The sequence below is a fragment of the Diospyros lotus genome, chromosome 11, assembly GCF_014633365.1.
Source record: "Diospyros lotus cultivar Yz01 chromosome 11, ASM1463336v1, whole genome shotgun sequence".
Classification (NCBI taxonomy): Eukaryota; Viridiplantae; Streptophyta; class Magnoliopsida; order Ericales; family Ebenaceae; genus Diospyros; species Diospyros lotus.
Window position 1 is genome coordinate 18062706 of NC_068348.1, and position 72089 is coordinate 18134794.

Below are 72089 nucleotides of genomic sequence, written 5' to 3' on the forward strand. Positions count from 1 at the left end.
TCACACATTATTAATATATAATTTCGTTTAAATAATACGCTACAATACAATACAATTCCTACAAAAATAATATGCTTTATTTAAACATAAATCTTTAAACAATATAACAAAAGTGTTATTATAAACTATTTTCACGACTACAATTACTAATAACATATATTATTTGTTGTGACTAATTAATAGTTCCATGTGATGTGACAGTGAACTGGGGGGGGGCTGTGGTCTCCAATGAATATAGATTTATCATGTTATCAATAATTTTATTTATTTTACAAATATTTATGCATCTTGGGTTGATGCATGAAAAATGTTAATAAATTAAGATAAATTAATCATACATTTTATGTATATTAGACTTTTAATTCAAATAATTCTTGTATATTAATTTTAGCTAAACTAGTTTTTGTATTTTTCTTAAATTGTCCAGACGCCCATTGGTTAATTAAATATAATTTAAATTGTAATTGACATAAAAATAACAAACCTAATCTTCTATTTAATTAAAAAAAATAAAAATAGCTTAGTCATTGCATGAACTCGATGATGGGTTTTGATCATTCGTTGAGCACCACATGGATTCTTCTTGTGTTCCGTTCGTGCTAAAGAGAGAAGAGAAAGAAGAAACCTACTATCTACATATATGAAAGAGCAACGATTAAAGATCGTAAAAGATTTATTCATTGTGTCATAAAAGATGGATAAAAAGAAAAAAAAGAGATAGGGAGAGAAAGAGAATTTGAAGGCATTTCAATCATTTTTACTTAGGAGAGTGAGCAATTTGCTCCTATATTATAATTCAATTGCCAAATTTATTATGTTATTTTTAAGAGGGTCAATCGTGCCTTCCTACTTTTAAATTGAGAGCTACATTAGTCCCTCACACAAATGATGTTTAAGTGACATAGTCCATTAATGGAGGTAAACATCAGCCAAAAATCATACCTTAAGTTCCAAATTAGACTTACATCAAAATCAAATGGCACTAAACATAATCTACTAGGGTTCTTTCACTCATGATCACTTAAGTGAAATTGTGACTAGTTTGACTAGTAATTTTTGCAATTTTGATGACCACTATGACTTTATTGTGGATGGTGAGTTAGGTCAGTGTAAATTTGAGATAGATAAAGATTTTACATAGTTACACTCCTCTAAGTATCTATCTATCTATGCCACAATCACCATCCCAATTGCAAATATTCCCACTCAAACTAATTGTTGTTCCCTTAGTTGGTCATGATTGGGAAGATCCTAGCAAATATGTTTAGTGGGATTTGGATTTGATTTGAGGCCCTATGATTTCATTTTAGGTTTAGATTTATATCTATTAATAGATTATAAATAATATTTAATAATATTTAAACACTATTCACATCAAATGTTAAGATTACCTTTAATTTAAAAATATAAGAACTTAATTACTTTTTTATAATAAAAAGATTAATTTATCTAAACTCAAAAAAATATGAGTTAATTTAACTCTTTATCCTTTTTATATTTAATCGACTATAAATAGTGTTACACATTGTTTAAATGTCCTTTGTGTGAAATCTAATATGCAATCTTATAATATTGTTTGAGAGTAGGAGGAATTAGTTTGCGTGCTCTTGAAGGTAGAAGTCTCAATTTGACACTTCATTTTATTTTATTTATTTATTTTTTTAAGAATTGAGGTAGCTAGCCTATGTTTGGGGGAGTGGTGGGGTAAAGGATGGATCGATACATGCATAATAAAACAAAAAGTGAGGACAAAGGAAGTTATATAAAGTTTGTCACACTTCCATTGTTTGAGAACAACAAAATATAAATTAATATAATATGACTTTACTTTATTTTAATAGGGATTGAAAGGGATGAAACAGTTAAAAAAAAAGAAATAAAGTTAAAATTATATCTCTTAACTTTCAAAATAAATAAATAAGTGAAAAAATAATAAAAAAACAATAATTATATTTATGAATATAAGAGTATGGAAGAGAACGAAAGAGTTTTATATACCCTTTTTCTCTTTTTTTATTTGAAACCCTCGTTTAAATAAATAAAATATTCTTTTTAAATAAAAAATTTAACAAGTGGAACTATTAAACATTTTGTAAGCAAGTTCAAATGTCACGAGACCTTTTTGGTAAAGTATAAAAGTGAATTTAATTTAATATAAATTAAAAAATATTTAATAGTTTTACTTTTTTAAAATAAATGTGTCTAATTGGATATTTTGAAAATTTAAGATGTTTAAAACTTTTTCTTAAAGTACAAAAATGCATTTATGCCTTCATCCAAAATTTGTATATGAGTTGCTAATGCATCCCCTATCCGTAGTTGCTAGTTTTTAAAAAATGAAAATGCACAAAGATTGTTTGATATTGTTCTGATAATGTCCAGAATAGGGGTCTCTCCCTAGCGGCTCCACACTACTAGAGATGAGGTAAATAAAGAGTCAGGCACCCTAGGTTTCGAACTACAAACCTCTCACACTTGTGGGTACTCATATCAACTTGCCAAAGTCATCTGATCATGTCCTAAAGACTTGTTTGATATTGTTGTATAAAGCATAATTGTTTTTCTTTTTACTAAATTTTAAAAAATTAACATTTGATAGCTTTTAAACCATAATTATTTCTTCAATAGTGTAAGTTAAGCTGGGTAAAATTAAAAGCAGGACTCCAAAGTGTTATAAATTAGAACAAAATGCTAAATTGTCACTCAAATTGATAATCATATTTAAAAAATAATTAAATAACATATTATACTTTTAGTGTTGTTGTCGTGTTAGGTATTATAGTAGACACCGTCATGCTATTCGATGTTGTTTTATTTTCATTAATATGAAATGTCAAATTGGTTATTGTATTATGATGAAATTATTTGTTATAATTTAAAAATAATAAAATAAATTACTATACCTTCAAACTTGAACCACACTATTCATTATACTTTAATAATACTAACTTAAAAATAAAATATCAATTTTGAAAAAAAAAGGACATTTAGCATGTGCATTAAAATCCTGCCTAATTTTCCCAAAGAAAATGGGGAATTATATGGTGGGGGAGACAGCCAATTGGAGTAAATTCACCACCAAACCGCCTTTGCCCGGAAAATACAAAGCGGGCCCATTTGTTATCTGAATTCTCACTTTCGCCGCCCCATTGCATCAACAGTTACGCACTGTTGATGGTTGTGGTGGTGGGCTGGCGTGCGAGCAGCTGTCGGCCTGTTCCAAATGAAAAACAGGAAACTAGTACTAATATAATATATGTTATTATAAATATTTATGGTGCAGCGTTGATTGTATTTTAGTATAAAATTAAAGAAAAATGTTATTGGTACATGATAGGTTATGTCTTGAATTATATAATATAATTAAATTATTTAAAATATCTCTTATTTAAAATGGTGAAGTGAGATGGTAAGACGTATAACTAAAATATTCCTCACTTAAAGCAGTGAGGTGTTGCAAAGTGATAAGGCGAGACAATAAGACGCAATGGGCATTTTTGTTATTTGTGATAATTATGTAATTCAAGATATAGTCCAACGTATGTTCTAGGGCACATGTCAAGTAGTTGAGTCACGATAACCTAAAATTCGCACCAGTAAATCGTTGATTCAATTCCTTATCTTGCGCAGTGAGACAAAATCTCTACTTATTATTTACCTCATCTGTCAAAATCGAGTACACGAGCGACGAGAGCCATATAAGTGCGATCATCCAAAGGTATAGCGTAAGCATTATAGCATTGTCTGAAATGAAATATGTAATCCGAAGACCGCGAATAATTTTTTAAAAAGAAAACTATAGTGAAATGAAATCTTTCTGTCTCTCTTGCTGCTTTCGCTTTCTTCTAGTTTTTGAATTTTCTCTCGCCAAAAAGCAGCTCTAGAAAATAAAAACCCTAATGAGGTCCCCATTATGGTCGTCTAAATCCAAATGAATAAAGACATTAATGTCTCTGTCAATGCACTTTGAAGACTGGTTAATAGTGGTGGAGTCAATGAAGAATTTTAGTCTAGACCAAAGGTTAATTTTTACCCTGATCAAATTATAAAAATTATAATTATTCATACTAATATATATAAAAAATTAAAAAAATAAAAAAAACCAGCTGGGGCCAAGGCCCCAGTTGGCCAACATGTGGCTCCACCACTGCTGGTTAATCTCTTCGTCCATCCCTGCTTTCATGGCAGTATCGGACCGTCTCCGTTGCTGTTGGGAGCTGGTAGCGAGCGATGGGTGTGGCCAAAGCTTGGAGGTTTAGCACTGGAGTTTTGAGCAATTGGGCCTTTCTAGTACACAATCAGCAATGAAAAAGGTTAATTTGCCTTAGGTGGAATAGGAGCCAATTTGACTCTTTATCCTTTTATATTTAATCGATTATAAACAAGTGAAATTATTAAACACTTTTTAAGCAAGTTCGGGTGCCACAAGACATTTTTGATAATGTATAAAAGTGAATTTAATTTAATACAAATTAAAAAGTGTTTAATAATTTTACTTTTTCGAAATAGATGTATCTAATTGGATATTTTGAAAGTTTAGAGTGCTATAAATTTTTTTTCTTAAAGTATAGAAATGCATTTATGCCTTCACCTAATATTTTTACTCGAGTTGCTCGTGCATCTCGTGTTCATAATAGCTAGTTTTTTTAAAATGAAAATGCATAAAACTTGTTTGATATTGTTGTATAAAGCATAACTATTTTTTTACTAAATTTTAAAAAATTAACATTTGATAAAGTATAGTTTTGCTTTTAAACCACAATTATTTCTTTTAATAGTGTAAGTTAAGCTGATTAAAATTAAAAGCAGGACTCCATAGTGTTATAAATTAGAACAAAATGCTAAATTGGCACTCAAATTGATATATAATCATATTTAAAAAATAATTAAATAACATATTATACTTTTAGAGTTGTTGTCATGTTAGTTATTATAGTAGATGTCGTGTTGAATGTTATTTTGTTTTCATTAATACGGGCGTGTCTAATTGATTATTGTATTTTAATTTGAGAATTAAATTACTTGCTATAATTTAAAAATAATAAAATAAACTACTGTACTTTCTATTCATTATACTTTAAGAATACTAACTTAAAAATAATTTTATTTTTATTAATTGATACAAAATTAAAATAACAATTTTGCAAAAAAGACATTTAACATGTGCATTAAAATCCTGCCTAATTTTCCCAAAGAAAGTTGGGGAATTATATGGGAGACTGCCAATTGGAGTAAATTCACCACCAAACCGCCTTTGCCCGGAAAATACAAAGTGGGCCCATTTGCAATCACACACACACATTGCATTAACAGTTACGCACTGTTGATGGTTGTGGTGGTGGCCGGGCGTGCGAGCAGCTGTTGGCCTGCTCCTAATAAAAAAACAGGAAACTAATATTAATATAATATATGTTATTATAAATATTTTTGGCGCAGTGATGGTCATACTTCATACGTGTATACATGATTATATTTTAAATTACATAATATAATTAAAATATCTAAAATATTTTTCATACTAAACGGTGAAGGTGAAGTGAAGTGGTGATGCGCATGATTAAAATACTCTTCATTCAAAACGATGAGAGGTGGTGAGACGAGACGATGAGATGCAATGTGTATTTTTATTATTGAGATTATCGCCCTTGTGCGATCTTCGTCGCTAGAGGTGCAAATGAGCCAAGCCTTAGCTCGACAAATTTTATCACAGCCTCAAGCTCAAGGTCAAGTTTGAGTCGAACATGGAAGTTTGGCTCGAGCTTGAGCTTGATTAGCATAGCCTGAGCTAAGCTCAGGCTCGGCTCCTTAATTTGATTGACGAGCCAAGCTCAAGGTCAGGCTCCAGCGAGCCCTAACCTGAACTTGGGTTCGGATTGAAATATATCAAAGTTTTATTTAAAAAAAACCTAATAAATTGATCTATAATAAAAATAAATATACATAAATGAATCAAACATGATAATCAACAAATATAACATCAACATAATAATTAAGTAATAATAATTTCACAAATTATAATAAGCATAATATAATTTACCGTACAAAAAGATTATCAAATTACCTATTTAGTTATTTTCAAAATACAAATATAATCAAAATTACAGCACAACAACTATATTTTCAATTCAATTTCAAATTAGCTACTCTAAATATTAACATACAATTTAAAATTATAATATTAATCAATAATCATAATTATATATCAACATTCAAAATACCAACGTATCAAAAACTTCCAAAAATCACATATCTTAATTTATTTCATGTGGTAGGAGAATTTCAGTGATGTTATCTTATATATAAAAATATAAAAAATAATAATTTTTATCAATATCAACTAACAAGGTGTTCACGAGCCTATAAGTGAGTTAGCTTGTGAACCTCTATTCGAGACAACTCATGAGCTTATAATCGATTCAACTCACGAGCCACTATTCAAGCCAATTTGCGAGCTAACGAGTCGAAATTTACTAAATTCAAACTCAAATCGTTTATAAATCAAGTTTCAAAGTTAGACTCAATGTTGTCTCGTTTACCTTAATGAACGAAATCAAACGAGTTTTTATCGAGTCGAATATTAAGCCGTGACTCATTTGCATCCCTACCCGTCGCTCGTGCTTTCTATTTTGACATATAGGGTAAATCATAGGTGGAGATATTGTCTCATTACGCAGGATAAGGAGTCGAACTCATGATGTATTGATACGAATTTTAATTTATTATGACTTAACTATTTGATTTGTGCGTTATGAATATTTATATTAGAGTGTGTTTGATAACATGAAAAATGCATAGAAAATGTCCCATCCAATGAATTGAATTTCATATTGGGTGTTGGATACACTACATTTTCTATGGAATTAAATTTCATGGTATAATCATTAAAGCTTATTTTTGGGTTTTTTTCATGAAAAATTCTATTTAAGGGGAGATGATTTTTATTTTTTGTGTAAGTTGAAAAATAATTTTTTTTTTTTTTTCATAGGAGCACCATAGCCCGGTCCGAAATCAAATATGTAATCCGAAGACCGCGAATGATTATAGAGACAGAAAACTACTGCGAAAGGAAATCTCTGTCTGTCTCTCTCTCTCTCTCGCTCTCGCTGCTTTCGCTTTCTTCTAGTTTTTGAATTTTCTCTCGCCAAAAAGCAGCTCTGCAATGATGGAGAATAAAAACCCTAATGAGGTCCCCATATTGGTCGTCCAAATCCAAATGAACGAAGACATTAATGTCTCTGTCAGTGCACTTTGAAGACTGGTTAAGCTCTTCGTCCATCCCTGCTTTCATGGCAGTATCAGACTGTCTCCGTTGCTGTTGGGAGCTGGTAGCGAGCGATGGGTGTGGCCAAAGCTTGGAGGTTTAGCACCGGAGCTTTGAGCAATTGGTCCTTTCTGGTACACAATCAGCAGCAGCAGCATTGTCGGTGGAAATTGCTCCGGCGGCCGGCGGCGTCGTGGTCGGTGGTTTGCGGGGTCATGCTTTTCGCGTTGGGGCTGATTTCGCTCTTCACTGGCCATGTCACTTCTGATCTCGAGTGGTACTCTCAGAGGCTTGTCAAGCGCAGTTTGTACCATAAACTGGTATTCTTGCCCCTTAAACCCGTAAATTTCAACCTAATTCGCGCTAAGTTCAAATGCCGAATGATTTTTTTATCAACACGCCAAATGTGGTGTGATTTTTGTTTTTCGCAGTGGAAATGAACTGTTCGTGTTACCTTATCTATTTGATCCTTTCTGACTGCAGAGAAGTAATTTTGGATGGAGTTCTGTTGTCTCTAGCATTCGTTCTTCTAGACTGGAGTGCAAATGTTTTGAGTGTTCTCTGAAATTCTTTTTGGTTGGGTGAAATTCTATAGGTTTAGGGAGACTTCAAATATACAGGCTTGTTATTGTTTTCATAAATTGGATGGGGATCTTGAATGTAGGGGAAAAGCATTAAAATAGGTTTATCTTTTCCAACTGTTCTTATGAGTTGGGAATTGGAATGTCATTCCAAAATTCTAGGTTTCTTGATATGTTGGTTTCGGGTTGTTATAATGCAATTATCGTAGTGAACTGGAAGGAAGAAGTTTATACATTGTGCACAAAACTACTGGGACTACTCTCTCTCTCTCTCTCTCTCTCTCTTAGTTACTTGCTTTGATAGTTGGTAACTAAAAGGAAAAGGACGTCTGAGGTACTTAAATAACTGATCCAAAGCACTTGAAGGTTATGTATCTGATAGGCCTCATTTTTTTTTGGGCGGAAGTGATGAAAGATGAGGAAAACAAAAATTGAGGAACTCGTATTATATTATTTTACTAAATAATGAAAGCTCTCCTCCTTAAGTGATCTAAATTTGAGAAAGAATTTGCCTTGATATCTTTCTCTGTTTAGTTTTGTGTTGTATCTTTCTTTTGTCCTTCTCCTGTCGTGGATTATTCTCTTTGTGGTTGTGGTACCTTGCCTTTCTATGGTGGAACTTCTTGTCCCATTCCAATTTAGATTCACACTTAGCCTGGATTTTTGCAATTGGCATTTTAACCTTTTGCTCTGATTCTTTAAGATTTGAAAACATCACTGTCCTCACAAAAACACCAACAAGGTGCCAACCATAATTCCATTATGTGAGGTGGCTACATGAATCTATAGCTGTAAACATAGTTGCCCTTACTTTTTTCCCCTGATTTTTCTTGACAAGTTCAGTGATTATTTTTCCCTTCATGCAAGCTTCAATAGTTTTCTTACTAACTTTGGGTAATCTGCCAATGGTCACGAACGTCATTACAATTTTGGGATACATAGTATTCTATAATTTACTTTACTTGTGAATTTCAGCATTTCTAATTTGTTTAATTTATAAATGAATTAACTGAAAATAACGTATAATATGCTAAGCTATCATTGTCACGACCCAAAATTCGGGACCGTGACCGGCACCATTCCCTAAGAAGTCACAAGCTCCAACAAGGAATAACAAGCCTTACAATACACATAATCCTTTAAACATTTAAACATCTCATATGCATTACAAAATAATTGCAATTCCTTTAACTGATATTGAAGTGCCCACCGGGCTATAAATCCATTACATGCTTACAATATTCAAAATTTAACACTTCATATACGAATGAAACATTTAAACCTCCCTATTCTCAATCTCGTGAAATGAGATGTATGTGCTGTAATCAGAGCGTGACTAGAGTAAATGGAGTAGAATTGTTTACCACGACTCCTACCGTCAAAAGTAATGCCAACCTACAAAATCTAAAACATTGAGGGGTAAGCCTACCACTGACTTAGTGAGGAGTAAAAAGCATTATAATGGGGGAAATGTAGAATCAATGCAACAATATAGATCATCATGCCATGACATTTCAAGTAATACATAATACCGAATGAGAGATGGTGAATAATATGCACATTGGGAGTAACCATTTAGAACCAGAATTCACACATATCATTTCCTTGGTGCAGACTATCTCAACGCCACCAAGATCCACTTTGGCGGACTATCTCACGCCAAATATAAATCAGGATGGCGGACTATCTTATGCCCATTCAGGGTGGACTATCTCACACCCTAACACATACGTGGTGCACCAACGACTAACTCTTACTGTGGTTAGCAATACATGGTTCTAACTATTACTCTATTTAACACACATTTCATACCAACATTTGGTATTATCAAGGCCACATGTGGTATATCACATATAAGTACTACCATTCACAGTCCACACAACATGAATCGTATCTTCCCATATGCACATTAATAGAGATGCAAATTAATCACAAGTGTTAATATGCGCAAAACATACTAGATGGATTCTACCTTTCCAAATGCAATTCAAGAATGAAATCATGCATAGTATATACAATACTAGATTAATGGAATGTATGAATGCAACAATTTTCATCATAATACAATTCACCCACTCACCGTATTATAGAAGATGCAGGATCCCCTCAAACGCCTCTCGATTGGGGCGTGCCAAAATCACCTAATCAAATTATCAATTCATTTTAGAATTTAAATAACTATAAAATTTAAATCTCCTAGGATTTGGACCAACCCAAATGATGCCACAATGGTCCAAAACCCCCAAAATAACATAGCCTAACCAGCCATATTGCTGCTGGCCATTGCCGGCCGAATATCTCGACGATCAGAACCTACCATTAGAAGCGCCTAGCAAAGAAGGTCAATATATACAAAAATGAGTCAGATCTAACGGTTTGATTTCCGTAGATCTGGTTTTTCAATTTTGGCCAGATTTGAAAATAAGCTATTTGACACCACCGGTCACATTTTCCGACGATCCGAGACCACCATTCAACTCCCTTACCCTCATAGACCAACATACCCAAAAATCATCAAGATCTAATGATTAGATTTTCGTAGATATAACTTTTAATTTTTGGCCAGATTTACAACGTTGCCGCCGGCCATCGCGACCGACGTTCTCTAGCGATCCGAGGCAGCCATTTAACACTCCTAACCCCATTGACTAATATATCCAAAAACTAGCAAGATCTAACGGCTAGATCTTTATAGATCTAAGTTTAAAGTCTCGACCAACCCAACCCACATGTATATACATATATAAATCACGATTTTTGCTAAAAAAAATAGTGTCGATGAAGCTAAAGAACTTACCTTCTTGTAGACCGGGGTTGCTTCCACGGTGAAAGTGTGGTCGGATTTAGGATCTAACGGTTAGATTGCTCAAAATCGGTTGAGAGAGAGAGAGAGAGAGAGAGAGAGAGAGCTTGTTGGACAACAGAGAAGAAGAGGGGAGGGAAATGATCTAGGAGCCCTAGGGCTTCTATATGGCCTTATGGGCATGATTTGTCTTCTTGGGCCTTCTCAAAATAAGGCCCAAAAGTTGGGGCTTACAATCTCACCTCCTTATTGAAAATTTGTCCTCGAATTTTTTTTTTCTTATTCTTATTTCTTCTGCCTTTTTCTTTCTTCCTTCCTGCACCTTCTTCTCCCTCGTTCACTCAGCCTGCCTGCAACCCGCGCACAGTCGCCTCCTGCCCACGATTGCTGTTGACCTCTGCTCGTGCTAAGCCTCCACTGATCGAATCTGTGATCCCCCTCTCTCCAGTTGCCACCGATGAACCTTAGATATGCCCTACTGCCTTGCAGAGCTGCTGCCGTTGACCTAGCCACTGCCGCCTCCCAGATCGGCGTCACCATTGGCCGCCATCACCAAATCGGACCGCTGCGGCCTAGATCCGACCCTCCATTGGTCGTCATTCATCAGATCGGGCCGTTGCCGTCGTTGCCTGGCCTCCTGCTTGCCCCGACGCTTGCCAGGCCCATCATCGATTGCTCCCGGCCATCGAGCTTGCTGATTCACTCCATCGCGACCGCCTGCAGTCTGTGCACAGCTCTCCCCCAAATCCGGCCACACCACCGCCTATGCCTGCTCCTTCGCGCAACCATCTGCCGTCGTCGGGCCTCCTCGGTTGCCATCGCGACCAACGCCGCCTCTGTCGGGCTATCGACCTTGCTCTTCTCATCAGATCAGGCCCTTTATCGGCCATCGCTTGATCGAGTCACCATCGTCGTTGCTGCCATTAGATCTGAAACCAGATCTGGGTTGACCCGACTAGATCCAATCGGATCCGACCCGATCACACTAGATCTGACCAGACCCGACCTATATTCCGACCCGACCCAATTGGATCTGATCCGACCCAACCTATTTTCCAATCCGATCCATTTAGTACCCAAATCCATCATGCCAAGATCCCTCATGCCAAGACTCCGGCCTCGATGTGGTGCATGCACAATCTTGCATGCCCACTGTACCTCACAGTGCTTCTTTGCCCCTTATTTTAGCCATGAGGAAGGAGTCATTGATTTTTTTGCCATCCACCGAGTTTTTAGTGCCATGAATGCCTCCATCCTCCTGGCCCAGCTTTCGGCAAGGCACCGGTCTGAGGCAGCCGTTTGACTCACCATTGAAGCTCTAGCTCGGCTTCAAGATCCTACTTACGACTGTGTGTCCCACATCCTTGCCCTCCAATAGCAAGTTAGTGGCCTGCAAGCTTATTTGACTTCATTGCAAGAGCTTGCAAACTTTTATGCATATCCTCAGCCTGTCTTAGATTGGCCTCACCCACAACCCAAACCAAGTCCATTTCTGGAAAATGCCTCACTCCCTAGTTTCCTAGAGGCTACCTCTTTACCCTACTAGTAGCCAGGGCCCACATTGAGACGACATTGATGAGCTTGGACCCGTCGTGTTCGGCAATCATCGTCGGCTCTGAGCATCAACAACATTTCAAGCTATCAGTTTTTATGGTTTGACCCCCTTTTTTTTTGTATTGCCTTATGGTTTATCTCTTGTAAACGTATTGAACTTATGGAATAAATGCCATGCTTGGATACTTTAAGGTCTCATTCCCTTGTCTTTACTCTCGATTGCATATCAATCATAAAATATCTCAGGCTTTTGCAGTTGTTTAATAATTTATCAAATCGAGGTAAAATATCGACTTTTAATTATTGCCTGATAATTTACGTTCTCAGTCAAGCCACACATAGCTAAGCATCAAATAATTTCAAGTTATTAATGGAAATCCAGATTTTTTATTTAGAAATAATTTCATTAAATCCTTCGAGAATACATTCTGGTATTTCTCTTACTGTCTTCACTCTTTCACGGCTTCAATCTTCTTAGGGTCAACCATGATGTCTCGCTTGGACACCACATGGCCCAAAAACGCCACGCTAACCAACCAGAACTCACACTTTGAAAACTTAGCATATAGCCTATGTTCTCGCAAGGTCTGAAGCACTACCCTAAGGTGTTACTCGTGCTCCTCTTGGCTCGTTGAGTAAATCAATATGTCATCGATAAACACAATGACGAAGTGATCAAGGTACGGTCTAAATACTTTATTCATGAGATCCATAAATGTAGTCGGGGCATTTGTAAGGCCAAAGGATATTACTAAAAACTCATAGTGACCGTATTGAGTCCTAAAGGCAGTCTTAGGGATGTCATCACCCCTAATACAAAGCTGGTGATAACCCGACCTAAGGTCGATCTTGGAAAAACATTGGGCATCTTGCAACTGGTCAAATAGGTCACCTATGCGGGGTAATGGATATCTGTTCCGGATAGTGGCCTTGTTCAGCTGCCCATAGTTGATACAAAACCTCATAGTTCTATCCTTCTTCTTTACAAAGAGCACAAGTGCTCCCCATGGCGAAGTACTTGGGCGAATGAAGCCCTTGACTAAAAGGTTTTGGATTTGTACCCTAAGTTCATTTACCTCGGTTGGAGCCATATGATATAGAGGTATTGAAATTGGTCAAGTCTCATGAGCTAAATCCGTACATAACTCTATATCATGTTTCGAAGGTGGTCCTGATAAATTTTCGGGAAAACATCCAAATACTCTCTCATTACAAGCACCTGCCTTGACAAACCCTTTGCCTCGAGGGTCTCTTGTACCACGGCTAGGAACGCCTAACACCCCTCATTCCTCAGTTATCTCATCACTAAATCAGACATAATGTTCTCAATTCAACTTGGTCTTGCTTTGTCATTTCCCTTAGTGGTACTGTTTGATCAAATTTTTATACCAACCCTATAACTAATGTAGACGGTGAAACGTAATAATTTCTTACTTACATTAAAAACTATAATATTTATTATTATTATTATCTTATTCTATTATTATCATATTCTAAATTTAAATAATTTCAATCAAGATTTCTACGATGGCACAAAAAAAAAAAAAGAAAAAGAAAAAAAACAAAATCTAAAATAAGGTACATACATAACAAATATATTTATATATATATATATTTTTGCAATCGCCATAGCCACACCAATACTTGTGGTTTTGGAGCCAACACATCTCCTTCACTTCACTTGTGGTTTTTAAAACCAACATCCACTGCTTCCTATTCACTTGTTAATATTGCAACATTACTCCCACATGCCATCTCACCATTCTTATACTTATGTTAGAATTATTAGTATAATTGTATATATTATAATTATTATATGTGTGTATTTTATTTGTAATTAGATTAAACCCATAGGTTAAGCTTGTAGGTGTTTAAGGCTCATTATGCCTATTAGAAATAACAAGCTAAGAGAGGCTAATCTTTTAGGTTTTTCTCTCATAATTATTTTCTCATATGGTATCAGAGCTATCAGTGAGAAAACCATAACTGTCGCTGTGTATCTTTTTTCAGCCACCTTCAAACCCTAGCTGTCACCGTCACTGCCCATACCAGAACCCTGCTGTCCAGCCATCACTTGCTAACACCGTCACCACCCTAGGGTTCATCGCGATCAGATCGGACGATCACCGAAGACTTGTTGTCATCGGACCACCCACATGCCGTTGCCATGCGCTGCCTCTATCTCCACGCGTCGTCGCGTTCGCCAATCGATTCTCTCCGGCTTCCCTAGATCTGATCCCCAATAACCGCTCAAGCTATTTTCGGTGTCAAAGTCCTCACCATGTCTGATCTTAGTGACGCGGTTTCTGCAAGTGCTACTCCGACATCTGTTGCCCCTGCTGCCTCTCAATCCTTTACTGTCTCCAATCTTGGGACAACCAATATTACCACTGTCAAGTTGATAGGGTTTGCTAATTATCTCTCATGGGTAGCCTCTGTCAAAATGTGGTTCAAAGGGCAAGATCAAGCGGATTATCTTACCACAAAGGTTGAAAGTGTGCCAGAAGCTAATCAGGCTAGATGGAGACAAGTTGATGCCCAGTTATGTAGTCTCTTATGGCAGTCTATTGATCCATCCATTATGCAGCTTTTTCGCCCCTTTGAAACTTGTGTTGATGTGTGGAAGGAAATTGAAGAGTGTTATACAAACGACATCCAACGTTTGTACACTGCGGTCTCTAATATCAAGAATTTCAAGCAGAAGTCATCCATGGAATCTTATTTGGGGTAGGTTCGGGCTCTCATGCAAGAATTTGATGCTTTTCTTTCTCTTACTACGATTTGCATCAAATAGATTGCTCAACGAGAGAAGTTTTTTATGGTTATTGCTCTTTCCGGCCTGAAACCAGAGTTTGATGCCATTAGGCATCAAATCCTAACCAGCTCTGCTAGTCCTACTATGAATGACTCTTTTAAAAGGTTGTTGAATATGACAGGTGTGCATGGTATGTCCTCTTCTTCTCATGTTGTTCCTCCAACCAAATTTTCAGCTCTTATGTCTCAGGCTTCTACCGTAGAAGGAAATTGAGGACGCAATAATAGTCGCTCACGTCCACAGTGTACCTTTTGTAAGAAATTGGGTCATCTTGAGGATAAATGCTGGAAGAAACATGGTTAGCCAGCTGCTCCACCTGCATCATGTACCGGTGCAGCTCATGTATTTCAGAGCGATCATAGTCTTGCTCAATCTCCACCAGATTCGCAATTGGTATCTATAGCTGCAGCTAAGTATGATGCCTTCTTGAAGTTCTAGGCCACCCAACAGTCTCATCTTGGTAATCCCGTTGTTTGTGTTGCTAAAGGCTTATTTGTTGGTCATTGGATTATAGATTCTAGCGCCATTGACCATATGTGTGGTAATGAACTTCTTTTCTCCTCACTTACCTGTTTTGATACCTTGCCTAATGCTACTTGGCTGATGGTACCGAAACTGCAGTTAAAGGGATCGACCAAATCACACCCATCTTGTCTTTCTCATTAAATTCTGTTTTATATGTTCTTGATAGTCCTTTTAATTTGATTTCAATTAGCCAACTCACTAAAACCCTTAATTGTTATGTTATTTTTACTCCTACCTTTGTTTGTGTTCAGGACCAGGGTACGGAGTAGACGATTGGCGTCGGGCGTGAGTCACAGGGTCACTATTATCTTGTTGTGCCTAGTTCGCTTGTAGCTTGCACTAGTGTTGCTTCCTCAGATCTTCTCCACTATCGTCTCGGTCATCCCAACCTTTCCAAACTAAAGAAATTAGTTCTTTGTTTGTTGTTATTGTTCATGTTTAATTGTGAGTCGTGTCAGTGTGGTAAACACGCTTGTGATTCTTTTTTTCATCAAGTCAATAATAGGGCTGAGACTCTCTTTTCCCTTGTGCACTCTAATGTATAGGGGCCTAGTCGCGTCAATTCTACTCTTGGTTTTTTATATTTCATTACTTTCATTGATGACTTTTCTCATTGCACTTGGTTGTTTCTTATGAAGAGTCGGTTTGAGTTGTTTTCTATTTTTTAGACATTTACTGTTGAAATAAAAACATAGTTTGGAGTTTCTATACGTGCTTTACGTAGTGATAATGCCCCTGAGTATTTTTCTTCTCAATTTACTACCTTTATGACTATTAATGGCATCTTGCACCAATCCTCTTGTCCTTACACACCTTAACAAAATGGTGTTGCTGAGCGTAAGAATCGCCATCTTATTGAGACTGCACGGATGCTCCTTTTACATGCCAATCTTCCCACAAAATTTGGGAGATTCTGTTCTAATTGCATGTTATTTAATCAATCGCATCCTATCTTCAGCGTTATAGGACCAAACTCCTCATTCCCTTTTGTTCCCTACACAACCACTTTATTCTGTTTCTCTTTGTGTTTTTGGATGTATCTGTTTTGTGCATTCTTTTTCACTTGGACAGGATAAGCTTGCTGCAAAATCTCTCAAGTGTATCTTCCTTGGCTATTCCTGGTTGCAGAAAAGGTATAAGTGTTACTTTCTTGTGCTGAACCACCATTTTTTGTCTGCTGATGTCACATTCTTTGAACAACTATTTTTCTTTTCGATTTTTCGGCCTGATTCACAGTCTTCACCAGGTTTTGCCTGCTTTTTTTTTTTCTTTTCTTCCACTATCCTCATTGGGTCCGTCTGTCTCCTTTGTGGCGCCTACCCTACCATTTTCCGGTCTACCTTCCATAGCTCCTCCACTTCTTACATATCACCATCGTTCTCGTCCTGCTACTGACTCTAGCATTCCTCCAGCCCAAGACTCTCCTAACTTACTCTCTCCTTTTGTGCTCCCTTCTGCCTCAGATCCTGAGCCCGACAATCTCCTTGTTGCTCTTCGCAAAGGTACACGGTTTACTTGTAATCCCAATCCTATTTATAACTTTTTATGCTATGACCGTTTGTCTCCTTATAGTGCCTTTGTTTCGAGTATTTCCTTTGCTTCTATTCCTAAAACCATAGGTGAAACTCTATCCCATCTTGGTTGGCGCTGGGCTATGTTAGATGAGATTGACGCCTTACATTCAAATGGTACTTGGGGTTTGGTGCCTTTATTACTAGGAAAGACTCTCGTTGGTTACCGGTGGATATTCACTCTCAAAGTAGGTCTTGATGGACAAGTGGAACGTCTAAAGGCCCGCTTAGTTGCCAAAGGTTTTACACAGATCTATGGGCTGGATTATAGTGATACCTTCTCTCCTATTGCGAAAATGGCCTCTATTCGTCTCTTTCTCTCTCTAGTTGCCACACGTCATTGGCCACTCTATTAGCTCGATATTAAAAATGCCTTTCTTCATGGTGATTTATAGGAAGAGGTATATATGGAGCAACCATTTGGTTTTGTTGCTCAAGGGGAGTCCAATGTAGTCTGCAAACTCAAGAAATCTCTCTATGGTCTGAAATAATCTCCATGGGCGTGGTTTGTCAAGTTCAACACTGTGGTTTAAGCCTTTGGTCTCACTCAAAGTGAAGCTGATCATTCGGTTTTCTATCGCCATTCTTCTTTCTTATGTATCTATTTTGTTGTTTATATAGATGACATTGTTATCACAGGGAGTGATCAGGTTGGAATACAGAAGCTGAAGGAATATCTACATCAACACTTTAAGACCAAAGACTTAGGCCGACTTTGGTCTTTCTTGGGTATTGAAGTTGCTCAATTAGGAGATGATATCTCAATTTCTTAGAGGAAGTATGCCCTTGACATCTTAGAAGAGATTGGTATGGTTAACTGCAAACCAGTTGACACCTAAATGGATCCAAATGTCTGACTCTTGCTAGGATAGGGGGAGCTTTATTCAGATCTTGGAAGATATAGGAGATTGGTAGGCAAGTTGAACTATTTCACAGTCACTCGTCCCGACATTGCTTTTACTGTGAGTGTAGTTAGTCAGTTTCTCAGTTCTCCATGTGATTCTCACTGGGATGCTCTTATCCAGATTCTGAGATATATCAAAAGAGTGTTAGGTAAAGGGCTACTCTATGAGGATAAGGGACACACGGGTATTTGTTGTTATATAGATGTAAATTGGGCAGGATCTCCTTCTAATCGTCAGTCAACCTTTGGGTATTGTGTTCTTGTGGGAAGAAATCTAGTTTCTTGAAAAAGTAAGAAACAAAATGTAGTAGCTAAATCTAGTTCAGAGGCAGAGTATCGGGCTATGGCTAATGCAACTCATCTGGCTTAAACAACTCCTACAGGAACTCAAGTTTTGTGAAGTGTCCCCTATGAAGTTTGTTTGTGATAATCAGGTTGCCTTACACATTGCTTCCAATCTAGTGTTTCATGAACGAACTAAGCATATTGAAATCGACTGTCACTTTATTAGAAAAAAGCTGGTTGAAGGTGTTATTGTTACGGAGTTTGTTAACTTCAATGATCAACTTGCAGATGTTTTTACTAAGTCTCTAAAGGGTTATCGAGTGGAATATATTTGTAACAAGTTTGGTGTATATGATATCTATGCTCTAACTTGAGGGAGAGTGTTAGAATTATTAGTATAATTGTATATATTGTAATTATTATATGTGTGTTTTATTTGTAATTAGATTAAGCCCATAGGTTAAGCTCATAGATGTTTAAGGCTCGTTATGCCTATTATAAATAACAAACTAAGAGAGGCTAATTTTTTAAGTTTTTCTCTCATAATTATTTTCTCGTTCCATCATGCACGTCTACTGGTCTTCTTCTCATATGTCTAAATCATCTTAAATATGTGTTTTGCATTATATATTGATGTGAGACAAGCAAGGTTTTATGGGAAATATTTTTCTTGAACCAAATATAGAAAATAAAGATAATATACTTGTTTGTGTATATTTCATTTCCTTTGTTATTTCTTTCCTAAGAAGTTTTAGGGAGATTATATTTCCATTTTAGTTAGGATACGATCTTTGATATGTTTCCTAATTAGCTAGGGGTCATAGTCTATATAAACCTCTTAGTGAGGCATTGTTAATTAGACTTTGATTATTGATATTGGTTTGAGTAATCAAGATTACTCATGTTTTTGTATTTCGGATTCTGCATCATATATTTAATAGGTGTCATTGCAACCTTATTATGGATAACTTCATTTTTAATTCTTTTCTTTTGTTTGTATGTGTTTATGGTTGCACATCTACCATTACATTCTCGACTTAATTACACTCATTTTTGTACATGTTGGAACTTAACTACCTGACATCTCTTGTCATGATGAACTGAAAAAAATTCTCATGTCATACAATAAAGCTGATGTTATCACAAAAATTCCTCTTTAACATATGATACTTCAGTGACTTGATGTATTAAGAAGGTGAACAGAATGTTTTGAGGATATCTGTCACTATAAATTACATGTTTGGAGATTCTGTCCACAAATGCGATAACATTACTATATTGCCTTTCTTATATGTTGAAATACACCAAGGGTCTTGATTTATATTCATAGGGGGACCAATATGGGCTTATTCTAGTTACCAATACCTAAAGCAACGCTGCTCCTTTTCCTGAGCTTGGGACCATCTAATTAAGGGATATGGCCTTAAGCATGGGTTTGTGTTTTAATTTGGCCTTTTAATCTACAGTTTGATTTGAATAATCTAATGATTGCTTGGGGTAGTTTACTCTTTTTTAGGCCATGAGATCAAACCCATTTCATGATGTCACTTTTAAGTTGATATACGTGTTTTTCTATGCTCTGTTGCAAACTGTTAAAATACTTGGAATAGTCAATTAAAAGATTATAAACTAGATTATAAAGATTTGATCCTTGGGAGGGCTTTGGCATGTATCAAAAAGTATTGGTGGGTGTTTGCCTTCTCTACATGACTGGTTATTTCAAATTTGATTCTCTCTTTGTTAAAATTTCAATTATGTGACAGTTGATTTCTGAAATTACCATTTCAATTTGCAGATATTTTCCTTTTATTTATGTCTGCTTCTTTTAAGAGTTCAGTTTGTTCTATTATTTGAAGGTGAGCCTTGGTGCAACAGTAATGTTGCTCCATTGTGACTTGAGAGGTCACAGGTTCAAGCCAGGAAACAGCCAAAGCAAGGTAGAGCTGCATACAATTAACCTTCCCTAGCGCTTGCTATATGGCTATCACAACCCTAGGGGGTAGTACTGTAATTGGGGGGGTATTAACCTTGTAAACCGTTAGGCTCTAACTAAAGGAGTTGGTTGGTTAATAGGCGGGAATAGGTTGATTGTATAACAACTTGTGTTAGGCTGTTAAGTAGTTAGAAGAGTTGTTGCTGAATTGGCTAGAGGTTCTATATAAAGGAACCTACAACATTGTGGAGGGATATCGGTTGAATAAATAATCAATTCCTCTCTTTCCTTTTTCTCTCATTCTCTCTCTCTCTCTTGTTCTCTCTTTTTCCCTTAATTTGTTTTGTCTCTCCCTCTAATTCTGTTCTTCTTCTTCTAAATTCCTATTCAAACCCAAGGACATCCTAGGGTCTTGACAAGTGGTATCAGAGCCAATGTTCTCGACTGTGGATCCAACTAATTCCAGTAGTGATTTTTAACAATTCCGACAAGTAGCGGACCCATATTTTAGCGAGTTTAATTGGGGTGCGACATTGGAGTTTACGAGTGAGTAAGTCCGACTCGATTATAGGAGGCAGAATGGACGGATGAAAGCAGGTGATCTGGGTTGACGGACGCAAGCAAGGCGCGACCCAAGACGAGGTAGTAAGATGGACGCGAAACTGGTGCAGTTGCAAGAGACGATCTTGATTAAAGATTACGGATGGACGCGGAGTGGGTGAGGCAATCTGAGTTTGGGGGTGGAATTGACCAAGTCGCTGGAGATAATTCAAGAAGCGACAAGATCGGTGACTCCAGAACAATTAATTCCATCAGAGTCAGAGGCTTGCAGCCTTTGGACGGTGATTGGGTGAGTGAAGGCAAGGCGTGGAAGCAGGCCCGGGCCATCCTGAATTCCTTGGTGCAATTCTTGGCAATGATTCCAACAAATTGTGACTTCTAACCACTAGTCGGCGATTGGGTAAGAAGTGGACGCAAGCTCGGGGCGATCTTGAATTCGCAATGCAGAATGAAAGGCTATGACTACGGAGATTTTCCATCGGAATTGAAAGACGAAGCTAGTTTTGGAGACGATGGCTCGAATTTTAGTAATGGATGAACTCACTAAAGGAGGAGTGAATACTAAGCTTGAGTTATGGAGAAACAATTTAGAATCTAAGGGATTTAAATTAAGCAGAAAGAAAACACAATATATGGAATGTAAATTTAGTAAGAATGCAAGAGTGGAGGATGTTATAATAAAATTGGAAGACCAAATCTTACAAAGAAAAGATCATTTTAGATATTTGGGATCAGTGATTCAAAAAGATGGAGAAATTTACGAGAATGTCACACATAGAATTAAGGTAGGTTGGCTAAAATGGAGAAATGCATCGGGGGTGTTATGTGATAGTAAAATCCCGTTAAAACTAAAAGGAAAATTCTATAGGACAGCTATAAGACTAGTTTTGTTGTACGGCTCAAAATGTTGGGCAGTCAAATACCAGCATGAGCAAAAGACTAGCGTAGCGGAGATGAGGATGTTAAGATGGATGTGTAGCCATACAAGAAAAGATAAAATTAGAAATGAAGTTATTCGTAATAAGGTAGGAGTAGTGCTAATAGAGGAGAAGATGAGAGAGACTAGATTAAGATGGTTTGGTCATGTGAAAAGGAGACCAAGAGACGCTTTTGTGATGAGAGTGGATGAAATGGAACAATTAGTCAAAAAAAGAGGTAGAGGCAGACCTAAGAAGACTTTAGGAGAAACATTAAAGTTTGATATGAAGTGTATGGATATCAATAAAGATATGACAAAAGACAGAAATACATGGAAGTCTAGAATTCATGTAGTCGATCCCACAGTGGGATAAAGGCTGGATATGTTGTTGTTGTTGTTGTAGAGCGGGTGACAAGGGAAGCCGGCGAGGTGGGTCAGGTACGCGAGTTCGACGGAAGCAACACGTCTAGACCAAGGGTGCGAGGCTAGTAGGGAAGTCTGACGAGGGATTTTGGTTGCAATTGAATTCCAACACCTTGGGGGGTTAGTGCGTCCGACGGTTTTGGGGTCGAAATTGGAGTAGGAGTCCGATAGGAATTGGAAGGCGAATTCCGGTTGTGAGTCAGGCGATCAGTGAAGGTTCCAGATTTAGTCTTGATTGAATTCAAGACTGATGCTTTTTGTTTGAGAAGTTCGGCCAATTTTGAAGCAAATTCTGACTTGGGTTGGAATTGAACGTGAAATTGGAACAAAAAATTTCCACATGTGGGACTGAACTCAAGCCAACAGTGGCGGGCGGAAGCCATCGCAGTGTTGGGCTTCTTGAATCTGTAGCGATTGGAAATTGAAGGACAGTGGTCTGTGATTGGGTGGTCGGTGTTGGGTTTCTTGAATCAGTAGCGATCGAAAATTGAAGGCGAATTCAAGTGATCAAGGACTGAAGCCGGAGCAGACCCAGATTGTGACCAATTCCATTGCGGATAATTGGCCAACTTGGGAGGTGAGCAACGACTCTCGATCAAGTCCAGAAATCTTGAAGCAGTAAAGAACCGCATGCTAACTAGGAGGTAATCTTTGGGAAGCAAAGTAGGAGGTACTCTCGCAGCCTGGAATTTTGTTATTTCTCAGTCCAAACTTGGGATTCAAGAAGCAATTTTGTTAAAAGATTCAGATTTCGGCGGATTCCAATTGAGGTAGAATTAGTTGGCAGAATCTGAAGCCGCTAAAGAGGCGGATTAGGTTTATCGGAACCAATTTTGGTTGCCAAGGGGATCCTTAAAAGCTAATCAAGAAGCTGTGACGGGTGAATTCTTAGGAATTGGACCTATCAAGATGGCCGAAGAACTTCTTGAATGTGCTCAACCATTCGAGAAAACATTTGAGGAAACATGTGATGCAACGAGGGAAGCAATTAAGGACGTCGACAGAAAGTTGGACGACCTTTTGATTCTAGTTTCACTTAAATTTCAAGTTAGTATTTCGATTGAATGTTTTTCTAAGGAATACTCTGCTTCGTTCAACCAGATCGAAAGTAAGAATTACAAGAGGAGCTTAACAAGATGAAGCAAGAGGGGTTGGTTTTGGAATATTTGGTCAGATTCGAGAAATTGAAAGCAATTGTGTTCAAATTCCATCCAACTTTAATCAAGTCTTATTTTGTGTCAAAATTCATTAATGGTCTTGATGATGTTCTAAGACTTAGTGTGAAAATGTTTTGCCCTACTACGGTGGAACAAGTGGCGGAGAAGGCAAGGTTGCAAGAAGTGGCACTGAAAGCCATTTATAGAAAGCACGGGCTGCCACCAGAAAATTATTATAAGAGCAGCTCGCAAGTTCGTAACAGACCACACGTCACTACAAGAGTTTGGATAGAACAGTCAGGGCCAGAACAATTTGACAATAGCTCTTAAGGATGCTGATACAAAAGCTGTTGAGGGTGGACAGGCAACCGACGAGGACTCGGACCAAAGAAAAAAACTGGAGGCTGAGGGAAAGAATGGGTCTGAGAAAGCAGATTCTAGGAGTATTGCTGCTTTGCATTTGGTCGTGGAAAAAGCTGAGGAGTCACAGGTCAAAGAAATTCCAGCTAAAGAAACTAACCTTGTCGTTTTGAGCAATTTTGATCCCGAACCGTATGACAGTATTGCTGTCATTTCACCTGGTGTGGACCAGATTCGGATGATGAAGGAAGAAAAGGTTGCTGCTATTTGGTTAAAGAGTTTTGACATTGAAGAAGGGACCCTTTAACATGTCGATCATTGGAATTTTCATTTTATTTTGGCAGCAAGAACAAAAGCAACAGAACGCAAGAGAAGATGGGACAAAGTTGAGGAGAAAAAAGAAAGTAAGGAAAAAGAGGAGAAGAATAAATCTGATTGTTAAGATTGGAATTGGACGAAGAACAGGAATTAGCAGCTGTCAATTCTTGGGGATAAGAATTGTTTGAAGGGGTCGGGATTGTCACGACCCTAGGGGGTAGTACTATAATTGGGAGGGTATTAACCTTGTAAATCGTTAGGCTCTAACTAAAGGAGTTGGTTGGTTAATAGGCGGGAATGGGTTGATTGTATAACAGCTTGTGTTAGGCTACTTGTTAGGCTGTTAAGTAGTTAGAAGAGTTGTTGCTGAATTGGCTAGAGGTTCTATATAAAGGAACCTAAAGCATTGTGGAGGGATATCGGTTGAATGAATAATCAATTCCTCTCTTTCCTCTTTCTCTCATTCTCTCTCTCTCTCTTGTTCTCTCTTTTTCCCTTAATTTGTTCTGTCTCTCCCTCTAATTCTGTTCTTCTTCTTCTTCTAAATTCCTATTCAAACCCAAGGACACCCTAGGGTCTTGACAATGGGAGCCTCGTGCATTGGGTTCACCTGTTTTGTTTGTTCTCTTATTTGCAATCTCACTGTTGGCACTTCTTGTGAAAGTGGGAGAGAAAATGAAATTGTGTTTTGAAATTATATGTATAAATGTTTCCTATGAGGATACTTTTTGTTGGTTTCATTTAATGCCTTTACTTATATTGTCCTGAAACAAATTTTGTGGATTAAGCTCTTAAACTGAACTGAGCATGAATTATTTCAGTATGGCTGCTTTTATGACTTTTCTTTTTGCAAGTCCACTGGCTTGTCACTTATGTACCATGTCATAGTATGTATATTTATATTTTTGCTTGGTTTGTAGTATGTATATTATATGTATGCTTGTCTGAACCTTGAGTGAGTCCATTTCTTCCTTGGATTATCATGTTGAGTGCAATGCAGTGAAAACGTGACTTATCTTTGCATTGTAGGATGCTGGCATTCGTGCACCAATTGATATTTGGAAATCAAAACTTGCAAAATTTTACTATGGATGCAGTGAAAGAGGGCCTCATTTTTCACGTAAGTCAGCTTATTGAGTTAATTGTACAGCTATGTATACCACTAGCTTTCTGCTTAACTATTTGTTTTGTGACCATTCTATGTACTCTTATTCGATCATGTGGCTTTGTTTTGGCACTTCTGATGCACTGTGAGGGAAAGAACCAGCAAAAACAAGTGAAAAATTTGGGCTGAAATAGTGCAAGTTAAATTTTGGAACAAAGTATGAAATTTAGGGTTTTTTTTAACCTCAAACATTGTATTAGAATAAAATGGCCTCCTGTAAAGTGTCTTAAAAGGCTAGTTATACATAATGATAATTGAAATAAAGATAGAAGAGGTAGAGAGAAAGAATGGAGGGAAAGACTCAGATCTCAGAGTCAGAACTGTATTTGGTTAGATTCAGGTACACACACACACACACTATGTACAACATACAAGCTAACTGGCTATATTATGTACAACACTAATTGCATTCTCAACAACAATAAATCCTAGTCATTGATACAAATGAATCCTTTTAGTCTTAATCATCCATCTATTCTAGTCACATGACTACTTGCTAAAGCTAATGACACCAAAATACTTTCTAAAACCTAACTTAAATACTAACCGTAAGTAAACAAATATAAAAATACCAATAAATCAAAGAATATCCTCTTGCATTAATCTCCCTGAGTGGAAAAGAAACTCGACTTTTGATGAGAAAACTTGGATGCATTATCAATGATAAGATCAATTTTTTGCATCACTTTTTAGATATCCAAATGCTTTCTATTGGACATTTGCCCAATCACTAGACAGGATAGAGATTGCCTTATCCCCAATGAGCTTTTTTCATATCAAGCACATCTTTGATAACTTCTCTTGATTTCTTTGGCAACTAATTGGCCCATTCCTTTGTGGTAGCTTCGTCATTCTCTCCATCAAATCCATGGAAATCAAACAAGTTTGTAACACTAAAATAGGGCTAATTTGAAGATCATTTGGAAGCTGTCAGTGCTAGAGGTATTGATAAGGACAACAACAGAATTCTAGGAAGGAATTATGTGATTATCGTAGAAAGAGAGAAGAGAGAGAGAGAGAGTTTGGAGAGAGAGAGAAGGCAAATCAGAATATTCTCATTGATTGCCTATTGGGAGCATGGAGCTCTTACATATATAGGCAATTAGGGTCCTTTTAGAAGGTATCCCTTGCCAGAAAATAGCCTATAACGGCTCTAGTACACCTAATTCAGCATAACAAAAAAATAAGGTAATAGACCATTCTACCATAGGAGCGTGACAATACCCCACCCCTTACAGACATTTCTTGTCCACAAAAAATTACAATAGTCTGATCACTTGGGAAAATTGCGTGAGTAGCTTCAGTAGATACTCCCATGTGGTGTGATCTGGGTGGCGGTTGGTCCATTGCACCAACACCTGTGTCAATGGTAGAGAGTCATGATAGATGGCTCTCTTGTCTAGCACAACCAAGGGGCTCTGTCATATTTGGTAGGTCTGTATCGAAGGAAGATCATGAGGTCCTATAGAATTTTTTAGGAGGGGCACTTGGAAGACAGAATGAATTCCGAGTCCTTCTAGAAGTTGTAGTCTATAAGCAACCTTTCCCACTTTAGCTAGCACTTGGAATGGCCCAAAGTACTTAGGGTTTAGCTTAGATGGGGAACGACTAGTGAACAACTATTGCTAGAATCTCCTCACCTTTAGATCTACCATATCGCCTTCCTCAAAACTCCTTTCGCTCCTCCTCCAGTCTACCATTTGCTTCATCCTATTATGTGCCACTGTCGGCTCATTTTTTTTATCACGTATAGGGCATTCTGCCTCTGCCTTAAGTGTTGGTTCACCATTAGTTCCACATTTGAATAGTGCATTATTGCGGGTATCAATGGAGGCTTATAGACAAATAATGCCTCGAAGGGAGATCTCTTGAGTGAACTATGGTAGTTGGAATTGTTGCACCATTAGGCAAGCGGTAGCCATTGATTCCAATTCTTAGGTTTGGAGAAGCATACACACCTTAAATAAGCCTCGAGACATTGGTTCACTCGTTCGGTTTGTCCATCTATTTCAGGGTGGTAAGCAGTTGACATGTGCAATCTGACCACCAATTGTTTGAACAAGTTCTTCCAAAAGTTGTTGGTGAACACCTTGTCTCTATCAGAAGTGATGGACACTAGTAGGCCATGCACTTTCACAACTGAATCTAACAACAACCTGGCCACATTAGGGGTTGTAAATGGGTGGGCTATACTAAGAAAGTAGTTGAACTTAGTAAGCTTGTCCATAACCACCAAAATTGTGCTCTTACCTTCAGATCTTGGTAACTCCTCCACAAAATCCATGGAAATGTGTTGCCATGCTTGCTTAGGTATCTCTAGTGGTTGGAGTAAGCCAGGATATGAGACTTGTTCATGCTTGCATTTCTGACAAATAGGGCACCCTAATGCAATGGCAGTAATCTCCTTCTTCATTCCTAGCCAAAAAAATAATTGCCTTACCTTGTTGTAAGTAATGTTCAAGCCCGAGTGCCCCTCAGTAGGTGAGGCATGCAGAGCTTGCAAAATCCTTTCCCCAAGATGGCAATCTTCCCCAATTACCAGCCTCCCTTTGTACCTTAGCAACCTGGCCTTCAGTGTATACCCCTTATGCTCCTGTGGTCTAGTTGCTAATTGGGTCATAAGATCTCTAGCCCAAGATGTTTGCTCATAACTTTTTGATACTTCCTTCATCCAATCTGGGACTACCATTGATATTGCTTGGCACTCCCCCATTTCCTCTCTTCCCGACAGTGCATCAACCACTGTATTTTCTTTCCTCTTCCTATACTAAATAGTGTAATCTAGCCCAAGCAACTTGGTCACCCTTTTCCTTTGTAGCTACGTGTGTAGGCTATGTTCCCCTAGAAATTTCAGACTCGTGATTTGTCTTGATGACAAATGGATTCCCCTTTAAATAATACCTTCATTTCTCTATTGCCATGAGGACTGCTATGAGCTCCTTGTCATAAATACTCAACCCCAAGTGTTTGGGAGCTAAGGCTTGACTAAGGAAGGCAGTAGGTATGCCCTTTTGTACTAGAATTGCCCCGCTTCTGTGTCATAGGCATTTGTTTCTAAGGTGAAATCGGGTAGAGCTAATATAGGAGCTTAGACCATAGCCCTCTTCAGAGAGTTAAAGGCTGCTTTTGCCTTGTCACTCGATTCGAACCCATTCTTCTTAAGTAACTATGTTAAGGGCTTGCTGATCAAACCATATCCTCGAATGAACTTCCTATAATAGCCTGTTAGCCCAAGGAATCCCCTTAACTCCTTGATGGTCTTCTGAATTTGGCCATTCCACCATAGCCGTGATCTTCTTAGGGACTGTAGTCACTCCTTCACCAGTGATTATGTGCCTTAAATACTCCACCTTCCTTTCTGCAAAGGTGCATTTGCACTTCTTTACAAACAATTGGTTAGATCTGAGGACTTGGAAGGTGGTTTTGAGATGGTTTAAGTGTTGTTCCATGGTAGGGCTGTACACTAAAATGTCATCAAAGAAGACCAAGATGAATTTTATGAGATAGAGACTAAACACATGGTTCATTAGTGCTTGGAAGGTGGCTGGAGCATTGGTTAGGCCAAAGGGCATAACTCGGAATTCATACAATCCTTGGTGAGTGCGAAATGCGGTTTTGGGGATGTCTGAACAACTCATCCGAATTTGGTGGTATCTGGATCTGAGATCAAGTTTTGAGAAGATAGTTGCTCCAGCTAGCTCATCTAGTAGGCTATCTATAATGTGAATGGTGAATTTGTTTTTAATGGTGTGGGAATTTAGTTGCCTATAGTCAACACAGAAACTCTAGCTTCCATCCTTCTTCTTAATAAGAAGAATAGGAGATGCAAAGGTATTTCGTTACTTTTACTTATGACTTCTCTCGTTACACTTGGTTGTTTCTCATGAAGAGTCGGTTCGAATTATTTTTTGCTTTTCAAACATTTACTGTTGGAATAAAAATACAGTTTGAAGTTTTTATATGTGCTTTACATGGTGATAATACCCTTGTGTATTTTTCCTCTCAATTTATTATTTTTATGACTGCTAATGGCATCTTGCTTCAATCTTCATGTCCTTACACATCTCCACAAAATGGTGTTGCTAAGTGTAAAAATCACCCATCTCATTGAAATTGCACGAACACTACTTTTACATGCTAATCTTCCCACCAAATTTTGGGGAGATGCTGTTCTTACTACATGTTATCTGATAAATCGCATGCCATCTTCAGTGTTACAGGAAAAAATTCTTCTTTCTCTTTTGTTTCCTACACAGCCACTTTATTTTGTCCTCTTCGTGTTTTTGGATGTATTTGTTTTGTGCATTTTTTTTCACCTGGACAGGATAAACTTGTTGCCAAATGTCTCAAGTGTATCTTCCTCGGCTACTCCCGGTTACAAAAAGGTTATAAGTGTTACTCTCATAAGCTGAGCTGCTATCTTATGTTTGCTGATGCCACATTCTTTGAACAACAATCTTTCTTCTTGGTTGCTTAGCCCGATTCACAGAGTCTTGACCAGGTATTGCTTATTCCTTTTTGTGCTCTTCTGCTACCCTCTTCGGGTCCGTTTGTCTCCTCCTCTGTGGACCCCCCACTACCATCTTCAGGTCCACTTTCCACAGATCCTCCACTTCTTAAATATCATCGTCATCCTCAGCCCATTGCCGGTGCCAGCATTCTTCCCGAACAGGATTCTCTCGACTCACTCTCTCTGTTAGTGGTTCCTCCTGCAATGGATCCTGCGCCAGATAGCCTTCTTGTTGCTCAGGGGGAGTCCAATGTAGTTTGCAATGTCAAGAAGTCTCTCTCTATGGTCTGAAACAATCTCCACGAGCGTGGTTCAATAGGTTTAACACTGTGATTTAGGCATTTGGTTTCACTCGGAGTGAAGTTGATCATTCGGTTTTCTATTGACACTTTTCTTCTTTATGCATCTACCTTGTTGTTTATGTGGATGACATTTTTATCACAGGGAGTGATCAGGTTGGCATATAGAAGTTGAAGGAACATCTACATCAACACTTTCAGACCAAAGAGCTAGGTAGACTCTTATATTTCTTGGGTATTGAAGTTGCATAATCTAGAGATGGTATCTCAATCTCTTAGAGGAAGGATGCACTTGACATCTTAGAAGAAACTGGTATGGTGAACTGCAAACTGGTTGACACTCCAATGGACCCAAATGTCAAACTCTTGTTGAGACAGGGAGAGCTTTTTTGAAATCCTAGAAGGTATCGAAGATTGGTAGGCAAGTTGAACTATCTTATAGTCACTCATCTTGACATTGTTGTGAGTGTAGTTAGTCAGTTTCTCAGTTCTCAATTTGATTCTCACTGGGATGTTGTTATTCGAATTATAAGATATGTCAAAAGAGTGGGTAAAGGATAAAGGACACACATATATTTGTTGTTATGCAAATGCAGATTGGGTAAGATCTCTTTTTGGTCGTAAGTTAACCTTTGGGTATTGTGTTTTAGTGGGAGGAAATATAGTTTCTTGGAAAAATAAGAAACAAGATGTAATAGATAGATCTAGTGTGGAGGCAGAGCATTGGGCTATGGCTAATGTAACTTGTGAGCTCGTCTGGCTTAAGCAACTCCTGCAGGAACTAGAGTTTTGTGAAGTGTCCTCTATGAAGCTTGTTTGTGATAATCAGATTGCCTTATGTCACGATCCTAAATCACAGTGACAATCAAATTGCCTTGTGTCATGATCCTGGTTTAGAAGAGAAATGAAGTAGGGAGTTGAGTAAGAAGGTAGAAAGATCAGAAGGTTAGAGAGAATTGGAAAATGCGAGGGAGAGATAGAGAGAAACAGAGTAATTTTTGTATTCAATCTTTTCTTAGCCTTCTCCTGTGAAATGGGAGTAGTACATATAGGCGCACCGGGAGGAAATAAATGCAGCGCATCCTTCCATCCCCAGCGGTTGCAACAGAATGTTTTGTCTTTTCCTAGGGCCTTTACACCTGGCCTCTTATAGCTAACAGAATCTGTTAGCTAGTAGTTAGAATATGACTATTAACAGAAATATAAATGCAATAAAGGAAATACAGCAAAACAAACAGAAATGAAATGCAATAATGGAAATACAGCAAAACAAACAAAATAAAAAATGCAGAATGGACCATAGCCGTGACAATTTTCCCCCCTTGGAACATTTCTTGTCCTCAAGAAATGCTGAGTAGGCTTGTTGATCTTGGAAAACGCTGGAGCAGGCCTGGTAGATATTCCCACGAGTTGTCCTTATTACTTCCCTGGTTCCACTTCACCAATACTTCAATTAGAGGGGCCCCTTGGTTGTGGATCACCCTTCTGTCTATAATAGCTTCTGGTTTCGTAGGGTCTTCTTTTTCCCTACGCAGTGCTGGTAAGACCGTGTCTGTTGATCCTGCCCCGGTTGATCGCTTCAGCAAGGATACATGGAAGACAGGGTGTAAGTGGGAGCCTTCGAGTAGTTGGAGTCTGTAAGCCACCTTACCTATTTTCTTTGTTACAGTGAATGGTCCAAAGTACTGAGGGCTTAACTTGGTTACTGCCTCTTGACTGAGGGCCTTCAGGTGGGGATATCTTAGCCTGAGATACACCCTTTCTCCCACTTTAAATTCCCGGTCACTTCTCCTTTTGTCAGCATACTGTTTCATCCTATTCCGGGCTGATGCCAATTCTTGCTTTAGTTGCTGCAAGACCATCCTCCTTTGTTGTAGATATTCTTTCACCGATATTTCGGTTGCATGCCCTCCAGTGGCCGACAATAGCGGCGGTGGACATCCATACAGTGCCTCATAGGGGGACATTTTTAAGGATGTATGGTGGGTGGTATTATACCACCAATGTGCCAATGCCAACCATCTATGCCAATGTCTGGGCTGCTGTATACCTATGCACCTTAGGTAGGTTTCCAACACCTGGTTGACCCTCTCAATCCGCCCATCTGATTGGGGATGATATGCTGTTGGCATATTAAGCTTAATCCCTATAGATCCCATCAATTCTTGCCAGAAGTGGCTTGTGATCACCATGTCGTGGTTAGGTATAATGGTGCTTGGCACTCCATGCTGTGATACTACTCTGTCCATAAACATTCTAGCCACTTCCTTGGCCGTGTAAGGGTGGGCCAACCCTATAAACTGTGCGAACTTCGTGAACCGATCCACTACAACCAAAATACTATCCTTCCCTTCTGATTTAGGTAGCCCCTCGATGAAATCCATGAAGACACTAACCCAAGCCCAACTCGGCATTGGTAGAGGTTGTAAGAGGCCCGGGTAGGCCACGTTCTCCAGTTTACTCCTCTTGCATATATCGCATGCCATCACAAAGTTTTTAACGTCCGCCTTCATATTAGGCCAATAAAACAACTGCCTAACTCGGAGGTAGGTGTTTTGGATCCCCGAATGCCCCCCCCACGGGAGAGTCATGCAATGACTGTAAAATCTTTTGCTTAAGGTTTCCCTTGCTCCCTATGACCAGCCTGCCTTTAAACCTCAACATCCCGTCCTGTAGAGTGTAGTTTCTAGCCCCATTAGGTTCCATTGCCAACCTCTCCATGAGCTCCCCAATCCGCTCATCGTCGGCATAGCTGTCAACCACCTCTTGAAACCATTTGGGGATTATTGTAGTAATAGTTGCCAAGCTGCCTTTCTCTTGACGCCTTGATAGTGCATCTGTCGCTATATTTTCCTTACCTCGCCTGAACTGTATGGAATAGTCGAGCCCCATCAGCTTGGCCATGCCTCTCTTTGTAGTTGGGTTTGTAGCTTCTGCTGTAATAAAAATTTTAGGCTCTCATGATTTGTTTTGATGATGAATCTACCCCCTTCTAAGTAATGTCTCCACTTCTCAACTGCCATCAAGCCTGCTAGGAATTCCTTCTCATATATGCTCAATCCCAAGTGCCTGGCGCTCAAGGCCTGGCTTAAGAATGCTAGAGGCCTACCCTTCTGCATTAGGACTGCCCCTACACCAACTCCACAAGCATCTGTCTCCAATACAAAGGGTTCCTTAAAATCTGGTAACCCTAAAGCCGGCACTGAGCTAACCGCCTCCTTAAGCTTCTCGAAGGCTGCTTCAGCCTCCTCTCCCCATTTGAAATTCCCCTTCTTTAGCAACTCAGTTAGGGGGTTGCTGATGATGCCATACCCTTTAACAAACCGTCTATAATATCTCGTGAGGCCGAGGAACCCTCTTAGAGCTTTCAAGTTTGTGGGTTTGGGCTAGCTGATCATGGCCTCCACCTTCTTCGGGTCTGTCCTCACTCCCTCCCTTGATATTATATGGCCCAAGTATTCCACCTGATCTTGGCCGAAGCAACACTTAGTCCTTTTTATGAAAAGTTGGTTGGATTTGAGGACTTCCAGGGTAGTTCTAAGATGGGATAGGTGCTGTTCGAGGTTTGGGCTGTAAACGAGAATGTCATCAAAGAAAACTAATACAAATTTTCTTAAATAAGGTTCAAATATTCGGTTCATGAGGGATTGAAAGGTAACTGGTGCATTGGTGAGCCCAAAAGGCATCACCCGAAATTCAAAATGTCCATGGTGAGTTCTGAAGGTGGTTTTGTGGATATCCTCGGCTTTCATTTTGATTTGGTGATAGCCCGATCTAAGGTCGAGCTTGGAGAAAATGGTAGCAGTATGTAGTTCATCCATTAAGTCTTCTATCAAGGGTATGGGAAACTTGTCTTTTATGGTGAGGGCATTCAATTGTCGGTAGTCTACACAAAAACACCAAGTGCCGTCCTTCTTGACTAGAAGGACCGGTGAGGCAAAGGGGCTGTGGCTAGGCCTTATAAAGGATTGGTTTAACATTTCTTTTACCATCCTTTCGATCTCTGTTTTCTGGATGGGTGAATACCGGTAAGCCCTGATATTGACTGGTTCGGAGTCTGATTTGAGGTGTATGGAGTGGTCTAGGTCTCGGTTGGGTGGTAAGGAATTAGGCTCAGCAAATAAGTCCCCAAATTCTACCAACAGTTCATTAATAAGGTGGCTAGAGTGTACCTGGCCAACTCCTCCTTGCTGGTTGCTGATGGATAAGGTGAGCTCCCCGGTCCCCATTGTCTCCTGCCCCTCCTCCACCGCTACAATTGAAAACAGCTGAGTCAGTTTGCCCCAGTTGTGTCGAAGGATTCGCTGTAGGCTCCTTCCTGTCATCATCTTGCAAGCTCCAGTTTCGCGCCCTCCCTTGAGTGTCATCTTTTTCCCTCCTTTTTCAAAAGATACTTCCATACGGTTAAAGTCGAAACTGATGGGGCTGACTTCCTTCATCCAGTCAACCCCTAAAACCACATCACAGCCCCCCAGTTGCAGAAGTTTGAGGCTAGCTTCGAACTCCTCCCCTTGCATTTCCCAAATGAACCTTGGACAAGCCGAGCTGCTAATCACTCTACCCCCATTAGCCACTGTCACACTAAGGGGTGGAGTATCCGAGAGCGGGCTTCTCAATCTCCTTGCGATACCCTCATCAAGGAAGCTATGGGTGCTTCCACTATCTATCAAGATCATCAGATTCTTATCCTTCACCCTTCCCTCGACTTTAATTATCTTGTTGTTGGTTACTCCTTTTAACGCATGGAGTGATATTTCTCCATTGTCTTCCTCTCCCAACTCTTCACTCTCTGTCACATCTTCTACGTCTTCCATTGTCTCTCCTGGATCTCCTTCCAGTAGGAGAATTTGTCTCCTACATTGGTGCCCTGGGAAGTACTTATCCCCGCACTTGAAACACAAACCTGGTGGCCTCCTTTGTTCGTTAAACCTCCCCATGGCCTGGGGTATACCCGGCGGTTTAGCTCCCAGATTACTAGCCGCCCACTCTCTGTTATATCCTTTGCCTCCCTGATGAGAGGTCCCTGCCGCCATGGCCTTACTCTGCTGCCTCTGCTTCTTCATCAAGGCATCCACCACCATCTCCTGCAGCCTCGCGCACTCCACTGCTTACTCCACTGTTCGGGGTTTGATCATTTTGACCATATGCCGGAGGTCCTCATTTAGTCCACTCAAGAAACTGGACACAAAGTAGGCCTCTGAGAGATGTGGGTCATGGCTGCTTATAATAGATCGAAGCTCCTCAAACCTTTTCAAATAAGCGTTTAACTCCCCAACCTGTCTGAGTTTGTTGAATTCTTCCACAATATCAGACAAACTTCTTTCCCCGAATCTCTCACATAATTTCTCAATGAATTCAGCCCATGTCGGATGGTGCCTTACACTAATCCACCCCTGATACCATGCATCTACTACATCATTAAAGTAAGCGGCAGCTAAGGTCACCCTTCTACCTTGCGGAATGTCATACCATTCGAACATTCTCTCACATTTTCTCACCCACCAACGCGGGTTATCCCCTTCAAATATGGGTATCTCCATTCTGGGTAAGGGAAATCCCGGCTGTTGTCGAGGTGCCTGCTCCGTGCGACCCCTGTGCAGCATCGTCCCCCCCTCGTCGTCCTGTTCCCCTCCTACCTTGGGAGTCTCTGGTCGGTGCACTGTTCCATCGTTTCTTAAGAGGGGTTCGGTTCTACCTCTAGGAGGGAATTCCGAGGCCATGCTCACCGAATTTTGGCGAGTGAACATCAGCATGAATTGCTGTAGTTGCGTTCCGAGTTCCTCTCGCATCTGTGCCATTTCTTCTCACATCTGGACTAGCGTTCCATCCAGCCTTCTCTCCAGGCCGTCTATCGCTCCTTCCAGCTTGCGGTCCATTGCTATGATCGCCTCATGGTTGCGACCATTTCCCAGCTCCAGCTGGTCGACGCGTCTCTGGACCTCGGTCATGGACGAGTTGGCTTGCTGCAACTGTGATTCCATATTCTTCATGCGGGTACCGTCCGCCATAAGTTTCTACCAGTTTCGGCCAGAATCGAGTCTGATACCAAATTGTCACGATCCTAAATCACAGTGACAATGAACTAACCAGGGTTCGGTGGTTTAGAAGAGAAATGAAGTAGGGAGTTGAGTAAGAAGGTAGAAAGATCAGAAGGTTAGAGAGAATTGGAAAATGCGAGGGAGAGATAGAGAGAAACAGAGTAATTTTTGTATTCAATCTTTTCTTAGCCTTCTCCCGTGAAATGGGAATAGTACATATAGGCGCACCGGGAGGAAATAAATGCAGCGGATTCTTCCCTCCCCAGCAGTTGCAACAGAATGTTTTGTCTTTTCCTAGGGCTTTTACACGTGGCCTCCTATAGCTAACAAAATTTGTTAGCTAGTAGCTAGAATATGACTATTAACAGAAATATAAATGCAATAGAGGAAATACAGCAAAACAAACAGAAATGAAATGCAATAATGGAAATACAGCAAAACAAACAGAATAAAAAATGCAGAATGGACCATAGCCGTGACACCTTGCACATTGCTTCCAATCTAATGTTCCATGAATGAACCAAGCATATTGAAATTGACCGTCATTTTGTTAGAGAGAAGTTGGTTGAAGGTGTTATTGTTACAGAGTTCGTTAACTCCAATGATCAACTTGCATGAGTTTTCACCAAGTCTCTAAAAGGTCTTGAGTAGAATATATTTGTAACAAGTTTGGTGCATATGATATCTATGCTCCAGTTTAAGGGGAAGTATTAGAATTATTAGTATAATTGTACATATTTTATGTGTGTTTGTAATTATTAGACCTTGTAATTAGCCATAGGTTAAGCCTGTAAATTAAGGTCCGTAATGCTTATTATAAATAGTAAGTTAAGAGAGTCTAATCTCTTAGGTTCCTATTGCAACAGAAACTGCACACACACACCTATAGAAGAAGGGTATGACCAAACTTGGGGGGCTGGACTACATTAGAAAGGGGAAGCAGTATGTTGCTGCGGATGCACTGTCCCACTGTTTTGAGGAAGGAACATCGGTAGCCATCACATCAATTGTTTCTGATTGGTATCACGAAGTGACAGCAAGCTATGAGAAGGATGAGCGGACTAAAGAGCTGTTGGAGCAACTTATCATTGATCCCTTGAGTAGGCAGAGCTTTACGCTGTCTAATGGGCTGATAAGATACCACGGTAGATTGGTAATTGGCAATGAGGGTTCAATGCCATGAATGTGTTGTGGTGAGCCTTCTGCAATGGTAGAGAATGTTTGCCCAATAATGAGCTTGTGTGTGTCCTTGGGCCATGCGAATGATTTGAAGGGATAAAGGGGGCTTGAACTTAGAAGGTGGTGCACCTTATGAATGAGAAAATGTCAAGGTCAGGGGCTGCCTTCATGAAATGTGTGATAATGAGCATTATGTGTTATTTTGTTGCCATGTTGTGCCTTAGTGAGATTTGTTCTCATGCAACGGGATTTTTAAATTCCAGACCATGTAAGAGATCAGAATAATGACTTGCCTAGAGGTAGATTAGGGAAGCAGATATGCACAATATTATGTATGCTTTGAAGGATACCACTTTATGTAGAAGCTTAAACGTTGATATTTCAACTTGATCATATGATATCAAATAAAGACAAAGTGTTCTTATTATCCATAGAGTTGCTCCATCTTAAATCTCATGAAGCTTTATTGTGGACTAAAACCAAGTGCATGCAAGGTAGGCATGAGAAGACTAGTTGAGTGGTCAACTGTTAAATTGATTGTAGGAAAACATAAACCAAAAAAGGTTAGCTGGAGGCTGTCATGGTACCGTTTGAAGGATTGAATGTTGAAATGGGGTGGTCAACTATCCTCGATTGAGAGGCTAAGGAAGAAGAGTCGACTTTATCACATCAACTATTGACCCTAAAGAACTAAAAATGAAAAGAAATACACTTCTAAGGTGAAGGTGCTGCACAGATGAAATAAAGGGCAAGTCTTACTCATTAAGGACTCTTCACACTTCTTACAATCCTTGGGCCTTGTGACTTATGTCAGTCCATGAGACGTGGGCGGGTTACTACCATGCTAAGCTACACTAAGGTAAGTCTATAGAATGGCTTACCTTGTGATGGAGATGGGACAATGCACACAGTGGGATCAAAGCTTGATATGTTATTGCCTATTGCCGATTATCTCGTACTGACACAGATGGAATTTTTTAGGCTTTCCAGAATAATATCTGGTTGCTGCAATTTACCCTGAACTAGATGCAGATGGAATGTTTTAGGCTTTGCAGAATAATTTCTGGTTGCTGCAATTTACCTGAACCTACAACAACACACCCACAGCCCCCCCCGCCCTGCAGGCGGATTCTTTGTTGGGCTTCCAGATATTTGGAGCTGCCTATATCTTAATTCTTGGGTGCTTCCTGTTTTCAGTTTCGGCAAGTTAGTCCCGCAAAAAGAAAAAATAAAAATCCAATGTTTTCTAATTTGAAACACAGCTGCAGTACCTGAGCAATTTTCAAATGGCTATCTACTTATTGCAACAAGTGGAGGACTGAACCAACAGAGAACAGGAGTAAGTATAAACATTCCTTGCCCTTTACTACACATGTTCTTTTTTAGTATCTCTTGTGGGGAAGATACCATTAATGGTTTCCATTTACTTGTGCATTTCATAAGCTATAATTCAATCCTTTTCCTGCACTCAGATTACTGATGCTGTAGTTGTTGCACGGATTCTAAATGCTACTTTAGTTGTGCCTGAGTTGGATCATCATTCATTCTGGAAGGATGATAGGTAAGTTGAGGTTCAACTTGCACATAAGCTGTACGGTTGCCCAATGAGAAAGAAAATAAATAAAAATACTTCATATAGATTTGTTTTTGATCCAAGCAGGTGCATTAACTTTACCATTATGTTCTCAATGAAGATACATTATTTGATGTGCAGTGACTTCTCCAACATTTTTGATGTTAATTGGTTCATCTCAACCCTTTCAAAGGACGTGACCATTGTTAAAAGAGTCCCAGATAGAGTCATGAGATCCATGGAAAAGCCTCCGTATACCATGCGTGTTCCAAGGAAATCAGAACCTGAGTATTATCTGGATCATGTACTGCCAATACTGTTGAGGAGGCCTGTAAGAAAGCCTATGCTAGTTGCTATTGTAGTTACTATTTTCTTATTTACTTAATGAAGCAGAAGTAGTTCCTTTACTCTCTTTATGCCAGTTTCCACATGTAGGTATACACATTCCATATACATATTTACATTTGTCATGTGTACTAACTAATTCATTAAGCTTTCTGTTTTACTGCTTGGCTTCCTTTTCTTGTTGCCTTCTTGTTTGGAGTATTTCTCTTTAACTGCTAGTTCAGCTTTCATTTTATATCTGTACTCTTCACATGGAATACCTGTTAATTTTGTTGTCCATCTGAAATATACTTTTGTCTTTTTCCTTGATTAGTGAAAGTTACTCAAACTCAAAGATTTTGCAGGTTCTGCAGTTGACAAAGTTTGATTACAGACTTGCTAATAATCTTGATGAAGACCTGCAGAAGCTGCGATGTCGAGTCAATTATCATGCTTTAAGATTTACAAAGCCCATACGAGGACTTGGTCAGAAGCTTGTGTCAAGAATGAGGAAGATGACAGATCGTTTCATGGCCGTTCACTTGAGGTTTGTCATACTATTTGAGATCTTGGAAATTGAACTAATATTTTCATCTAGAGGCCTTCCAAGTAAGGAAATGTATTTCATATTGCATTCTGTATCTTCTTTTTTCTTTTTTTTTAACATCTGAAATCCAGCCTCTTTGTAGGTTATACTCTGTTTTCGTGTCTTGGACCAGTCACATATACTCGTGCCAACTTGATAACCTATAATACAGTGTTTTCATTACTTGGTTGAAGGTAGAGATCTTTTTGTTACATGTTAAATCTATGAAATGTTGCATGCATTTGAAAAGTTCTTATGACTTAATCAAGCAGACCATGACAAACACTAGTAACTTAATATACTTGGTTGAAATGGCAGTGGTAGTTATTGTATTTTTATCAGAGATTGTAAGTTTTGATTTTTCCTTGTGAAACATTGGTTGTTTGGTATAAGATGTCAGATGCTTAAAGGGGTTTGGCATCTAAGATAGATGCATGTTAACTAGGTACTTGTATCTATGGGGAAATCAATGCGATCACTTTAGAAAAGTTTCTCTGTATGCTTGATTATGAGTGGAATTTAGTTGTTTGTTTACTATACAGCTTGGTTTATGCCAAGCTGGAGGGAGGCATGTACTTGGCATAGTGGTAGAAGCTCAAGTTCACAAGCTTGAGAGGATTTGACAGAACACTTTATTGAAAGGTAATGGATGTCTCTGGTCTCAGTCCACTGCTTCCAAGACCTCTGAAATGATTTTTAAATGCTGAGTGATGCCTTTCTTTATTCATGAGATCAAATACAAGTCCATACCCATAGTTGTCGAAGGCAAAAGGTGAAGCACAAGCTTCATGCATTGTCATGGTCCCATAGGTGGGAATATTAAGGCGAGAGTTTAGGAGGGTATTCTTGTAATAAAGTTAGGAGGTAGTTGGAAGAATGGTATTATTGTAATAAGATCAAAAGGTAGTTAGAAGAATAATTCAAATGGTGATTGTAAATCAAATGTGGCACCAAGGCTCAGTATATAAACCAGGTCTCGCGATTAGAATGGGTTATGAATGGAAAAGTATTGATTTTGTTTTCCCTCCAAATCTCTCTCTCTCTTAGTTCTCTCCCTTCATTCTTCTAATTCTCTCATTCGAAATCCCAATTCCCATTGAATTGCGACAGAATTTTCTTGTCAGAATTGAGTTCTGACAATTTGGTATCAAAGTAGTTTTTGGGCAATTGGATCAGGCCATGGTTGATGGGACGATGATGAAGCATATGGAGGCGCAGCTCCAGCAAGTGATGTCCATGGTGTCCAAGATGCAGAATTGCATGGAGATGTTTGAGAATTCAATAGAACGGAGGATTGATGGGGTGGTAAGTGTGTGGTGTGAGGAGAGTAGAGCACATGCCACTCGATTGGAGGATCAAATGAGAGAGCAGAGTCAGGCTCTCAGGGATCAAATGCATCAGTTCATGTTGATGCTCTCGCATAGTGTTCTAAAAGGCGCTAGTCGGGCGCCAGGTTGGGGCCTAGCGCATAGGCTGCCTAGGTGGGGCATAAAAAAATTATTTAAATAAAATTTATATTATCTCAAATACACATGCATACATATATGTTCATATATATATAAACAAATCACATATATATATATAGGCTATATATATAAATCTATCTCTATTTATATATATAAAGTTACAAATAGATATTAAATGTATATTATTATGCATATATATATAATATATATATAAAGTTATTGGCAAATCCTCGGCTCTCATCAGAGCCTAGTAGTAGCAGGGTGATCACTACCATTGTCCAGTTCATTACAGTGCGACCACAACCCAAGCCGACCCATGCCAATTGGCCATCGTCGCCATTGCTTCGCCGCTGTTCCATCTTTGTCTCCTTCCTGTAGCACCGCCAGATCTAGTTGTTCCATCATCGTCGCTCAGATTCGATTGTCGGATGTTAGATCCATCCATTTGATCTGGGATGGAGATGGAGTTGAGCGACTGATGAGCCCAAACCACGGTCACGAGAGGAGAGGATATAAAAGGGAGGGGAAAATCGGGCACAAAAAACACGTCTGGGAGGCATCGCCTTGTTCATTGCCCGGGCCTGATTAATCAGGCCCAACACCTAAGGTGGCGATTTGAAGGAAATCGCGGCGGCTAGGGGCCACCTAGCGCGTTGTCGGCGCCTAGGCCGCCTTTTAGAACACTGCTCTTGCACCAAACTCAGGTAAGAATCTCACTTGAGTTCCCTCATCGGGAACGATCTGAACCAATTCTCAATAGCCAGGGAGGAAATCTTAGATCAGAGGGGATTGACGGATTTGGCAACGGAGCAGCCAGTGATGGAGGAGAATGTAGGGGTAAGGAGACAAGGTATTGCAACCGAATTGAATTCGATCGGTTCGTTGATGCCTAAGATGGAGATCTCTCTATTCGAGGGCCATAATCCTAGGTGGTTGGTGCGGCGTTGCGAGAGGGTGTTCAGCCTTTACAATGTGGTTGAACAGTAGAGGGTGTCATTGGCAACGACCTACATGAACGACGTGAGCAGTGCATGGTACCAGAGTTGGAGGGGTGTTAGGGAGGAATGCATGCGGGAGGAATTCGTGGAAGGTTTGTGTGGAAGATTCAGGGAGAAGGGGATGATGGACGTTGTGGAGGAATTTAATAAGCTTCGGCAAAGGGGAATGGTGCAAGCTTATTAGCAGAGGTTTGAGGAGTTGAAGGCCTCATGTTGATCTCAAACCCCACTCTCATCGATGGGTACTTTGTGTCAAGCTTCATCAGTGGCTTGAACAAAGAGATTCGTCCCATCGTTAAGATGTTCCGGCCAACGATAATCCAACAGGCCACAAAGTGTGCCAGGTTGCAGGAAATGACGGTGGAAGCGTTGGCCAAGAAGTAGAAGGGGGTGAACAAGGGGTGGCAGATGGTGCCCCAACAACAAAACAACCGTGGAGGGACTAAGGAGGGAGGCACATGGGGATAGAGCAGTAAGGGGTTGGCTCTTCTAGCGCCTTCCTAATCATTTGTGGGAAATTTGAGAGAACAGAGGAGGTTGGCCGAACTTTGCTTTCGATGCGGAGATAAGCATGCACCCGACCATCAATGTAAACGACAGTTACTGCTATTGGAAGGCACTGAAGAAGACGTTGAGGAGGAAGGCAGTTAAGGGGAAGAAGGAGGAGAGGAGAAGGTGGAAATCTCCCTACATGCTCTAAGGGGAGTGACCATCAATAAGATCATTAAGGTGGAAGGCAAAGCAAGGGGAAATAGTTTGATGATCCTCATTGACAGCAAAAGCACCCCTAGCTTCCTAGATGAGGGAACGACAAAGAAGCTGAAGTGCAGCCTCATAGGGACCCATCCCCTATCGGTTACCATGGCTAATGGGCAGAAGGTGTTGTGCAAATCAGCGTGTGTGGGCTTTTGTTGGCAGATGTAGGGGGAAGAATTTGAGGTTGACTTATGCCTTCTCAAATTGGGAGGTTGTGACATGGTCTTAGGCGTTGATTGGATGAGGGAGGTCAGTCCCATCTTTTTTGATTTTAATAAGATGGAAGTTACATTCGAGAAGGGGGGAAAGAAAATGACTCTTACGGGTAATATGGAGACAGGGACCTGTAAGATTGTTATAGGCAAGAGGTTGCATAAGCTGCTCAAGACCAAATGGACGCAGGTGGCACAACTTTTCTCCATACATGCTTGGGAATTGGAAGGAGACACAGAAAGAAGGGAGCCGTTTTTGCTTCATTCCATGGATGCAGCTCATATTTCTTGGGAGATAACTAAAATAGACTCTCTTAATTTACTCTTAGACGAGTTTGGGGACTTGTTTGAGGAACCTAAGGCTCTACCAGCCTCGAGACCTATAGATCACACCATTAATTTGAAACCCAATGTTGAGCCAGTCAACCTTCGATCTTATAGATATCCCCCAAAACAAAAAGCGGAGATTGAATGAATGGTTAAAGAAATGTTACATTCCTCTTTCATTTGAATTGCTAAAGAAAGATGGATTTCATTGGAATGATAAAGCTGAAGAAGCCTTTGGAAAGTTGAAAATAGCTATGAATGAGGTACCCACGTTAGGTCTCCTTGACTTTAGTCAGCCGTTTGTATTGGAGACAGATGCAAGTGATTTTGGAGTGGGAGCAGTGTTGATGTAGGGGGACAGACCCTTAGCTTTCATCAGTTAGGCCTTAGCCCCTAAACATTTGGGTCTAAGTGTATATGACAAGGAACTCCTAGCTATTCTAATAGTAGTGGAGAAGTGGAGGCATTACCTAGAAGAGGGCTGATTCGTAATAAGAACATATCATGAGAGCCTCAAATTTTTGTTGCAACAAAAACTCCATACCCACCTCTAGAGAAAGGGTATGTCAATGTTAATGGGGTTGGATTATGTAATTCAATACTGGAAGGGGTATGAGAATAAGGCTGCAAATGCTTTGTCTAGGTGTTTGGAGGATGGGGGAACAACTGCTATTACTGCCTTAACACTTGATTGGTTTCGGAAGCAACTTCTAGTTATAGTCAAGGGGAGTGGACTAAAACGCTGATGGAGCAGCTCACTATTGACCCTGATAGTAGACCGAGCTTCACTCATAAAAATGGGTTGATAAGATTCAAAGAAGGATTGGTGATTGGGGAGGAAGAATCCCTCAAGAGAAGAGTGCTGAAGACTTTACATGACTCTCCCGTGGGTGGGCATTCAAGGGAGCTAAATACCTATAATAGAGAAACAATTGTTCTATTGGCTGGGGCTGAAGAAGGCAATGAAAGAGTATGTGAAGGCATGTGATATTTGCAGCAGATGCAAAAATGAAAACATCCACCCTCTCGGGTTGCTACAATCCTTACCCCTATACTAGACCAAGTGTGGACCGACATCAGGATGGACTTTGTGGAAGGATTGCCAAAGTCAAAGGATAAAGATTGTGTGTTAGTTGTGGTTGATAGATTTACAAAGTACGCTCATTTCTTGAGCCTAACTCACCCATTTGCTGCATAAGAAATGGCTAGAGTGTTTCTAGATCAGGTGGGTAAGCTATATGGGCTGCCCTAGGTGATTGTTTCATAGTGAGATAAGGTTTTCACAAGCTTGCTATGGAAGGAGCTCATGAAGTCCCTAGGAATCCATTTGCACATGTCTTCCTCCTATCACTCGGAGATTGATGGGCAAACGGAGCGAGTAAACCAATGCTTAGAAACCTATCTTAGGTGTGTGCTTAATGTACCTGACTGGGTGGTATAAATGGCTCCTTCTAGCACAATGGTGGCACAGCACCAATTATCATTCCTCCCTAAAAATGACACCATTTGAAGCACTCTTTGGGTACCAACCACCTATTTTACCACTGGGTAGGGGCCATAACTTAGTGGCCACAGTGGATGACTACTTGGCCCAAAGGCAGCAGATGATGCAAACTCTAAAGGAGTTAGCCAGTGCATAGAATCGGATGAAACAATTCGCTGATAAGCAGAGGAGTGAGAGGGTTTTTTCTGTTGGGGACAAGGTGTACTTGAAGTTGAGGTAAGCACAGCTGAAAACCATATCGCGCCACAAGGTAAACAAGCTCAGCCCAAAGTTCTATGGTCCCTATGAAGTGATTGAACAAGTGAGAAAGGCTGCCTATAGGTTACAGCTCCCAAAGGAGTCCTCTATCCATTCCATGTTCTATGTGTCACTCCTTAAACCTTCCCCTAGCAACAACCCGGTGAGTCACATCCTGCCTCCAGCAGCCTAGAATAGCCAACAGGAGGCAGAGCCTAAAGCTATTGTTGGGAGAAGAGTTATCTACAAACAAAAGGCACTGATCACACAGGTGTTGGTGCGATGGTCCAACCTCCATCCGAAGAACAATACATGGGAGTACTTGCTGGATTTCCTACAACAGTTTCCCCGGGCAGCCGGGCTACTTTGACTTACTCGAGGACAAGTAGCATTCAAGCAGGGGGGGCAATTGTCATAGTCCCGTAGTTGGGAATATTAAGGCGAGAGTTTAGGAGGTTATTCTTGTAATAAAGTCAGGAGGTAGTTAGAAGAATGGTATTATTGTAATAAGATCAAAGGTAGTTTGAAGAATAATTCAAATGGTGATTGTAATTCAAATTTGGCGCCAAGGCTCAGTATATAAACCAAGCCCCGCAACCAGAATGGGGTATGAATGGAAAAGTATCGATTCTGTTTTCCCTCCAAATTTCTCTCAATCTCTCTCTCTCTCTCTTAATTCTCTCCCTTCATTCTTCTAATTCTCTCATTCGAACCCTCAATTCCCGCACCATTCCCACTGAATTGCAAGAGAATTTCGTTGTTAGAATTGAGTTCTGACATGCACGTGAGGCACATATATATTAAAATATGTATAAAATACATAATATAGCATTATTTTCAATCTAAAACTAAAAGAGAATATATAAAGAAAAAAATAAAAAGAAACAGAAAAAAAAGAAATTGTTTTTAAATTTATTACTTATATATGAGTTAGTTGAAATTAAAAAGAAACAGAAAAAAAATCTAAGAGAACAATTGAAAAAGAGCACAAAAAAGACAAAAAAAACTGAAGCAATACAGAAACACAGGATGCAGCATTGTGCGTGAACAGAAAAATCAGAATAAAACAACACAAAAAAGCAACTACAGAATGCGATATCTGGACAGTTACAGCATTTGAAGTAGAGAAGCTTTCTATTCCATCATTCTTCCAAATTTTGATGCAATCCTTCTGGTTGTTGTTAAGTCATGATAATTTCTAGTTTATCTTGATTGGAGATCTCCAATAGCAAGAATAAAGATTGCCTTTCTTTTATTTTCATCCACTATATTTTTGGGATGAGTTTTTGTTTTCATCTGTATGTACATGTGCACTTCTTCACGGTGTTGTCTTGTCCAAGTGCTCCATCCTGCTTTTTACACTCACATTCCACAAGTACCCCAATGCACTAATTTCCCTTTCAATTTTCTCCATTCTGTGAGTGTATTTTGAAACTAGTTTTGTGACAGGTTTGAACCTGATATGCTTGCATTTTCTGGATGCTACTATGGTGGGGGAGATAAAGAGAGATACGAACTTGGTGAAATAAGGAAAAGATGGTCAACTTTACCTGTGAGATAGCTATCTTTACTAAGTTGCCATCTCTGTTTCTTATTCTAATATGGAATCTGTACTTTTTACTGGATTGCCTTTATTGCTTTACTTTTTCAGGTTATAGAAAGATCTATAGGGTTAATCCTATCTAGATTGGTGAAATGGGAAGTAATTTTATTCCAATATCTTTTATTCACACTGAACTTTTTCCCGTTCTAGTGCCTAGAACTTACCAAGTTTTTGCAGACTAATGCCTTCCTTTTAAGGGAACCTTTACCTCTGGAAATCCAATTGACCAGCCAATCTATCAAAATTTTGTACTTGAACTCATCAACAAAAATTAAAGCTAAAGTAACTGGAGGATGGACTTTTAGTTTCTTCAGTCTAATCTACCAGATAAATTAAATGTACAAATAAATAAGTTTATAAACAACTTCTTAATTCTTAGTTGTTTTATTCTTTTCTTTTCCTTCAACTCTTTAATTTCAATTACTCTGAGCTAAACACCCAATGTAGTGTCACGACCCATTGGGGGCCCATGACCAATGCCTAACCCTTAATGAACCAAAGGCCCATTAGGAGTAAGCAAGCCTCTGTACATATCATGTCATGACAATAAATTCAAATAACATTTAACTGAATTGGAATAGAGTCCATTCCCCAAAATAAAACTGCACAATTGTCTAAACAATCTTGGACGAAACTGCTAATAATCAATTAAAAGAAACTACTAAGATCAAACTAAGGCCCATAAAAACAAAGTGGGGCATATCAAAACGAACAGCTAAACTAATAGAGATAACTGAACTGTTCTTCCTTCAAATTGAATTATTCACAGGTTCCACAATTGGACTGCTACCAAAAAATTTGGAAGAGTTTATAATGAGTCAAAACCCAGTGAGCAAAACCATATATATTGTGGAGAATTGGAACAAGCAATATGCACGAGCTTTTATTCAAGAAATATTTTCTCATAAAGAAAATGCAAAAAAATGCTTTTGATAATAAGACAAATAAACTCTTTTCCAAGAAAATTCTTTCTTTTCCGATAAACTATTTTCTTTTTAAATCTGATTGAGACCAATACTTTCAATTTCATGGGAGTACACTAAGAAAAATAAGTTCATATCACAGTCATTGGTCACTTTTGTGCCAAAGTAAATCCACGTGTTGGCCAACACACGCAGTTAGCATTACCCCTTCTAGCTTGGGTCATCAAGGTGCACCAAGGCTAACGTTTGTGGTCTTTAACTTGTAGTATTCTAAAAATGGTTCTCCCAAAACATTTAACATTGTAGTATTCTAACAAAGATTCTCCCAAAACATTTAAGATACGCATGATTTCACAAATCAATCAACTATACTTAAAATTCCGTTAATAACAAATCAATCATCAACATTTAACAAACTGATTTGTAATAAACAATCCAATGCACTTTGCAATCAAATCCATAACAATTATCAGTTACCATTAAGCAGACAACAGGAGTAATAAAGGACTTGTCCCGACTATCTAGGCTCTACAATTTTAACACATATAATTTAGCATAGAGGAATAAAAGATTTTTTTTCCACAAGCATTGTAATTTCAATAAGGTAGTTATTTGCATGCATAACGAGGAAATAAAAACCATTTGTCCCAATATACATTGTCTGCTTATCTTGACTGTCTCACTTTAAGGAATGACCTTGAATGCGAGCTTTTGAATAGCTAGGCTAGACCAAAACTTGCTAATGACTCCTTGCTTTAATCCCTCTCTCCTCTCTCTATCTTTCTTCTCTCATCCTTGTGTGCGCTTTGCATCTACTAATGCGTATTCTCTCCATCTACTAATGTGTATTCCTACTTGGATTTGGAAAACCTTTTCTTATATGAATTTTGAATAAGATATGTCCTAATTTCTATATTTATCTAGTAAAACATGTATACCTATTCCTACATGAATTTGGTACAACATATATTTATATATATATATGTTTCCACAATTATTTACTGAAGCATGCATACCTATTACAACAGGGATTTGACATAATCTATATTCTAATATAGATGTGGTTCTACAAGTCCTTCCTTAGCATGGAATTGGTTATTTATTTATTTTTAAACTATTGATTATTACCTTTTCTTTTTGTTATATATTATTCTCTTTTTCCCTTCTCTTAATCTTTCATAGAGGAGCTAATCCAATTTCTACAATGATTGGGTTATGATTATCCTTTTCCTATAGGGACAAGTCTTTTATAGAAGGTTTATCTTTTCTTTTATCTTCAATATTTATTTCTTTCCAAATTTTGGCTATACAACAACATTATCATAATATATGTGTATTATCTATTTCATTATGTCTTTTTTTTTTCCCCATTGTTTATGTTTAAGATTATCTTTTAAATCAGTCCATGTTTATACATATATATATATATCTACTTGAATGGATATACTTCTAATCCTATCAAGTTCATCTTTATAAGGAATTGATTTGTATCCAAAATTTGAATAAGTGTAGGTGTACCATTTATCTACTTGCATACCCTTCTAATTTGTTGGATATCTAATACTACAATATCCATCTTCAACAAAAATTAGTCATATCCTACTTGGATATGGTAAATCTTAGGCTGCATTCTCTTTGCATTTTCAATTTTCAGTTTTGAGTTTTAAATTCATTTTTAATTTTTTGTTTTGATAATCTGTTTTAAGAAAACTGAAAACGTGTATTATTTGTTATTTTAAAAATCTATTTCTTAAAACAGAAAATTAGAAAACGCGTTTATTTTATAATTTTGAGAAAAATTATTTTATGATATTTTATTCAATGAATTTGATTATTAAATGATAAAATTAATTATTTTTAATAAAATTTTACTATTAAAATAAAATAATAAATTTGATTAATAAATTGCTGACATCTAGTGATAATTTATATTAAATATTATTATACATAATATGTGTAATATACTTAATAATATATTATATGTTATCTTATATTTTTAATTATAATATAACTATACTATATTTTTTAAATTTTAAATAAATATATAATTTTATTTTTAAAATTTAAGAATATTTTTTTTCTTTTTTTCCCTTTTATTTTTTAGAGTCAAAACATGGAAAATGGATTGTTTTCCATGTTTTGGACTTAGAGATTGTTTTGGCTGAAAACAACAAAAACAACATTTTGTTATTTTGAGTTTCCTTTACAAATTGTTTTTCTTATTTTTAAAAGTGTGTTTTTGAAAATGACAAAGTAAACGTATTTTCATTGTTTTAGAAAACTGAAAACTAAAAATGGGATGAAAATAACAAATAGAACACAGTTTTAATTTCTAAGCCCTTATCTTCGCTCATCATACATTAATTTCTAATTTCTAAGTCCATCAAAAATTAGGATTGCAGAGTGAATCTTCAACTTGGTTTTGAATGATTTTAATTAGTCTATTTATTATTATTTTATTATCCATTATCTTAATTTCTTTGTTTCTAATTATCTTGTATATTTTTGTTCATATATATATCTTCATATTTTCTTTATTATCTCCTTTTTTGGGGCTAAAATTTTGGGTTTTACAGGTAGGATCACTTTTTTCCTTTTAGATGAGATACCCAAAATCCAAAGAAATAATATATTAGAAGTCAGAACCATGTAATCAAGTAAATGCTCATTCACCTGGCAAAAATCTGTCTAGTTTTCCACAAATATTACATCAGTTAACAGTAGGAAACTGAGCCTACTTTCTTTTCATCCTGCACAGGATTTGAGCCCTGATGGCGAACGAAGACGTGGGAAATGCCCACTTACTCCTCATGAAGTGGGTTTGATGCTCCAGGCACTTGGCTTTAGAAATGATACATACCTTTATGTTGCATCTGGTGAAATTTATGGTGGAGAAGAGACTCTGCTTCCTCTTCGAGAACTCTTTCCAAACTTCTACACAAAGGAGATGCTTGCCAATGATGAGCTGAAACCTCTTCTTCCATTTTCTTCTCGCTTAGCTGCCATTGACTACACTGTGTGTGATGAGAGTGATGTCTTTGTCACTAATAACAATGGGAACATGGCCAAGATTCTTGCAGGTCGAAGGTAAGAATTCAAGTTTGTCAATCTTCAGGCACTATTTTTATCAGGATGAAGTTTGAAAAGAGGTATTATCTATTGTTGGGGTGATGTGATTCTGTTCAAGTCAGTGACGAATTTATGAATTTGGAATGATTACATCTCTGGAACCAGACAAAGAGCATAAAAAACCAACAAAGATATGTGCAATGAATATAACCATTGTTTAGAGAAGCAAACTCTTGTGTTCACTGAGGTAGCTTGAACTGGTATTTCCTGCAAATCTTTTAGAAAATAATTCCAACTTGTTTTAAAGGCCAGGTAAGGAATTCCATCCTATAAGGGGGTAGAAGCAGCTCGTTCTAATTATCTTTCTCCTATATGACTCCCTGAAAATTCATCAGTGTTCTTAAAACAGCATATCAAGCCTTATTCTTGCTTCCTACATCAGTAAAATATTTTCTAGGTCTTCCCTTTGTAAAAAAGTATTACTGGAACCTTGCATGTAGTGATTTTCATTACCTGCATCCATAATCCTTTTCTAGGAGTTCCACCCAATCCATGTTCTTGAGCTTGGGTTGCAATAGTGAATATGACAAGAAGAATTTAATTATTTGTCTTTGGTAGTTGAAACAAGAGATAGAACTCATTCTATTTGATTTCATGAAATGCAGAGGAAGTTTATTGTCCTGATAAAGTAACTGTATTACTTGTAGAGGACTTATCAGTCTTTCTAGTTTAGCCTAGAGATTTAGGTGAATATACCAAAAAAAAAAAAAAAAAATCACCTTCAATGAGCTCTGTAGCATAATAGGGAGCAAATGCTGTACTGCAAACCAGCTGAGAGTTAAATATTGGAAGAACCTGTCTGATCTAGATTCCATTAGGTGGCCTATAGGCTGAGCAGGCAGGTAATTGAAGATAACTTTCCTCTCTATATTGGGAGCTCTATCACGTACTTAATGTCTAAGGTGTTCCTAAGGTGGAACAAGTGTTACCTCAGTGATGGATCATTTGTTGTACTTAATGTCTAAGGTGTTCCTAAGGTGGAACAAGTGTTAGGTGTTACCTCAGTGATGGATCATTTGTCAAACTAGGGAATCCATAAGTATTGAACAACTATGATGTACAGAAATGTCTCAGGGGTAGTGTTTCAGCATTTTCGAAACGTTTCATGTGCCAAAATGTCGAGAAACACCAAAAAAACGTTTATGGGCATTTTTTGCAATTTAGGAAACATCTCTGGGCCATTTTGTAATATTAGAAAAATATCAAAAACGCGTTTCCGTCCATGAAGATGTTACAAATGGAAAAAATTCTGTCTCTAACTAGAATTTTTAAGCCTAAATTGAACCAGAGTTGGAGACCATACTCTGATGAAGATGCCAATGAGACCATAGAGAAAGAGAATGATGAAGGTGAAACAAGTGATACCTCAGTTAGTGATGGATCATTTGCTTCCTATAGTAGGATATGTCCAACTATGGATATTAAAAGCAATTATAGGACAATTGTTAAGCCATTCATATTTATGGTATAAAGCGTTGGACAATTGGGGAACATGTTAAAGGGAATGTTCTTAGAAGAGAATATCTCTTGTAACTAGGAGACATAGTTAGGAACTAAAAAATGTATCTCAAGATGATATCTCTTGTTGAAAATAAAGTGAGAAAATCATTTGGGATAGCTTGTTCATGTATGTAACAACATCATGCTTTTATCCTACTATGTGGGGTTAGCTGTATGATTTCTAGTTTATTAGTTATTTATAAACTCACATAATAACTAGGTGTCTGTCTCCCACCAAGTTTTTCTTGGTCTTCATATATCTTTTTTGCTAGATATACTCTTCCATTCTATTCATTGTCCTCACAAGAACCTCTTATTGGTCTTCTTCTCACATAACCAAATCATCTTAATTAGGTATATTTTCAATAGGAGCCCCCTTGACCTTGTTGCTTATAATCTCATTTTAATTTTTTTATTTTATCATACGACTGCACATCTATCTTATCTTTTTTATATCCTTTATGTTCATATTTGGCCATACCAAAAAAAAAAAAAAAAAAAGTTATGGTATTTTATAAAATTTTATTTTTATCTTTAACAAAATCTTATTATCACGAAACATTGATGCACTTTTCCATTTTAATCATATTGCCTTAATTCTATGAGTAACATTCTCATTTATTTTTTTAGATGATTGATCCTATATCTTTGAGCTGATTTTTTCTTAGTATGACTTGATATTCCAGTTTTACCATATCATCATCCACACGTATTTTTACTAAACATGCATTCTACACATTGGGTTTTCAATTTTCTAAACCTAAAATTGATAGAATTCTCATAGAAAGGATAGAATTTCACAATCAAAACGATAGGAATATTCGATTACAAAGCTATGAACAAAGAAAAAAAGAAACAAATATTGGCCTATTCGAGAGGGCCTTCTCTGCCGCGACTCCTTCCAAATTCTCTAGTTGCTTCTCTCTCCTTTTCTCTGCCTTCTATATGTATTCCCTAGTTTGTTGCAACAGCCACGCGAGTTTGTTATTCCCCTTGAACTGAGTGTGACTCTTCCACCCTTGTGCTTTCTTCCTTAACTACCCTTGCGTCTCCTTCCCTTCTATGTCACTGATATGTGCGACGAATAGGGATTTTAACATTTCTCGCCCATGAGATTCACCTTGTCCTCAAGGTGAAACTCAGGAAATTGATGCAGTATCTAAATGTATGGCTCCCAAGTGGCCTTTAGGGGTGGCAACCCCTTCCATTGAATAAGAACATTAATGCCCCTCAAGTTCTTTCCAGTGCCAGGCCGTACCCCAAGTAGGAATTTTGGTTCTACCACCATCACTAGTTCTGCAGTTAATTGGTAAGGGATTTTGGTAGCCTCCTGCAACGCTCCTTCTGCCTTTTGAAGTTGAGAAACGTGGAATACATGATGAATTGCACACAAGGGGGGTAGAGACAGTTTGTATGCCACCTTCCCAATCCTTTTCTCCACTGCGAAGGGTCCATAATACTTCGGTGACAGCTTCTCATTTCGTCGAGAAGCCAATGTCTTCTGCCTATAGGGACATATTTTCACATGAACCAATTCGCCAAGCTCAAATTGGATTTCTCGCCTCCTTTTATCTACTATATCTTTCATTTTCACTTGCACTCGCAACAACTGGGCTTTCAACTCCTCCAAAATCGAATCTCTTTCTAATAATTGTTGCTCTAACTTAGTGCCTTGCATCCGAAAAAGTTCTTCCCAGAAATGGCTGACAAAGATTTTGTCTCTATCGGACAATAGAATTTGGAATATCATGTAACTGGATAATTTCTTTCACAAAGACCTTTGCTATGCTAGCTGCTGAAAATGGATGTTTCAGAGCAATAAAATGTCCATACTTGCTCAGCCGATCCACAACAACCAAAATTGAATCCATTCTCGTTGATTTTGGCAGCCCCTCGATGAAATCCATCGGCACTCCTCCCAAATTTGTCAAGGAATAGGGAGTGGTTGCAGCAGTCCACCTGGAGAAAGTGCCACATATTTATCCAGCTGGCACACTAAACATTGGCGAACATATTTAAAACCTTTAGGTTGAAAGCATTCCTCCATATCTCCAGTTTAGTTTTCATGCATTCTTTTGTCTCATCCACCAACTCATTGTGATCTGTAAATAGCTTAGATCAAGGCACATTTCCTTGGATATGCTAGTTCATCAATTACTAGGGCAAATAGGTAAGGGCTTAATGTTGATCCTTGATGTATCTAATTGTAATTGGAAAAGTCTCAATATCTCTTCATGCTCTTACATGTGTTTTTACTCCACGCATGTTTTTGATAACCTATATGTAAGCAATTTGGATTCCTTTCTTCTATAAGACCCTACGTAAGACTTCTATAGGAACTTTGCAACAAGCTCTTTCTAAATCTATAATGTAAGTTCTTCTGTTTCTCTCTAAATCCATTAGACACCTCAACGGGGTATTTAGCTTCCATTTTTTGATCTCCCAGCCATGAAACTCACTTCCAAAGCTTTATATTGTGGCTCATTAGTTTAATTTCTCTATAATATCCACAACTTTGAATGTGTCCTTATTTCTTGTAAATAGGCAATAATGTGCTATTCCTCCACTTGTCCAAAGTCTTTTTTGATTTAAGAAAGATTTAAATAATCACCCACTGATAGTTGCAACTGCAATTTTTTCAATATAATCACAAGTGTTTTTTTCATCATCAAAACAATACTTGGGGAATTATTATACCTAATTTATGCAAGTTGGCTTAATAATCTCCCACTTTTTGATGATGAAGATATTCTTTGGGCGTTAAAAATCAAATATGCAATAACGCACAAGGAATACATGATACAATAATATTGTGCATGCCTCCAACTGAATCTTGTTATCTTTTCTCCCCCATTATCTTGCAATTTATGCACCAGTTTGCATATCAAAAGTTTTAGTTGCAATTATATCATGCCTTGTCTTCCAAATAAAGGTTCCATTTTTATCTTTAATTTTTTTTATTTGATATGTCCTTGCCAGCTTTTTTTATTTGGTCGTCCTTAACAGTTGATGCTATGGCTACCTTTGCTGTTCCTTTGTCACTGTCATCATGGATATTGTCCTTACACTCTGGACTTCACTGCTAGTGCTTATTTATCTTACTTTTATGGTGGAAAGGAGGTACATGGGTCATAAGAGGACTATCAGACCAAATGCAAAAAAGCTGAGTGCTCTGTTCATGGCGCGGGACCAAATGGATTGGGATACATTTTCCAGAAAGGTCAAATCATGCCAGAGAGGTTTTATGGGAGAACCAGAGGAAATGCGACCTGGACGAGGTGAATTTCACGAATATCCCTCCCCTTGCATCTGCCAGAAACCAATTAAATACTCGGATCTTGAGAATGATAACAATGGGGATAAGACACCAGAAGGATGTAGCCCGTTGTCTCGGAAGCAACGCTTGGAGATAGGAACAGATGGGATGAAAAGAGGGTCAACAGCTTCCAGAGACTGAAGAAGACAAACATGAGATGACTGTGATTTCAAGAGACTCCAACAAGTGAACTTTTCTTGAGACTTTCCAGAAAGCACATTAGGAAAGGTCCCTAACCCAAATTTCTCATCGTTTGGAGCTAACATTTGGCCCTACCAAGCCATGTCCAGTACAGCTACTCCAGGTATGTCCCCAGTGTTACTTGACAACGTGGCGTTGTGCGTCTGAAGCCACACCTCAACAAGTTGGGGCGGCCGGGGGGGTAGATCTGTTTGTATCTAAAGCCCAAATTTGGACTGCAAAATGTATAGGAACCCGGGAGTTGTGATGAGTTGCAAGTGTTGGTTTATATATAGTTTTGTTAAGGCCAACAAGAAGTAGCCTGCTGAGCACACACTGCTACTGCTTGACACAATTTTAGGTCACTTTGCTTTTTAGAAATGGTTCAACATTTCTAGCTCGACTCTTCGCCAGACTTCCTCCTCTATGGGGATTAAATGGTGTGACCAAAATCATAGGACATACATGCTTGCTGGTTGCATTTTTTTTTTTTTTTTTAAATGAACAAGCACACTGGGGTGATGGTATATTTATCTTTTGTGGTTTTGAACTAGGAACTGCGGAAGAAAAAGGTCTTGCAAAAACACCATTCTGAGGCTAGAGTTTCTTCGCTTTCCAATAGTTGGTAGGAATAAAGTTATTTTTGCATGCAAATCTTACATTTTTACTTCACTTTGCAAGAAAGGAAGATCTTGTGTGCGTGTGTGTAAATGCACGGACTTGTATTCTTAACTGTCACTTTAAGGCCCAAGGAGATCAAATTATAGTCGTCGTGGTCTTTATGAAATTAAATCCACCCACCCATTTAACATTTACTAACTCTTAACTGAATTTCACAACTGACCCACCACCTTCACCTTCAGGAAAAGAGAATTTCCCTTCCGTTCCCAGCTAACTTTGCTGTAAATAATATTTTTATTTAGAAACTTCCAGAAAAACATAGAAGAAGCTTCTACTCTCCGGCCGTTGAATTTTATTTAACACTGCAGGCAGATGAGGCGGAACTAGTCTCTCTTCATGCGCAAGCGCAACGAACATTAATACTATAAGGATAGTCATTCGATAGTCGCCACTGTCATAATTTAGTGGTTGGGACTGTTCATGTATTGGTCTCAAATAATCTTGAATTTAGCCATTATATAGTTGGTGCATATCTCGTGTTTGAATTCTATCACTGGGTTTCATAATTTAACCCCCTTACAAAAATCTTGAGTTGAGTTGCAAGGTCTTCGGGACGAGGGATTTTACCTCTTGATCCCAAAAAATAATAATTCGATTCCATTTCATTCCATCAAATATATCTATAATTCAACAAAAATTATGAATTTGTATTCTCATAACACTGCTCGTTCTGACATGACATATGCCGTGGTTTTACACGTACGGAAGGACACATATGGCATGATAAACGTGGGTGGTGGGTAGCATGGGAGCAATCGATGCCCTTAATTTTGTTTAAATACTACTACCATATATATAGCAATTTATGAGCAGTCGTTGGGTAGACTTTTAACTTTTCTGACATTAGTAAACTGAGTTTGTATTGTTAAAAATACACCATTAAATGAGATGGGTGACTCTTCTTTATTACATTTTTCTTTATACCTGAAATGCCCTCAAGGGTAGTAACACCGAAGGAAAGTGTTACATAACTTATTATATTTTGGTGGTGGGATTAATTTGAGGATTGTTTTATAAGAAAGGTTAAATAAGTTATTGTACCTTCATATTTAAAGTCAATTTAATTATTATGTATTAAAAATAATTAAATAAATCACTTTAATTTCATATTTAAGGTGACATTAGTTATTATAATGATAGATGTTAATACGATTCAACGATATTTTAACTCTATTAATATCATCAACTCTATTCTCAATTAAAGTAACCCTACAAAATTGCAAACACTCAAATCAAATCCCAAATTCATATTTAAAGAATCCCACATAATTTAAGATAATGATATTCAAGTTTTATTTTTTTTGTTAGATAGGATATGTGAGTTGATTAGGTAAAATGTTTGGCAATAATTGTCAAGAATTAAAACAAGGGTAGGTGAGGTATTTTGTCTAGTGAATTCATCAATTTAACTTGCCAAAGAAAATTAAATATCAATGTCCAATAATTTATGTTGATAATGTTGATGTTTGATAGGCTTACTAGCATAAGGGCACTTTGGGTCTAAAAAGATATAATAAAAAGAGCTAAGGACTTAAAAAGGGTATAATAGATAACTAATCTAATTTCAAAGGAATGTCTGATAATATAATTTTGCTGGGGTCACTATGAAAGAGAATGCCACTGCCTTAATTTCCAAAACAAATGTGCAATGTATTTTAACACTAAATTTAAATTGGAGGACATGTTGTTTGTGTGGGGCGTGCTCTGTTTTGGATCCATTTCCAGTATATTTTATTAGACTTTGAGTTTCCAAAGATGTGACAGGAAAGAAGAAAAGCCAATGAAATCCCATCCTACAAATACCATTGTGAGTGGTTGTTGGGGGAATCATTTGCTTCCCTTCCCCCCCAGGAATGGTAGATACACACTAAGTTACACATTTGACTCTTCTCTTCCCCCAACCAACAAACACCAACCTTCACACTCTCTCTCTCTCTCTCTCTCTCTCTCTCTCTTATATCCATCCGCCCCACTCGTCTCTCTTATATCCATCCGCCTCACTCCTTACACCTAGTAACCATACACTTAAACTTCTCTCTCTCTCTCTCTCTCTCTCTCTCTACATATATATATATATAGAGAGAGAGAGACACCCACCCACCCACACAAAATACATATGTATGTATGGCTCCCATGAAGGGTGAGGGAGCTTACAGCAAAGGAGCATGGACAGCAGAGGAGGACAGGAAATTGGCTGAGTTCATTGAGGTCCATGGGGCTAAGAAGTGGAAGACCGTTGCAATTAAGTCAGGTTTATACATATATTTACATCTTCTTGCTGTTCTTTCATTAATTTGGGATTTTCCTTTTTCCCGGAAAGTTTTGGTTACTTAAATGAAAGCAGCTTGGGCTTGGGTGATGTTTAATTGTTCTCAATTTGCTTCCTTTTCCTTAATCCTGTACTTGTATGCAGGCTTGAACAGATGTGGGAAGAGCTGCAGATTGAGATGGCTGAACTACCTCAGACCAAACATCAAGAGAGGCAACATCTCTCATGAAGAAGAAGACTTGATTCTCAGGCTCCATAAGCTTCTTGGCAACAGGTCACTTCCTTCTATAATCATTAAAAACAAATTATAGTTTTTTTTTTTTGTTATTGCCAAATAACATGAAGACTGTTCTTCTTCAAGTGTAAACTTGCCAAGACGTACGTGTGTGTAATGGCAGGCTCAAAAACCAAACGCACCAAATAAGCAATCTGTATATAAACTAGGCCAACTATGTATAGTACTGTATACTGTGAGGCCAATTATATATACATAGTACTGGTTCTGAGTTCTTAAAATAAATAATATTTTTTGCTTTTTCTCTTGTGGACCCAAATAAGTGAATCTGTTAATTATCAATTTTGTTCTCTTAAGTTAGCCTCTCTGCAAAAAGAAGTAAATTAGGTACAAAACTAACCGTATTTATTTATTTGGGGGGTGCAGATGGTCACTGATTGCTGGGAGACTTCCAGGGCGAACAGACAATGAGATAAAGAACTACTGGAATTCTCATTTGAGCAAAAAAATAAACCAGCAAGGCAAAGCAATGGCTACTCCGGCGGCTCAGGAGAGCCCGCCTCAGGCCGCAGACTGCGCTGCGGAGGAGGAGAGGCACGGCGGCGGAGCCACCGGAAGCCGAGACCCAGAAAACATAAGCTTCGAATCCGGCGAATTCTTGAACTTCTCCGGCGACGGGACGTACGGCTTGGAGTGGGTGAACAAATTTCTTGAGCTCGACGACGAGGACGTTGATCAGTGGCTTGCTGAATGAAAAATCTTTGAAAGTTGCTGCTGTAATTTAATTTCCCCGCAACTCAATTTGAATAAATTGGTTGTTGAATTCATCTGATTCTGAAGTGATTATATCATTAATCAGCACAAACATTAGTCAAACAAGAAACAAGCTTACTCGCGGGCACAAAATGTTTCCCAGATTATATTAATTACATTTGCTATTTGTTACGCCAAGCAAAATTTATGGACAGACTAGATTAACAAAAATAAGCGAAGAAAACAGAGGAATAAGGTAGCACCGTGTGGCAGCTTGAGAGGCTACCTCGAGTTTCCCCCAGGGTAGCGGTCACCCTTGAGTGGGGGTCACTCAAGGGTGGCACGGCTAGGTAGGGAGCCCTCGCGTGCAAGACCTCGCCATGTAGTCGCAAGGCGAGGAGTTGCCCACTTCCCCCCGTGCAAGGTTGCATGGTAGCAGGGTGAGAGGGCCTTGTGTGCTGTGGGAGGCTACGACCAACCTTTAGGGGCGCCATGGGCGCACCCGTGCCCATGCCTGCGTGCCTACGCCTGTGGTCCGCGTGCCCTCACCCCAGTAAGACCTTGTCAAAACTACCTCCGAGTTACTCGCTAAGAATATCAGACCACTCAACACTTGGTAGCCTACTCTATCAATATAAATAAGGGGGTCCTCCTCCCCTTCAGTACGCAATCTCTCACTCTCACATTTTCTTCTCGTATTCGAGTATTTTGTATTTCAAATAGGCTAATTTAAGCATTGGAGGGTCTGTGCGGGGATTCTCACTCGCATCCCTAACCGATTTTCTTTTCAAACAAATTATCCATCGTTTAGAGGGGTCATCCATCGCTACCATTGCACCTCAGGAGAGTCATTCATCACTATTGCTACACCCTAGGAGAGTCATCTGTTAGCTTGGAGGGCATGTCATCCATCGTAGGCCCCATTTTTCTGATGTTTGCTTGGATGGAACATTCGCGCTACTTCCACCTCACTTGGCTTTCCCTCTATTCCACATTCTCTGCTTCTACCCTGTAATGATATACTCTTCCAATGGCATTGGAGATCACCAACCCTTGGACCCCATTGGACAAGCAAGCGTTATATGCAAGCATAATAAGGCTAACTTACCTCAATTATTTTTTATTCGGGGGCATTGGCGATGCGAGGCCAATTGCTAAAGAACTTCCTTTCATTCCAAGCCCTTAATTATCATCTGGGCGCTGACCCAAGATCCTTCACATAATCCATGTCAATCAGCCAAGGGTAGAGCTAGAAGTGATCTCCCATCAGTCGAGTCCTATTAGGGATGGGCACAGGATTCTGTCGGGGATCAACAATAGGAGAAAGAATTGGGTGAAAATCTAGGAGCTCCACTTTTAGCTTCTGTCCGTCTTTGCAGTAAGGGACAAACGATTGACGACTTTTTTCCCTAATCTATTAAAAGTTGTTGTTAAAGGGAGGGGGGAGGGGTGAGAGTGGGAAGCTTTCGCATTTTTAGCTACCAAAAGTGTTGGAAAGATCTTTTATGAAGTCTAGAGTAAGGAGGTCTAACATGGGCACATTCGATGACAAGGTTAAGGCCTCTAGGCAAAAAAGGTTTGTTGAAGTACCCGTTTCGAACTGCTTCATTTGAAGGCGCCTCCGTGATGAATTGGGAGCTGGTGGACGTGATGAGTTAGAAGTTGGTGGTTGTGATGAATATGGAGCTGGTGGTGGGAAGGGGTGAGAATCTTGTTCGCTTGGTAGGCGTGAACTCCTATCACACCTTTTGAGCGTTTTCTTCCTAAAAAGATTCATGCTTGCAAAACCAAGGATGAAATCAAAAGTTAGCCACTAACATTGGTAAATAAAGACAATATCTATGATATTGAGGGTCTACCCTCAAAGGAAGAATGCTTAGGAGAGACTATGAAAAATGGTGGAAAATTGATAGCCCTTAAAGAATCCTCATCCTTTTTTTCTAGGCCTCCATCCTCTCCTCGCTGCCTTCTTCCTCTTTAGCCTGAAAGGCATCCTCAAGCATAGCTAATGGTTCCATAAAAACGCAATTGGAGGGCTTGGGCATGTCCTTGAGCTGAACGCCCCACCCTGCAGCTGCAATATTTTCTAGGGCGAGCAGGTCAGGCAGAGCACAGGTGTCGAGAGCACATAACCTTTTTATCACTCAGCGATAGACAACTTGGGCTATCCCAACATTAGGTAGCTTCTCTGACCAGGCGTTTTGCTTATTATCCCAACACCAACGAAGTAGTGCATTACAATTGGAATGAGGCTCGATAACGATCCATCAGGACTCAAAGTCCACCTTGTTTTGAACTTTTAAGAAAAATAAGGGTAGACCTACAATTTTTTGAAGGGTAAAAAAGACGTCTATTCGCTCAACTCTCCTTAACCTATAAAAACAATCGAACAATTCGATCGAATGAGGTATATTGATTCTATGGCAAAGGATGGTGAAACCAATCAACTAAGCCCAGCCATTGGGATGAAGCTATGCTGGAACGATACAGTGATAATCTAGCCACTCCATGTCAAAAATAGACAAAGGGAAACAAATACCTGCTCGGAAAGAAGCCAGGTAGACCTTGACCTATGTTGAAAACTTAAAACAAGATGGCTAAGGCAAAAAGGATATATATATATATATATATATTGGGAGTAGGAGAAGGAGAATGGCACAATGTTTTTCTAATGACCCATGCTAAATACTTAAAACAAGATGGCTAAGGTAAAAATAAGAAGACCATGTGAACTCAAGGTAAGCAAAAACACTTATGGGTGAGGGTCACTTGGGGGTGAAGACACACCTATGGATGAGTGTCACTTGATGGTGAAGCCTTTGAAGACACCTAAGGATGAGGGTCACTCGGGGGAGAACCTGACGAAAACACCTATGGGTGAAGCTCACTCGAGGGTGTCACAAGCACATGGATGAAGTCTTATACCATATGGAAATCTTGAATGCAAGGAAACTTTGGGAAATTTTTTGCGGAAGAGATGTTGGAGCAATGGCCAAATGAGGGGCCAAAGCCTGCTTTTTATAGTGGCACCCAAGAGCCAAAATGTAAAAGATGACTACGAGATACGAGAAGATGGAGGAGATTGTTACAGAATAAAACTCCATTAAAGGAAAAAAATTCTCTCAAAAATAGAGTAGTGATGTAGGCAAAATACTTTTCCTCCTGGGGTACCTGACAGAAAGAGTAGAGAACAATTATTGAGCCCAGTAAAATAAATTGACACAGTGGATTAACAAAAATAAGTGAAAAAAATGGAGGGATGCGGCAGCCCAAGGGGCCACCTTGGGTTTTTCCCCCCGGGTGGGGGTTATCTAGGGGTAGCCAACAGCAACACCTCGAGTGAGGGTCACTCAAGGGTGCCGTGAGCACACACTTACGCGCGCGCCCGCCACACCAATGCCCAAATACCCTCACTCGGGGGTGCCATGGGCGCACCCATGCCCATGCCTATGTGCTCGTGCCCAAGCCCAAGTGCCCACATTTGCGCTTTGCGCGCCCTTACCCTTGTGAGACCAGGTTAAAACTACCTCCGAGTTACTCGCCGAGAAGATCAGACCACCCGACACCTAGTAGCCTCCAATCACTATAAAAAATGGGGTCCACCCCTCCATTCGGTACACAATCTCTCACACTCACATTTACTTCTCGCATTCAAGTATTCTGCATTTCAAAGAAGCTGATTTAAGCATTGGAAGATCTGCGCGGAGATTCTCACCCACACCCCTAATCAATTTTCTTTCTAAACAGGTCATCTATCTCTTAGAGGGGTCATCCATCGCTACCATTTCACACCGGGAGAGTCAACCATCGCTATTGCTCTACTCCGAGAAAGTCATCTATCATTCCAGATAGCTATTCTTGTATAATTCTTAAACGATCTCCCATACATAAATTTATTGTTGTAGTTTGACAACAACAATATTTAAAATTTATATCAAAATTATAGCATGGTCATTACACTCATCTTCTATCAGTTACTTTTTACATTTTATATATTTAGGGGGCATTTGTTAAAATGAGCAAGATAAGAGGTATCAAGATAAGTTTAAAATGCATTCCGAATCAAGATATGGAATGATCAAGATAAGACTGGAAAGCATTCCAAGATTTCTATCAAAGTGTTTGTTAAATTTTTTGGAATCCACTGATAATTGTATTTTTTTTTATGTGTTTGTTAATGTATATGATAAGCACCAAGATAAAAGTTTTTTTTATCAAAATATCCCTATTACCAAATTTATGATTAAAATAGTATTTTATGATTAATATGAGTTATCAAAAAAATAAAAATAAAATTAAAAATAAAATTTTATTTTCTAAATTCATGTTCAAAAATAAATTTAAAAAGAATTGAAAAGTAGAAATAATTATTGTTAGAATTACAATAATTCCACCTAGATAATTAAAAATGGCCAAAACATATTTTCATAATAGGTAATAAAATATAAAATTAAATAAAATAATTTAAAAATTGGTGAAAAGAATTATATAGTTAATAAAAAATATATATAGAGAGAGAAATTTAAATTTTAAAAATCAATGAAATGAATAATGTCATTTAAAATTTAAAAATTGTCAAAACATATAATAATTTAAAAATATATTAAATAATATTAATTATAAGAGTTAAATAAATAATTTTTTAATAAATTTAAGTCTTTAAAATGCATTAAATGGCATTAATTATCCTATAAGGGTCATATAAATAATTGAATTTTATCTTGAAAGAGTCAGATAAATTTATCTGAAATTTATCTGAGAGGGGAGATCGGATAAATTTATCTTGAAATGGGGAGATAAGAGATCATGTGAGGGCTTTCCTGGAAGTGGTCAAATAAGCTTAACAAATATATTGAAAAGACCAAACATCCGAAATGCTTCTCATATACGATCTTTTCTCCTTCTTATCTTAATTAGCAAATACTTCCTTACAAGAATTTATTAACATTGAGAGATAGCGTAATTTTTAGAAAAGCAGGTGCTCCGCACTCGCACAAAGATTTAGATAAATGCACACAGTATTCTTTTAACATTTTAAAAAATATAATAAGTATCGGGCTGGCTCAAGGCATAGGCCTTAGTGGCCTATGCCTAGGGCTGCAAATTAAATCGCTAGTTAATTTTATAAGTATCCTTCAGCCTTAATGGGTACCCTCTTGTCCTTAATTGGTTAATCAATGTACCTTTCTATGTAATAATTCATCATCTCTTTCTCTCTTTTAATAGCTCTCTGCGAATGTTTGTTTCTCATCCGAAACCATCACCATCTTCCATTATCCCCTATTCATTAGCCTCAACTCCTTCCATCCATTATTATTTGATAGAAAACAGCATGGCCACCACCTCGAGCCCTGTCATCTTCTATTGTCATTAACTAACATGCGGTGGTTTAATAATCTATTGAGAAAATTGAAAGCTGGTTTCACAAGAACCAAATCAAAAGCTTCAATCATCCAATCTAGAAAATCTGATTTCAGTACAAAAATCAAATCATTTCTCCTCAATTTCCCAGAATCGATTTCCAAATGGGTTTCTAAGAATCGATTTCGTTTCTCCTTCTCAATAAAAATATGGGTTTTGTTCGTGGTAACCCTATAGACAACCATTGCCACTCCCTCTCTTCTCTCCCTCTCTTTCTCTATCACTATATCTATCTATATATATATATATATATTGAGTTTAACTGTTAAAATGTTTTAATAATGAAAATTGAACAAAAAAACTTTAATGAAAATATCTTAATCAAATTCTAAAGATTAATCAAGTAAATCTATTAATTAATCATGTAAGCACTATCTCAGTAAATTAACTTATGATAATTACTCAGAGTAACATATCATGAGATTAATAGAGAAGTCTTAATTAATCAAGTAAAGAAAGAATTTAGTTGAGTAATAAGTCTTGTACTCGACCAACATATGATTATAATCGAGTAACACCTAATACTCAAATAATTAATCGATTATATTCTAGTTTTACTTGAATATTGTGCCAAAAAATTTTAGTTGAGTAATCAAATTGATAATCGACTCAGGAATACATTAGTTGATTAACTATATTCACTAATTGAGTAAGAAATAGGGTTAAAATGACAAATCTTTATACTTGTGCTTTTAATCGACTAAGTGAAAACTTTATTCGAGTATTGTTATACTTTAGTTGAGTAATCATACTCCTTAATCAAGTAATAATTTGGATCAAATTGTCAAGTCTCTATACTTGAATATTAATCAACTAAAATGTTATGCATAATCGAGTATTGCCATATTTTAGTTGAGTAGTATTTACTAGACAGAGTGTTAGTCTTTGTAATTCATTTATTAATCGACTAAGAAGTAGTTTGTACTAGAGTAATTAATGACATATTTTAATTAAGTAACAAAAGTGTTTAATTGAATGATATATTCATATTCACAAGTGGTTAAAATATTAATCAACAAAGATGAGACTTTAATCAAGTATCATCATTCTTTAGTTGAGTAACATATGTATTGGTCGAGTAATGACTAATACAACTAATGAGTTTAATTGAGTAATCTTATCAAGCATGTCGAGTGACATATGAGCTTAATAGACTAATTGTGCACCTTACTCTAGTAACATCATGTTTTACTTAACTAATGTTGAGATAAAATTAAAAAATATTTTCATAACAATCACTGGTAAAAATGCACAATTTTTGACTTTTATGCAATTTGACTGTGTGAACATAATTTATCAATGTTTGAACTTCAAGAACAAATACTAACCATTAGACTGCAAAAATATAATATTCTTTGTTGATTTAGAGATTTTATCTTTTAAACGAAGATGTCAAGTGCATTAAAGAACCAACAACTATAAATACCCAAGGCATGCACGAGAATATGTCGACCAACTCTAAAAGAAAATTCTCTTGAAGAGAATGAAAAAGAAAAGAAAGAAAAAAAAAAGATTTGAGCTTAAAACCATTGTTCTCCTGTCTTCTATAAAGCAATCTTACATTAAGAGAGAGTGAAGTGCTTTTTACTTCCTATTCTCTATAACTATATTGTAATATTAAAATTCTCTCTTGTTCTTTCATTCATATTCTTTGAGGGTTATTTGTTTTTCTTTCTGAGTTTGTGCTCAATTACTTTCCTCTATAAATTTGTTGTAAGGGTTGTTGTCTTACTCTTGTAAAAAGCTTATAATGATTACTGTTTAACTTGTAAAAACAAAGTTTTCAACTTAACTAATAAGAGTTGAGATTTCAACTAAGTCTATAAAAAATGAGTTTATAGCTTAACCTGTAAAAACAAAAATAATTAGTGTACTATTGAAAAATCGTTGATGAGGAGTCAAGGTAGTGGAGTAGTCAAGTTTTACACTGATTTTTGTTCCTTCAATTTTTATTTCAGCACTTTCATATTGCATTTCCAACATTGATTTACATATTTAAAACAATTTTGTGCAAAATTCTTTCAAACCGAAAAAGTTTTGAAACATCCAATTCACCTTCTTCTCGGGTGCATACTCCCATATTTCTTTTTAATATATATATATATATATTTGCATAATTTTGAAATTTGGATATTATTTAAATTTTTGAACAACTATAGATAACATACAAACATTTTTTTCAATGTATAAATCAACCTTTTTAACTAATAATGTCTAACAAATAACAAACCACACGTAGGGTAGCTCATGTTAATGGAGGAATCTCTTGTCTTTTTCAATGTAGGGAAGCTCAAGGTTTGGTTAAGAATGGGAGGAAATTTGAATGAATTTTTTTTCATTTTAGCCAATGGGGATCCTGTAGTTCCAACTGTTGGAACCCCAAACCTAATATGGTGTGCTTTTGAAGTCGGCGTGCTTCCGTCTCGGTGCCAGGTTGCTTGAGAGAGAAGCCAACATGCTTCCATTGTGTTGCTGAGTTACTTGAGAGAAGCCAAGTGTGCCTGCTCTTAGTGTGCTTCCATCGCGTTGTCGTGTGCTTCTATTGAGAAGGAGAAACCCTAAACCACTGTGTTTCTGTCGTGTCACTTCTATTGAGAAGGAGAACCCTTAAATCGTTGTGCTTTCGTCACATCGCCATGCTTATGTCCCTAAATCGTCGTGCTTCTATAATGTCATTGTGCTTTTGTCGCATCACTTCTATTGAGAAGGAGAAACCCTCAATTGTGATTATGGGTTTAAAACAACATCATCTTACATACATTGAATATTTTAGCTTAATGAGTCAATAATAAGACTCATCAGCATGCCAGCTTATCTCCCCACGTCAGCATGGGCACACACCATAGTAAACTAGGATACAATTGCAACCAATCTTAAAGTATTAGGCATAACTTGAAACAATTCTCAAAATAGGATTAAATTGAAAATTGACGAAGTGTTCAAGATAAATCAAGTGATTAACCCAAATTTTAACTATTCATCTATAATAATTATGAAAAAAGTTATAGCCTGATTTATCTTAAATTTTTTACCATTTTTTATTTTAATCTCGTTTTGAGAATTGCTTCAATTTACACCTAATACTTTAAGATTGATTCCAATTATATCCTAATTGCCTAGGCCTGTGCCGTTGTAGACGTGGTGAGATGAGGCAGCACGATGATGTGTCAAATTATTGACACATCAATAAAATGACGTTGTTTTAATACTTCTCGCCTCTATCATTTCATAAAATAGTGTCGTTTAACTTGATTAGTATCACCCTAAATAGCCTAATCTAGGGTTATTGGAGGAAAATGAAGGACGATTGCACTAACGCATGGTGACTACTGCACAACAATGAAAGCACACTGACTTCTTTCTCAGGTAACTTGACTTATTTCTCTTGATTATCATGCATATATGTTAAATTGACCATATATTGTGGTGTCTTTATTTGTGTGGTCGATGTGATTTCCTAACCTTTAATTCACACTATATGTAGGGATGTAATACTACATATTTTAATAGCAGTGGTATAACATATGGCTTGATCTCTATTTTTCACAAGGGAAGAAATTCTTGTGATGTCCATGCTTGTGGCATAATTTTGGGCATATCCTATTGGGATGAGCTCGGGTTAGTAACTGAGTGAAGTGACTAGATGTGAGGATTAGAACATATTGTACAAATACTTGCCATTTTCTTGCTTAAGTTATTTTGTGCTGCATGTTATTAACCTATTATGTATTTGTCTCATTTGTTCTATTATTAACACAAGATCTTCCTTTGATGCAACAAAAAGACTATTGATAGTGGGCTCATGCGAGGCGAAAAGTTGGATAATTTAGTTGAGAAGAGTTCAAATCTCAGCTTAACTTCACAGGTAATTTGCATACTTCGTGTGTATTTCATATTCCATTGTGAATTAGTGAACAAAAATATTGCTTCTATTTGCAATCTCTTAATCTTTGTTCACATAAATATTCACTAACAAGCTCTGATGCATGAAAATTGCTTGGAGACACCGTTTTTGAATTTTCGAGATTTTTCCCATTTCAAAAATGTTGAAAACAACCAAAAACATTTCAAGGGACATTTTGTAATAAAGTTAACCTATCGGAAACATGTTTATGATTGGAAAGGCATTTCCAGCATCGAATGCCGGTTAGAGACATAATTTCTTCTGTCTTTAACTAGGAAATGCATAATCTTCTCCTCACTCCTACCTCATTCCTTATGCCCTAACCCTAAATCTAATTTCCTTGAAGTCTCAATCAGTGCTCGAATGAATCCTTCCTCTTATTTTCTACTGTCCCTTTGTCATCGACATCATTCCCTTTCCGGTTAGTTACTTAGTGCTTGGTGCTCTTTCGATTCCCTCTAATTGTCGATTGATCAATGTTGTGCCGCAATCGATTTAGTTGCTCAACGCTCGTGTGTTTAGTTACTCGGTGCGATTGCTCGCTTCCTGTTCGTCGTTGATTGCTCAGTGCTCGATGCTTATGCTGTCTCGATTCAGTTAATCAATGCTCACTTGCTAGGTTGCTTGGTGCAATTGCTCACTTCCTACTCATCGTCAATTGCTTAGTGCTTGGTGACGTTGTCGATTCACACTTTCATAGCTTTGGTTGGTCGATTGCTTGTTTTCATGCTCAATGTTGCGAGTTTGTCACACTGTGGATTGTTCACTCTGATTGGGTGATTCTTTTTCATAAGTTTATGCTTTTACTTTCATTGTGATATTGCTTTCATTGTTACTTGTATTAATTTTTCATAGTGATGGTTTTTCATATTAGAAAAATTTCTTGATTAGGGTTGTTGATTTAAGGTTGTCCCTATTATTCCTCCCTACCCCCCACATAGGACATATGGCTTATTCAACTTCAACTTCAAGTTCAAGACCTAGCAATAATATTGCTTCAAAAAGTAAGGATGAAGAAAATAGTCCCTTATGGAAATATATGACTATAATTAAGAAAATGGGGGAATGAGGGGGTAGTTGGAAGTGGACATGTAACTTTTGCGGTTTACTAAAATTTGAGACATACACAAGAGTTAAGGCTCATCTATTAAATATCAATGGGAAAGGGATTGCTTGTTGTAAAAAAGTGAGTCTTGAAATTATGGCTGAAATGAAAAAAGTTAAAGGAGAAGTTGCAGAAAAAATGTTAAATTTACAACCTAAGTAAGTGTCTTTACTGACTAGTAGTGCTTATTTGGGACTTTCTTTGTCTTTACACGAACCAAGAGTTTTGGAATAGTTAAAGAAGAGAAAAACCATTGATTCACCTATTACTAGAGCTTTTGACATGCAAACTAGAGCACAATTTGTAACGGTCCGCCTTCTAGAACTCTTGCTAGCATAGAAGATCTGTGAGGAGGTCATTGTGTAGTGGCACAGAAACATGCTTAAATAAAACATCCATACTGCAAGCATAAATGAAGCCTGACACAACGGAAATAAAACTGCAAAACAGATGCATATACACATGACCAACCACTACCACCGTGGTTACATGGTTTATATACTTGCAAAGTCCATGCCGATACAACTCAAAAGAAAGACAAAACAAACCCCAACACTCCCAAAGACTCTAAACACCACAGGACTCGAACAACTGGGACTGCACTGTACACCGTACTACCCGGCTAACTTATGCGCTACCATATTCACCCTTGACCTTGGCCTTTCCCTTGCTTGGAATGATGATAAAATAAGGGTGAGTTACAAGACTCAACAAATATAATAAGAAACAATGTTAGTATAGTTGAAGATATAACCCAAACTACACGCACGCTATGTGCATAACAAACAACAACATATCGAGACCATAAAACACAAGTCATGAATGAACTGCATAATTAAACATGCATTTAATTGTCCTTGGGGCCCACACAAACTACACTGGCACCCAAGTCCGTAGCAAACCTATCGCTGCCATGATCTGGAAAGCATGAAACCTTGAGTTGCTACTCCCAAAATCCTATGCCCAAAACTTCATAATAGATGAAGTCTTCCCTTGAGCCCTTCTCAAGCTAGTCTAGAATCTGAGCCAAAGTTAACCTCAAGTCGGTACTCCTACTTGAAACGGAATGATATTTCCAAGTGTAATGCTAACCTCAGGTCGGTCCTCCTTCTTGAAACAGTATAATTCTCCCGTCTGTGATAATAGCCTCGGATCAATATTCTCGTCTGAAAGATGTACATGAAAAAATCAGAGACACCGCGTGCAATAGAACCATGCAATGCAACACATAAAAATGCATGACGTTGTAAGCATATACGTGATACAAGGCCCTCATAAATCAGACATCAGGCTATGCTTCGCCCACATAGTAATACACACTTAATGCAATGCTCGTGCAACCTAGTTCACCTAAAATGCTCGTGTCCAGGCACACATAGCTCGTGTTTTTCCCCCCTAATGATGCAAGCCCAGTCTCATACATAACAATACCATGCAATATAACACAGAATGATAGAACCAGTCGGCAATGGCTAGACACTGGTCGATAGTCTGCCACCAAGAGCAACCGATTAACGACCTACCTCGACTCAATCAATAGTTCACTCCCACGTCACCAAACGGTCAACCCGTTGCCTCACCGCCTGATCGTTCCTAACACCGGTCACGCTAGCTCACCCCTGAGGGGTCCATTATCATGACTAAACCTTCCCCAATCCTCTAAGAACCTAACCCCAATATTGGTTTGGCATCATTCCCAAGGAAATAGGGTGATACAAAGCCCCATGACAGTTAGAAATAAACGTCACAAGGAGTCTTCTATTTAGCTTAAAGCCATCGCCACCAAACTCACCAACAACTCACGAGTTATAAAATAGGTACCACACGTACTCACAAATTTAATACTTGGAATCAAATTAGGGTAAAGGAGGGAATAGAATACACAAAACGACCGGAACTTGCATAAGGATTAAAAAGCATGCAAAG

General features: G+C 38.2%; 2 protein-coding genes across 5 annotated transcripts; both read left to right on the forward strand.

Annotated features, from left to right (window-relative positions):
• Positions 1-6994: 6994 nt before the first annotated feature.
• On the forward strand, positions 6995-56195 carry LOC127813119 (O-fucosyltransferase 29-like). Of its 4 annotated transcripts, none has more exons than XM_052353885.1 (9): positions 6995-7602; positions 25000-25090; positions 38430-38500; positions 38634-38722; positions 38876-39065; positions 39424-39605; positions 46594-46696; positions 50429-50757; positions 55417-56195. In XM_052353885.1, exons 1-9 carry the CDS (start codon positions 7336-7338, stop codon positions 55754-55756), a joined length of 1662 nt encoding a protein of 553 aa, XP_052209845.1. In that variant the 5' UTR covers positions 6995-7335; the 3' UTR covers positions 55757-56195. The 4 variants fall into 4 exon arrangements, with proteins under 4 accessions (XP_052209845.1, XP_052209844.1, XP_052209847.1 ...); XM_052353884.1 differs by having other exon boundaries at positions 6996-7602; positions 38424-38500; XM_052353887.1 differs by having other exon boundaries at positions 6997-7581.
• Positions 56196-58418: 2223 nt separating this feature from the next.
• Positions 58419-59807, forward strand: LOC127813292 (transcription factor MYB114-like). Its single transcript, XM_052354193.1, has 3 exons — positions 58419-58727; positions 58890-59019; positions 59407-59807. Exons 1-3 carry the CDS (start codon positions 58601-58603, stop codon positions 59732-59734), a joined length of 585 nt encoding a protein of 194 aa, XP_052210153.1. The 5' UTR covers positions 58419-58600; the 3' UTR covers positions 59735-59807.
• The last annotated feature ends 12282 nt before the right edge of the window (positions 59808-72089 follow it).

Bases quoted from the DNA above. Each gene is read 5' to 3' on its own strand.
- LOC127813119 (XM_052353884.1), top strand. From the start codon at position 7,336: ATGGGTGTGGCCAAAGCTTGGAGGTTTAGCACCGGAGCTTTGAGCAAT. The intron at 7,603-24,999 runs GTAAATTTCAAC...TTTGCATTGTAG, and splicing joins TATTCTTGCCCCTTAAACCC to GATGCTGGCATTCGTGCACC. The intron at 39,066-39,423 runs GTAAGAAAGCCT...AAGATTTTGCAG, and splicing joins CAATACTGTTGAGGAGGCCT to GTTCTGCAGTTGACAAAGTT.
- LOC127813292 (XM_052354193.1), top strand. From the start codon at position 58,601: ATGGCTCCCATGAAGGGTGAGGGAGCTTACAGCAAAGGAGCATGGACA. The intron at 58,728-58,889 runs GTTTATACATAT...ACTTGTATGCAG, and splicing joins GACCGTTGCAATTAAGTCAG to GCTTGAACAGATGTGGGAAG. The intron at 59,020-59,406 runs GTCACTTCCTTC...TGGGGGGTGCAG, and splicing joins CATAAGCTTCTTGGCAACAG to ATGGTCACTGATTGCTGGGA.